General features: G+C 40.1%; 1 protein-coding gene and 5 gene segments (V, D, J or C); all 6 read left to right on the top strand.

The window, feature by feature from the left end:
- Positions 2,537 to 6,539, top strand: LOC102165774. Its single transcript, XM_021099274.1, has 3 exons — positions 2,537 to 2,738; positions 2,871 to 3,213; positions 6,227 to 6,539. Exons 1-3 carry the CDS (start codon positions 2,564 to 2,566, stop codon positions 6,441 to 6,443), a joined length of 735 nt encoding a protein of 244 aa, XP_020954933.1. The 5' UTR covers positions 2,537 to 2,563; the 3' UTR covers positions 6,444 to 6,539.
- LOC102162553 lies at positions 7,118 to 9,191 on the top strand. The segment is given in 2 exon segments: positions 7,118 to 7,808; positions 8,042 to 9,191. Coding segments are annotated over 2 exon segments (420 nt in total).
- On the top strand, positions 25,699 to 26,580 carry LOC106504480. The segment is given in 2 exon segments: positions 25,699 to 25,801; positions 26,005 to 26,580. Coding segments are annotated over 2 exon segments (348 nt in total).
- Positions 27,849 to 32,119, top strand: LOC102168033. The segment is given in 3 exon segments: positions 27,849 to 28,431; positions 28,550 to 29,008; positions 32,103 to 32,119. Coding segments are annotated over 3 exon segments (522 nt in total).
- Positions 39,294 to 39,945, top strand: LOC102162433. The segment is given in 2 exon segments: positions 39,294 to 39,413; positions 39,543 to 39,945. Coding segments are annotated over 2 exon segments (438 nt in total).
- LOC102162077 lies at positions 48,949 to 53,835 on the top strand. The segment is given in 2 exon segments: positions 52,557 to 53,036; positions 53,247 to 53,835. Coding segments are annotated over 2 exon segments (501 nt in total).

Raw genomic sequence — 72,089 nt, 5'->3', positions numbered from 1 at the left:
CCCACAGCGCCACAATGGGAACTCCTAAACTCTAATACATTTTATGTTAGACCTGTAGGCTTTTTGTTTGTTTTGTTTTGCTTTGCTTCATTTTCTTTGATACCAGCATTTCCTTATGGGTATAAAATGAGTAAATACATGAAAAAATATTATAAATGATGATTTATACCAACATACGATGGCCTGAGATGCACCTATGTTGATTCAAGAAAACCTTTGGAGCACTTACTTGTATTTTTTAGTCATTTGAAGAAATGCTGGGACTATAGTTTACGTGACAGTGTCCACTGCTTTAGGATCTCAGAACACAGTGCATCCAAGTAACACAAACATCTGAAAATAATGCTTCTTTCACGATCACCTTATTCACCCACCGAACGGTATTTGTTCCCAAATATTTGTGGCCCTGACCGTTTTATGGATAATGGGAAAAGCATTTCATTTCCCCCACACACACACCTCTCCTGGGAGACAGGATCACACTCCCACTCCGCAGATGGCAAACCTGAGGTCTAGAGATGCTAAGTAACCTCATCGAGGGCACATAGCCAGTGAGGAGGAGAGCTGGGGCTAGGACCTAAAGCGGATGCATGACCAGTACTCTGAACAACCAGGGGGTAGACCCGTCAAGAAATGTGTCTGCTCTTCCCCAGAACATGCTCACGTTCTAAGATGTCATGATTGGGAAGTTTTCACTTGATGAAAAAGAATGTAATGCAATAATCCAAGCTGTACTTTCCTCAGCTGCCCATCACAGGAGTATATATGTTGCAGCCAAAAAAGGCAGTCCCTCTCTTTTATGTTCCTGAGACATAAAGTTGCTCACACACTCTCTGCTTGAACCGCCTGGCTATTCTAGGGGCCATGGCTGAGCCTCCCTGGCTGTTTTCAGGAGACAGACAGGTATTTGCCATGGAAACAGGGACTGTGTTTTTCCAAGAGAAACAAAACTACTTCATGTGGCAAATGTGTCTCCTCACTGAGGGCGTAGGACACAGCATTTTCTGTTCTGCTACAGTGTATGTCTCAGGGAAACAGGCCCTTTTTCCCACAATTAGCAAATGCAGGTATGATGTTGTATGATGGGGACATTTCATTGGTTCTCTGTGCTTTTTCTGAGCACATTAATAATTTGTGCCAAAGAAAAAACTACCAGAGGCAATTTTCTCACAATAAAAAAGGCCTTAAATCTAATCTCAGCAGAATTGATTTTAGTGGCTTCAACATATCTCAGGTTTTCAAGTTAAAATTACCTGGTAAAGCAGAGAGAGAGGCTAAAAGGAATGTGAGTCTATCCTCAAATCTAGGGTTAAACATACTGATTTATGACAAACATTTACATTTAAAATTTGATGAGGAGTTCCCGTTGTGGCTCAGTGGTTTAAGAACTTGAGTAGTATCCCTAAGAAGGAGGGTTTGATCGTGGCTTCACTCAGCGGGTTAAGCATCTGGTGTTGCCATGAGCTGTGGTGTAGGTCGCAGAAGCCGCTTGGATCCTGCATTGTTGTGTTTGTGGTGTAGGCTGGCAGCTGTAGCTCTTGTTCCACCCCAGCCCAGAAACTTCCATATGCTTCAAGTGCAGCCCAACAAAAAATAAAACAAAATAAAATAAATAATAAAATAAAATAAAATTAGATGCAACTCCTCTTTTGGAAATTACTTGTTCTCACGGACCTCTCTCTAGAGCAGTGACCATAAGTCCCATTATTTAAGGCTGCAAAGAATTTGATGACTATGATGCAAAGGACAAATGCCACTGAAGATTGAACTCTGCAGGTACTTTCAATAGCACTTCTCTTGTTTTGATACCTGCTTTGGCTCCACAGTTTTATATTTTTAGGATTTTTCTCTAATCCAATTTCCACCATACTTAAAGCATGTGCTTTGGAAGTTGAGGGGGTATTTGAGAAATGCATATATTGAGTTTTCACAAAAATTCTTTTATTTAGGCACTGAGTAGAATTTTCTGAATTTATTTTTGTTTACACACAGGTATAATGTCTGCACATATATATATGTATTTTTTCCCCTGCTCCTACCTGAACATTTCACATTCTTGACAGGTTTTATAATTTAGGAGGCGTGATGTGAGCGCATTCATTAATGTAACATACTTGTCAGCACTCTCTGCTTAGAGTCCTGTCCTGTTCTTCACTTCTTTACCTTTTTGCTATTTCTTTGGGCGGTTCCCACGGCATATGGAGGTTTCCAGGCTAGGGGTCTAATCGGAGCTGTAGCCACTGGCCTACGCCAGAGCCATAGCAACGCGGGATCTGAGCCCCGTCTGCAACCTACACCACAGCTCTCTGCAACGCCAGATCCTTAACCCACTGAGCGAGGGCAGGGACCGAACCCATAACCTCATGGTTCCTAGTCGGATTCCTTAACCACTGCGCCACGAGGGGAACTCCCTGTTCTACACTTCTTAAGCTGTCACATGGGGAGGAATAGGTGAGGCCTGGGTGTGGTGCACCTTGCAGAATGGCCACCAGAGGGCAGGGCTTCCTTCAGATGTGGTTCAGGTTTGTACTCAGAGGTTGCTTGGCAGCCACAAGGCAGATAGATGCCTGCTGCTGTGCAGGAGGGGTCTCCGTTTCTGAGGGAGGAGTTTGTTTGTAGAAGTTCTCACTGGATTTTAGCCTTGTTAGATTCGGTGTATTCCAGAGAGCAAGGACCATTTTCTTTTGTTAACATGCTTCCTGCCACTCACTCAGTTCTTGTGATCTTCTTAATCATCGGTAAGTAACAGTTTATCCTAAATGCTCATGATTTTGTATTTTCCTGTAGCAATGATTCCTTTTTAGTTGTCCTCTCTTCCTGAACCCTCTCCTTCGGTACATGACTAATGTAACAAAGTCTTTCTTTTCTAGGAGGGACCAACGGAGACTCAGTGAACCAGACAGAAAACCTAGTGATTCTTCCAGAGGAGGCACCTATGACTCTGAACTGCACTTACCAGACCACTTATTCGGACTATTTTTTCTGGTACGTCCAGTATCTCAACAAAGCTCCTCAACTCCTCCTGAAGGGGTCAACTGCAAACCCGAGGGCAGAGGAGCAAGGTTTCCAGGCCACTCTGGTTAAGAGTGACAAGACCTTCCACCTGCAGAAACGCTCAGTGCAAACATCAGACTCGGCTGTGTACTACTGCGCCATGAGTGACACAGTGAGAGGGGCTGCAGGGGGAGCTGAGCACAAACCCAGAGGGCACAGGTGGGGACTGGCTGTGGGCTGCCCTGGGAGGGGGGGTTTCTTCTCTGTCTCTGCTCTTGCATGCTGGAGGCATCCTCAGGGTACTTCCAGCTCTGATGCTCAGAGCCAGGATCCTTGGAATTCTTGGATTGCTGGTCAGAGAGGAATCTAGGCCAGGGCAGTTTAAGAGGAACCTAAGAGCTTGTCTCAGAAATGCCTTTCTTCTCAGCCCAGCCTCTTTCCTCCAGATGGCACAGAATTCCAAGGAAGTGACACCAGCTCTGTTCCATGACATACATGCTGAAATATTCCACAAGCTGTTAAGGAAAATGCCCATGGCACATAGTTCATGGACAAATGTGTGTGACCTTGAAGCTAGTGCTTGTATTTTACAGTTCAGACCAGGATTGGGTGTTTGGCCGAGTTTCACCAGCCAGAGCATAGGATCTGTTTCATTTACCTGCTCCTCACTTCACTGAAAGAAATTCGAGATAGGAATCCTGTCTGCTTTTGATATATGTTTCTTCCAGAGGTTCCACATTGTGGCTAACTCTGTAAATCCCAAGTGAATGCTTGAGCTTAGGGATTCCTGATCTTGCACAATGGTTTAGGAGTATTGGGAGCTCACGTTGTGGCTTAGGGGTAGTGAATCTGATTAGTATCCACGAGGATGTTGGCTCGACCCGTGGACTCACTCAATGGGTTCAGGATCCTCATTGCCTTGAGCTGTGGTGTAGGTCTCAGACATGGCTCGGATCCTACATTGCTGTGGCTGTTGGTGTACACCTGCAGGAGCAGCTCTGATTCAAACCCTGCATATGGGAACTTCCATATGCTGCAGGTGTAGCCCTAAACAAAAGCTCGCTCCCTATCTATCTATCTATCTATCTATCTAGTTTAAGAGCAATGAGTAGATCTGCTTAGCCTGAGAATCTTGCCAGCATGACAACCCTACCTAAGACCCTCATGTTAGAACTAAAACAAAGTTCATTTTAACTGGTGAAAAATCTAGGTAGGTGAAGATTCATCATTTGACAAAGATGCTTCTTATGTTCAACTGTTCTTCAATTGCCATTGTTCTTCAATTGCCAGTACTGCCCTGAGAGCCTGTGTAAGGCAACATCACAGCTCTCTGCAGCAACCAAGCCTGAAGCCTTAAAATAACTGAAGCAAAGAACAACTTTTGTTTGTTTGTTTGTTCTTTGGCCATTCCCGCAGCTTGTCGAAGTTCCCAGACCAGGGGTGGATCCCGTGCCATAGCAATGACCCAAGCCACTACACTGATAATGCTGGATCCTTACCCTGCTACACCACAAGAGAACTCCGAGCAAGGAAGAATGTTTTGATTTCTTATTTTAATACAACAGGACTTTGCGTAAAGTAAACTTAATCTAGAGAAATAACAAGCTGTGAAAATGACCCTGTTGAATCTTCTCTTTGTTTCATTTGCATAAATAATTACACAGGAAACTAGACAAACAAGCTAACAGACATGGAGCAAACAGTGCTTGCCTTAGAAATTCCTGAATTCCCTCATAAGACAAATAAACAAGGGACAGATAAATACCATGCACATGCCCCTGGAATGAAGAGATCCTGGCTAATACTTTTAAGCATCTAAACCTGACTTTCTAAAAGAAAATACTTAGTTGAGTAGAAACAAGCTATGAGAAGTAAATAGTTGGTTTTCTAGACCTAGTTGCCTAATAAGGTTACCTATCCTTCATAAGACTAGATGTGTAAGGCTGCTGTCATCCAGGTGTGGTCCAGGGATCCCAAAAGAGACCCTTTCAAGGCATCTCATCAAAGTCAGTGAGTTTCCCCTTTTTTGTTGCAGATAAATCCTCAGGTAAACACTCAAAGTAACCCCAAGCTCTCCTCTCTCTTTCCTTCTCTCTGTATTTACCCCTCCTCTCTGGTCCCCTGGTCCACAAATTTTCTTCATGACCCCCAAACACCTACCTTGTCTCAATCTCACAGTGAGACAACTGGGCTCTTTTTGGGAAATCCTTCCTGCACTGGTGCCTAGAATCTGCCTCCACGATGTAAATTGGACAGTGTTCTGGCTCATCTCATCTGTTTCCTTCTCTCGTGCTTTGTTAGTCCAATGTCCAAAAATTGTTCCATTTATCTTGTCCAGTTTTCTAGTTGGAAGATCAAGTCTACCTTTATCAGTGAAGCAGAAGTCACAATAACTTATTTTTATTGTGCTTTACAGATAGATCATTCCATGTAATGGGGGGAGGGAAATCTTATCATTCATCCCCAAATTATTTGAGAATCCAATTACATAATGTTAATTGAGGGATGAATAGAGATAATTCAGGTAAAGGACTGGAGGAAAGTAGGGAGCATTTTCTATGCAGAGGGATCCTTCACTGACCCATGGGAATCATGGCGACATTGGCAGGGAAGACCTCTGACTCTTCCACTGAAAGTTGTGTCTGGGATTATTTGGAAACCCATAGATACCTGAACGATGCATAAAATGATAGAAGTAGTAACTGAATGTTTCACTAAGCATACTTGTTTTTAGGACTCTCTTCTTAAGAGTCTGTCTCATTCTCTTTTATTTCTCAGGCTATTATTGCAGGGAGGAGTAGGGCAGATATGGGTGTGGTGCAATTTGTAAAATGGCCAACAGGGGGCAGGGCTTCCTTCAGATGTGGTTCCCGTTTTTCTTTAGGTGCTGCTGCTTTGACTTACCTACTTTGCAGGCACAAGAAGAGTTTGCTGTGGCTGTGCAAAAAGGAGCTCTTAGTTTCTGAGTGAGGATTTTCTACAATATCCACAAGGAGACTATACTTATTAGACATGGTGTATTCTGGGGAGAAAGTATCATTTACTTTTGCCAACATGCTTTCTGTCACTCACTCGTTTCTTATGATCTTCTTAGTATTCAGTAAGTAATATTTTATCCTAAATATTAATGATTTTTTACTTTTCTATAATCATAGTTAAATTTTAGTTGTCCTCTATGGTTGAAACCTCTCCTTCTGTACATTTCTAACATAACAAAGTGATTCCTTTCTAGGAGAGACCAGCGGAGACTCAGTGAACCAGACAGAAGTCCCAGTGATTCTTTCGGAGGAGGCTACTATGATCCTGAACTGCACTTACCAGACCACCTATTCAGATTTCTATGTTTTCTGGTACATTCAGTATCTCAACCAAGCTCCTCAGTTCCTCCTGAAGGGGTCAAGCGCAAACCTGAGGGGAGAGCATCAAGGTTTTCAGGCCACTGTTGTTAAGAGTGACAGGACCTTCCACCTGCAGAAACTCTCAGTGCAAACATCAGACTCGGCTGTGTACTACTGTGCCCTGAGGGACACAGTGAGAAGGGCTGCAGGGGGAGCCGAGCACAAACCCAAGGGGAGAAGAAGGGCTGAAGTTAGCAGCCCCAGGAGTGAGAATTACATTTGCTTCTTGGGCAGGGTTGACTTTAGAGTTTTTCTGGAAAATGAACCAAAACTCAGGGCTAATTCCTGGGAACCTAGGTGGTTGGCAGTTGCTCTGCAGGTCGCATCTTCAAGAAAACCCAAGCTCTGATTCCCAGCAGTGCCCATGTTCCACCAGAAGGACTCCTCTCTTTTCCAGACTGACTTTTATCAAATTCTGTTGTCTCCAAATGTAACCTGGACGTTAGATGTCATGAAATTAATATACTCATTTAGGGGAGAGAAAAGAAATAGGTGATAAACAACTGCATGAGATAAATCACAATCATAAACCAGCACATGGAGGCCAAGCAAATCAGATACCGACTTCCATGTGGCCGAGACATAAAGCCACTGAGGTACTGGTCTCAGTTAAAGCCTTTGAGCCAGAGCTTCTACCACAGTGGGACGAAAAGGCATTTGAAAAATTTGAATTGCTGTATTTTTGACCTAAGGGAATAAGAACGCACAGTCTGGTGAGTTTGTACTCTTTTGGGCTCTAGATTCAATATTTGAAAGCAAGATTTTTCTAGCTAGATTATTGATTGCTGTCAGACATGTACAGCTGGACCCATTTTGTCCATCAGGAAACTTGCTGTGATAGCATTAAGCAGACAAAGAACTTTATCTGCTATAAATTTCCCCAGGAACCAATGCCTTGGAGTGCAGGAAGAAAATTATGATGATTGAGAGTGAATTGTTTTATCTTCCTGTCTGGAAGAAACATCTGTGAGCTTATTTTACTATAGATTTTGGCTGCAGACCGAAAAAAAAAAAAAAACAGACAAAAACGTGGATGACAATATGTTCTAAGAGGTCGCTATAATCATAATAAATAGTATTCATCATGAAACTTTTTAAGTCCAATATGGCAAATGGTTGCAGCCCTGATACAACTGTTCATTTAATTACAAGTCTCAAAAGGCAGGTTAGAATCACCAACCAAGTCACCGAGCCATGACATGACACAGGCAACCTGTTGTCACCAAGTTCCATTTCCTGTTCTGGTGCAGAAGCATTTCACTGTGCAGTAATTGGATATGTGTTCCGTCAGACACAGGGCAGACACTTAGACCTGAATTTGAGACAGAGCACAGCACATTTCACTCAGAGGAAGAGCTGTCAACATGCAGCTCCCTGACCTGCTGCTGAGAGTTTTCATAGCCTCTGCCTGCCTCGGTAAGGCTGGTAAAGATGGTCACAAACAGCTTCAGCTCCGCTCAGCCCCATGTTTGGGGGTAGAGCAGGTTATTATAGTCTGGTGGGTTTAGGAGGGTTAATGGGCAGGGGAATCGGAACTCTTTAGTCGGGCATTTACTCCTTGCAGCTCTTGCAGCCTTTGGGTACCACCAGGAGAATCAGCCTAATTCATTATTTCTCTCTCTCTCTCTCTCTCACTCTCTGTCTTCTAGGATCCATCAAGGCCCAGAACGTGACTCAAGATCAGCCAGAAATGTCTGTGCTGGAGAAGGAGGCTGTAACTTTGGACTGTGCATACGAGAGTAGTAGTTATAGTTATTATTTATTCTGGTACAAACCACCACCAAGTGGGGAAATGATTTTCCTACTTCATCAGGAGTCTTACAATGAGCTAAATAAAACAGAAGGTCGATATTTTTTGAACTTCCGGAAGAAAGCCAGTTCCATCAGCCTCACCATCACAGCCTCACAACTCGAGGACTCAGCAGTATATTTCTGCGCTCTGAGAGACCACAGTGATGCGGGTGCCTGTGGGAGCTCAATAGAAACCTCAGATCTCAACCTGACTCCCCAGCTATGAACACCTGGTGGAGAATCTCCGTGAGGACAGAAGGCAGGGGCTCTGTCAGCTGGGGAAGGAGGATGAGAAGTGGAAATTTCACTCTAAGGGAAATGCCCTCTTTCTGGCTCAGAGAACTTAGCTAACAGTGTTATTCATCTGAAGCATCTTTAGCTGCAGTTCTTTTCCTTGAAGTAGATCATGCAGCAAGATAATCTTTAAAATGTTGTGGTGATTACATCTTAATGTAAGAGACTTGGCTTTAAAAAAAATTCAGTAATACTTAGCCAAATCTGCACCTGAAGTGTTAGACTTTTAAGTTCACCGCACAGATATTTTATTCATTTCTAAGTCTGACCACTGAAATATCTCTGAAATGGCTCTTCTTGGATCCTCATGAATGACTAGGAATGATGTACAGAGAATCAGTGTCACCACAAGTCTTGACACTAAGGTAAAATGAAGCTCTTTAGTTTGCTCAGAACTAACCGCACCACCTGATCACATTCTCTATATGTAATGACAAAATTATGCATGTTTAAGGTAGAAAAAAGTGACTAGCCAAAGAAGGAATGCTAAAACAAAACAACTCAAAAATTCTACCAGTCAGGAAAAACTCTCTTATAGAATCATATCTTATAGGATGTCTTATATTCTGTATTTTTACCCAATGGGACACGAAGTAACTATTGTCACAACATTATTTACAGATCAACATCACACATTCTAATGGTAATATTCCAATGTATGATTTTATAATACTTTTTGGGTGAATTCCATCTTACTAAATTTTTATTTATTTTCTTTTTAGGGCTGCACCTATGGCATATAGAAGTTCCTGGGCCGGGGGTCGAATCGGAGCTGCAGCTGCTAGCCTACACCACAGCCACAGTAAAGAGGGATCCAAGCCGCATCTGTGACCTACACCACAGCCCGTGGCAACTCCAGATCCTTAACCCACTGAGCGAGGCCAAGGATCAAACCCACATCCTCATGGACAGTAGTCGGGTTCCTTATCACTGAGCTACAATGGGAACTCCCATCTCACTAGCTTTTTAGATTGTTTTACTCACAGGTAACAATGCTGACATGAACACACATGTGTTTGATGATTGCCTTGATAACCCCCAGGAGTTGAATAGGAGTTTCCCTTTAAGCCTTTCAGGTATGGGCCCCCTGATCATCTCTGGGACCCTGGAGCAGAGCACATTTTCACTTTGCAACTACTAAACACTCATATTTGCCCTGATCCACAAAGTTCTCTTATATGAAGGCTTTTCTCTATACTTTAGCTCCTAATGACTCCAGATGGCTTCAGTTTCAGGCAATTCTACACCACAGATGTGCAGACTAGCTGTCATTATAACATCCAAAAAAGGGAATGTCTCTGTGCTATTGTTGGATCATATCAGGTGAAAATTAACCTCGTGAACTTGTTTTTATCTGGAATTCCCAAAAGAAAGACATCTACGAATTCCCAAAAGAAAGACATCTACCTTGTATAAGGATTTTCTTTCCCCATTGTACAAGTAGCAATATCCCAATACAGAACAACTTTCCAGAAAAGAAAGTATAAGTGTGTGTGTGTGTGGATGTGTGTGCATATGAGAGAGAGAGAGAAACAATAAAATTATGTAGCCAGTTATCAAGTAATTAACTAGTAAAACAGATAATTTTGTAAAGTATTGTGGAAGATAGTAAGTAAAGTCCTCCAGAAACAACTTTTAATGAACATAGGTATAAGTAGTATATAAGGGAATAAATCAAGGATTTGACACAAGAAAAATGCAGCCTAGAATCTGGTGCAGGAGAAAGTATTGGTGAGAAATAGTCAAAAGAATCTTCCTAACTTTATTTGGAAAAAAATATAAAATACCAGACCCAAAATATTCAATGGCCTACCTTGTTCAAAAAGTATTTCAATTTATTTGTGCTTTTAAAGTGTGAGGACTCTTCTAGGACATTTTGGAGAAGATCGCATAAGAGCTCCAACTGAAGCCACTGTAAAATCTCGGTCTCTAATCTCTACTTAATCCCTGATATCACCAAATCATACCCTGTTTCCTTAACCAATGAGTTCTCTTATCGTAACACTTATTCAAAAAGTTCTCGATTGTCTCACAACTCTAATTCTTCTAATATCTCCATCAGATTATTTTGCCAACAAGTGAATGAATGCCATCTGGGAAAGAATGCCTTCACAGTGTGCCTGTAACTGATTTTCTGCCTCCTTTGAGGTCACCTGACCTGACCTCTTTGTGGTTTCAGTACTTACATTTATGCTTCAAAGATAAGGAGGTTTTTTACTTTTATTTTTTTGCCCTTTAGGGTCGCACATATGGAAGTTCCCAGGCTAGGGGTCAAATTGGAGCTGTAGCTGCCGGCCTACCCACAACTGCAGCAAAGCAGAATTGAGTGTGTCTGCAACCTACGCCACAGATCACAGCAAAGCCAGATCCTTAACCCATCGAGTGAGGCCAGGGATGGAACCTGAATCCTCATGCATATTAGTCGGGTTCATTACCACTGAGCCACAAGACAGGAACTCCTAGAGAGGAGTTTTTAGGTGTTATTCTGTACTAAGTTCTTATCCAAATTGACCTTAGCAGGACATCCAGGGTATTTCTAGATTATTCATTGCAAATAAACCAGAATTTATGGACACAGGATACATCCGATTGGAAATGGAAGTCAATAAATGTAGTATCTCTAGGTACGTGATTAGCAAAGTTATAAAACCTAAAAGACCTCAAACTTAAACGACTTCCTGTTGCAACCTGTATTGCTACAGTTGATGCTTGTCACTGCACCTCACATCTTTCCTGGTATTGAATAAGGGACTTTGAGAAGCTTCATTTGAAAGATGTAGGAACTCCCAGATGTGGGAGCTGGGTCTGCTGTTTTTTCTTGCCTGTGGTTTTGCTCTCTAGATGCCCCTTCTATCCCCTTCTGGCCACTACCATCCTTCCAAAGAAACCACAATCCCACAGACAGATTGGTTTTGTCTTGTGTTTGAACATTACACAGCTAGAATAATATGGTTTGGATTTTTTTCTGTCTGGATTCTTCTCTTAACATCATATTTCAACTCATGTATGTTGTGTACCGTTTAGTTTCCCTAGTGTTATTGCTGTGTGAATATATCCCAGTTTATTTAGCCATAAGCTTAAATGGTTCCTTGGATTTTTTCCAGTCAATAGCATTATTATGAATATTCTTTGGTGAACAGATTTACACACTGCTATTGGGAATATATGTTAGAATTTCTGAATTAAAGGGTATGCTTATATCTGGCTTTAGTTCCTCCACTAGTTAAACCCTCCAAGAATGCTAATGACCTCTGTGTTGTAAGTCAACAGAAATTTGCTGTTCTGATCAGAGCTGACCTTCAGAAAGTTTTGACACATGAATTGAGACTATTTTGCTTTAAACCCTCACTTCCTTAGGATTCTCTGACAAAACTCTCTGAGATTTGTACCTACTTCTTGGGCTGTTTCCTCTTTGAGTCTTGCAAACACTTTCATCTCCCTTCCAATCATTAACTGTTAGAAATCTGCAAGGTTTAGCCTTAGGCTATTTCTTCTCCTTGTGTTTCTCTCCCCCCACCTTTCTCTCTCTGTCTCTCTCTCTCACACACACACATTTTACTCATGCTGTATGCCTCTGTACCAGGCCTCACCATCACTTTTTCTAGCCTTTTGCTCAATTTAAAGAGTATGAGTCACTTTTCTGTTGTGTATATACAGAGATAAAAATAACAGAATAATCAGAATTCTGAGCATAAACATAGTAAAGGGAGAGAAATTGCCATTGCAACCTAGTGTGACCCTCTAAATCCTCCAAGCTTCAAAGGACTCATTTCAAACTCTTGAGCCAATCTTTTGAATCTCTTGTAAGTTGTCTTGAGGATTGAAAAAGCCACCCCACTACAGCTTCACTTCAATTCTCACTCTTTAATGAATCATCATTTTTCTCACATATCATTACTGTGGCTAATAGGCTAAGGAAAGTAAAAAAAAAAAAAAAAAAAAATGGGCTTCATACATACTTTGCGTGTGTCCCCAAGCATGTATGGTGGGCTCTCTCCATGTGTTCTCATACACTGAAGGCTCTCTTCAAAGTCCAAGACAAAAGGAAATTTTGTGATCAATATGCTTTTAATATCCTACATTGATGTCTATACTTATATATAGACTTTAAAAATCCCTGTTATGTTTGTAACTATGAACTCCACAGGGCCAGGAAGTGTTTGTGTTATTGTATACCATGGACTTCATAGCCCATCGTGGTGGAACATTATTTGCTGATGGATGAAGAATAAATGAATCAATACCATCAAAAGATACAGAGCTTTTACCCTATGGTTGCTGTTGGATGATTATTTATCAGTCACTTCTTGTATTTGTCCATTTCTCACCACTGTGAGAATTCTTCTGTTTGCGTGTGCCATAAATCCCCTTTCTGTTTGTACAGATTTCCCATATGGCACTATTTCCATGTTTGCAATTGGATGGAGATGTCTCCTCCTGTTGGCATAGACAGAGCCAGCTTCTTCACCTGGGTGAGTCTACAGGAAGGTATATATCTCATTCATTTTCTTGTGGATTTGGAAGTCCCTCTTACTGGTGATTCTTCATTCCACCCTGTATTATCTCTTTTCTGATTTCATCTCTAGAGTTTTTATTTTAGAATTTCAAGCTCAAGTATTTACTTGCTGTGGCTAGAGAGATGAGTCCTTTCAAGCTAAGGGTGGTCATGGGCAGGGAGTGGGGAAGAGGTCCAGGCAGAAAGAAAGTCACAATTAATTTAGCTCTCTTTGAGTCCTGGTACTTTTCCTTTCCATCCTAGTTTCTGGGGTGCAAGGGAAATGACCTCTGTACTGTAGGTGTTCCCCATACTGTAAATGTCACCCATGATCCAATCAGAAGTTATCGAATATCTGCTACCATTTATCTTTTCTGTTGCCATGACTTGCTCTGTTTCTTGGCATCTTTGTTTCTTTCAAGTCTAGTGACCTAGATTTGGGGTAGGACTCCTACCATGGGGAGTCCTAGCCTAAGGCAAGAAAAATGAACCTGTTTTGCCTATTTCCTGATTTTGGTCGCAAGGGCTGAAGTATACCAATCATGAACCCTTTTAAGCTCCTGGATTCTCAGTCCTTAAGAAAACTTTCAGCAAGTATTCTCCTCAATTGTAATGTTGATTTTTCCAGAATCCTCCCATGAGAGCAGAATCAAGACTCTGCCCTGGGGAGAGTAGGAAGGAAATGAACTACATCCTTGGGGAAGTGAACTAGTTGACCTTGGAACGGTGACTGAAAAAAAGGTAGATGGAAGCATGCAATTTTAGCAATAAGTAAGAACAAAAAGAGGTAATTTTCATTCTTGGGACAATTTGTAGAGAATAGCCTCTTCTGTAAGAAACACATGCTCAATTATAGGAAAGAAGTTATGGACAAGGAAGGAGAATCTTTTATTTCAGTTTGTTGACTTAAAGATGGATAGGCATTTTTCTCAGAGAATTTTAAAGTTTAAAAGAATATGAATGTTAGGAAAGGTTACAGTTACCCTTGATCATATGATAGATGTAACCATTTTCCAGATTGATTCTAGAAAACGTTGCCTTGTAATACATGACAGTGGATTTCAGAGGCTGAGAAGTTGGGAAGGGGTTTGGTTTGGGTATTATATTTTGAACTTTACTTTTATGTAGAGAAATCACAGTAAGTAGAAAAAGGGAAACTCACGGGCTCAAAGTATAAAAGGTTTTCTCACTCGGCTATGAGAAGTCCTCTGCCTACATGATAGTTATGCTGCTTTGAGCTATTTATTTGATAATTGCAAATAGGTAAAGTTTATGACAAAAATAATGACACATTCCTCTTTTTAAAGAAATCTTTATACATTATAATTCTTTAAAATTACAAGTCTTTAAAAATATACATTATATTTTTAATTATACATTTTAATTATAAACCTTTTAAAATATGAATTTCTGAAGTTCCTTTTGTGGGTCAGCTGTTAAGGACACAACGTAGTATCTGTGAGGATGCAAGTTCAAGCCCTGGCTTTGCTCAGTGGGTTAAGGATCTGGCATTGCCGTGAGCTGTGGTAGGCCGGCAGCTGTAGCTCTAGTTTGACCCCTAACCTGGGAACCTCCATATCCATGGGTCCGGCCCTAAAAGGCAAAGAAAATCCTAAAAAGCAAAGAAAATCAATGCAAATCAGCACATGAAAAGATGTTCAGCATCATTAGCTGTCAGAGAAATGCAAATAAAAACCACACTGAAATATCAGTACCCAACTCTTAGCTGTCAGAGAAATGCAAATAAAAACCACACTGAAATATCAGTACCCAACTCTTAGCTGTCAGAGAAATGCAAATAAAAACCACACTGAAATATCAGTACCCAACTCTTAGCGGGGATAAAATAAAAAATAACGATAACACCAAATTCTGGCAAACATGGGGAAACTGGATCACTCACAAAATGATACAGGCACTCTGAAAAATAGTTTGGCAGTTTGATTATATTCACATAAAAACCTGTATCTGAATATTCATGACACCTTTTTTTTTTTTCATAGCAGCCAAAATATGAAAACAACCCAAAGGTCCCTTGGTGAGGCATGGGTTAAGCAATCTGTGGCATATCATACCACAGAAAACTATTCAGAAATAAAACAAACAAAAAAGCAAGTTGGCTACACTCCAAAACTTGGATAGATCTCATGCTTTCATTACTTATACTGAGTGAAAAAAACTCAATGTTACTTCTATATAATGCCATTTATAGAACATTATTAAAATAATGAAATTGTAGTGTTGAAGAATAGATTGTCAGGGGTTAACCGATTGGGGGGAATGGGTGTGGTTACAGAGGGCTGGCGTGAGGAGACCTTGTGGTGGTGAAACATTTGTGGCTCTTGATTGTGGTGGTGAACCTATGTGTGTGGTGTACATGCAGGCATGAATCTAAACATGTGTAAAATTGCATAGAACTACACACACACACACACACACACACACACACACACAATGACTACATGCAAAACTGGGAACTTCTAGATAAGCCCTGTGGGTTGTACCAATGTTCATTTCCTGGTTTAGATGCCCCTGGAGGAGACCAGGTAAAAAGTACACAGCACTTCCCTGTTATGTTTTCTGAAACTTCCATGAATCTACAATTACTTCAAATTAAAAATATTTTTTTAAATTCCACCCGATTTTCATAATTCTCACAGCTGTCAATCATCCCCTTGGGCTCGGTTACACATCACACATTCAGCTCCTGGGTTTTTTTAGCACCTACCCTGCGAAGGGCTCCTGAATACATCTTGCACTTACCTTTTTCTACTTCTTTCTGAGACACACATTCAAAAACAGAGAAAAACTGTCTCAAATCTGATGTGTAAGAGAGTTTGCTAAGTGTGGCTGGAATAAATCAAATCAGCAGATGCTGAAACGGACACAGCTTCGTGTAAGCATTTTTAGATCACTGAGAACTTATCACATTTTCAAAGTCAAAGAACAACAAACCACTTACTTACACTTACTATGGTAAGTTCTGTGCAACTTATTTTTTTCTTGTTACTGAGTGGGTGAGGAATGGAGTGACATTAAAGCAGTGCATCTAAAAGCCGGTGCTTGGGAGTTCCCTTCATGGCTCAGTGGTTAACGAACACAACTAGGATCCATGAGGATGTGGGTTCAATCCCAGGCCTCACTCAGTGGCTTAAGGATCCAGTGTTGCTCTGAGCTGTGGTGTAGGTTGCAGATGCAGCTCGGATCCTGTGTTGCTGTGGCTGTGGCTGTGGCCAGAAGCTGTAGCTCTGATTCAACCCCTAGCCTGGGAACCTCCATATGCCGCAGGTGCAGCCCTAAAAAAATTCAAACAAACAAGCAAAAAAACTGATGTTCTTTCTGGGTTGTGGCTAATAGGGGACAGGGCGTGCTGTTCAATGAGTCCCAAGATAGGACATAAATAGTGGTCAACGCTACAGCGTAAACAAATGTTCAATGACAAAAGCCAGTGGAGTGTCATAGTATCAAACAAATTCAGCAGTACTAGCTTTGCCCTGGTTATTCCTGCCCCACCCCTTCTACCTTGTGACTTTCCGAATCCTCTGAGGTCTAGAACGGAGACCGTTCTTTTTACCCTCTTCCATGTGCTTCCCTCCTAAGACTTGTCAAGTCTGTGATCCTGAGTTTTAGTCACACTTGGTCCCTGTAGCCAGGTATAAAATTATTTAAAGAGATATAGGTCTTAACTTATGCTCCCAATTCTCCGTCAAAGAGAGTTCCAGGCAGATCCACAACCATTCTACCTGACTTTTTTCAGCACTCTAGTCCTTTTAAGGTCTCACTTGCTGAGATTCTTCTGTATTATAAAGAGAAATATAATCTATTACACCTATGCTTGGGTTCAGTTCTTATAACCTCTGGTAGCAGTTTAGCTTTAAAGGACATCCAAGAAACAATGAAATAATTAAAAGTGCAAACAGAGAAGGCTTTCCTCATTACTACTTTACACCTCACATGCACAATGCCGGCCAATATAAAAGACATCCTTCCCTCAGTCTTTGTCTTTGCAGGTGGTGTGGAGCAGGCCCGGTGAGATAGTGTTTATGACCACCAGGTGGCAGCGGTTCCATTTCTCTCCCTCTTGGAGTGCCTTAAATGTCAAAAGCATGACACTAGGGGATTTGCTCTTGCTTGGCTGAGGCATCAACAAAAAGGCTCTCTTGTGCATTAGAAAATAAGAGCAAAGACACGGGAATATCTCCTCAGAGGAGAAGGTCTGGAATCATTACAAGTTGTATCAAGACTGAGATACCAGGATGGAGAACAGGCTGGGATGTGCATTCACAGTCTTGTCACGTTAACTTGGCTGTAAGTTGGAGGTCAAGAGATGAGATCCTAAGTGCAGAAGGGAGAGGGGTTTAGTCTCAGCTCAGCCGTGGTCTCTTGTTGGAATTTTCACAAACTGCTGAACTAAAAGCTGAATATCATTTCTGATTCCGTTTTCCCGAGCAGGGTTGAGTGGAGAAGACCAGGTGAAGCAGAGTCCTCAGGCCCTGAAAATCCAGGAGGGAGACCGCCTCAGCCTCAACTGCAGCTACACCATTAGCAGTTTTAGAGGGCAGCAGTGGTATAGACAGGATCCTGGGAAGGGCCCTGAACTCCTCTTCATCCTGTACTCAGTTGGGCATAAAAAACAGAAAGACTCGGAGCCACATTGTCAAAGGAGGGAAGTCTCTGCTCATCGCAGCCCCTAATCTTGAAGACTCAGCCATTTACCTCTGTCCTGTGGAGACACAGTGGCCCCCAGGCACCTGCAGCCTGTACCCAAAGCCTGCAGCTGGGCTTCTGCCATAAGGGCATCGCTGTTGTTTGTCCTCCTCAAAGAAGTATTTAATTAGCATCCAGAACCTCTTTCCAAGGGGTCCTACGGAGAATGAAGTCTTGTGACTTAGCCAGGAGGCAGAGATTACTGTTCATTTTGTCCCGGATCCTAGACACAGTCTGCTTTGCGTGTCTATGGATCAGTCTGCTCATTATCACAGTCCAGAGATTTCCTCACGGAGATTCAGAAGGGATAGCTGTGGTATGGAGAGCCTTGGTTTCCAGTCTTGTGCCAGTTGAAAAGAGATTGCACAGGAATGCACATGCTTCTCTGAAATAAGTTTTTTTGTTTGTTTGTTTTTGGCCTTGCCCATGGCATGTGGAAGTTCTGGAGCCAGGGATTGAACCCGCACCACAGCTGCGACCAAAGCCACAGCAGTAACAAGGCCAGATCCTTAACCTACTGTACCACCAGGGAACTCCTGAAATAAGTTTTGTTTTGTTTTGTTTTGTTTTGTTTTTGCGTTCTCTTATAATAGTCTGGTTCCATGTCTGTAAGTGAATCTTTCCCATTTTAATACCGTGTTCTTGAAGCTCACATCTCCACCAGTGCCCATTTATACATTTCTCTTGTTCCTAATAATCACATTAGCTGACTGTCTATACTTACCACCTCCTTCTTCTCCCCTCCTTGAACCTGGCCTCTGTGAGCATCATTCCAAGAAAAGCGCTCACTTAGCTCCAGTGGCTTTATTAGTGATAAAGCCAAAGTTTATCTTTCAGCACCACCTTGTCTGAGATTCTCAGCACTTTCTCTTCTCTTCTTTTTAAAAATAAATTTTCTTTTTATCAAAATAATACTTTCATATATTTACAAAATCAAATAGCACTTGCTTTTTGTTTCCTTCCTCCACGCATTCCAGTCCTGCCTCCCCAATAGAACCGCTTCTCATTCTCAGGTGATGGCTTGGACTAATTTTTTTTTTTTTCCTTGGCTTCAACCATGGCATGCAGCAGTTCCTGGACCAGGGATCAAACTGCATCACAGTAGTGACCAAAACTACAGCAGTGACAACACAAGAGCACTCCCTGCTGTGCCACAAGAGCACTCCCTGCTGGTACTCTTACCTTAATATTTAAAATATTAAATATTCCAAATTTCTGAGTCTTCACTGTTTCTTCTCTCTTTTTTTGTCTTTTTGCCTTTTCTAGGGCCACTTGCCGTGACACATGGAAGTTCCCAGGCTAGGGGTCTAATCGGAGCTGTAGCTGCTGGCCTATACCAGAGCCACAGCAACTCGGGTTCTGAGCCTCATCTGCGACCTACTCGCCTGCAACCTCACGGCAACACCTGATCCTTAACCCAGTGAGCAAGGCCAGGGATCGAACCCGAAACCTCATGGTTCCTAGTCGGATTCATCAACCACTGCGCCACGACGGGAACTCCTCTCTCTCTCTCTCTCTCTCTCTCTCTCTCTCTCTGTAACTGAAGTGAAGTGCATATAATAAAAACTTAAAGCTCAATGAAATTTCACACTTGTTAATGTCTATATGCAGAGTATATATTCTCATATCTGGTTTTCTTCATTTGAAACAGTATCTTTGCAGTTCATTAGTGTTGCTTTGTGTTCCCCTTGTTTGTTCTTTTTATTGATGTGTAGGCTTCCTTGGTATGAATATCTAGCAATTTATTTATCCATTCTCTTTGAAATAGACATCTGGGTTTGTTTGGATTGTTTACAGTTTGGTGCCATTATGAAAAAAGCTGTGTATCATAAAAATATTTTTTTCTTTTTATGTATGGAAAATCCGAGTTCTTCCCCACTCTCTTTCTTTTCTGTGAGTCTCCTTTCCTACTCACCCAAAATACTCACACTTCTGAGACTTCTGGTCACCCAATCTGTGGAGGTTTTTCCCAGCACCAAACAGTTCCCTGCAACCCCAGCAGGGTGTCCTACCATTTAAGTCAATTCTGACCCTTTCTACCCAGAAAAGCATCAGATACCACAGGCCTCAGTCCCATGAGACTTCACCCCCCCCACCCCATTTCTATTTTCAGTCGCAAGCCAGGTGGTGACCTTGCTTCTGACCAACAGACTGAAAAAACAGAACCAAACTAAACCCTGGGTTTAAAGTAACTTGCTGGAGTGGCTCGCAGACCTCAGAGAAACATTTTACTTACTTTTACCTGTTTATTACCAAAGGATATAATAGAGGATACAGACAAATCCTGAGTGGAAGATGTGTGTAGGGAGTGGTGTGTAGCAAGAAATGCTGAGCTCCCATGTCCTCTCCAAGGACCATTTTCCCAGCACCTGTATGTGTTCATCAGCCCAGAAGCTCTCAGATCCCTCTCACTGGTCCTCTGTAAGTCTGGGCAGTGCACCTGGGGGAAGGGGAGACTGACCTCCCCATCCCAATTGAGGTTCTGCGCTTTCACTTTGCATTGAGCCCCACAAATGATGTCGTAAATCCTACTTCACTGGCCAAGATCACCTACAAAATGTTGAAGAGAATTCTTCTTATTCCCAAACCCAAGGGAAAAGCATTCCCTATTTCACCACAACTATTCATTTCAGCAGGGTTTTTGATAAATATTTTTGTCTAATCTAATTATTGAGGAAGTTCCTTCAGATTTCTAATTTGTTGAGAGTTGTTTTCATGAATGTATAATGAATTACATGAACCCATCAAAATCTCTTTCCCTATAAGTTGGGATGATAATCATTAGTGCTGCAAATTAAATTGGTTTCCAAATGTTCAATCAACTTTCTAGAATAAAATGCACCAGGAATGTTGTATTATCCTTTTCGTATATTACAGCATCGCTATGCTATTATTTTGGTGAGGAATTTTGTTTCCATTTTTCTGAGTGATACAGGTATTCAACTCTTTCTTTTCAAAGTTTATGTCAGATTTTGGCATCAAGTTTGCAATGGTTCATTAGATAAGTTGCAGTTCATGACTCCTTTTATCTATGCAGGAATTTGTGTAGAGTTTTTAGTGTTTTTATTTTATTTTATTTTATTTTATTTATTTTAGTTTTCAGAAAGTTCACAGGTAAAGCCATCCAAGCAGAGAGTTTCACTTATGGGAGAAACTTAATAATTATTAAATTACAGTTTCAGTTAAGGGGTTCATGTATTTATCTCTTGTGAAAGCTGGTAAAATATGTTTTTTATCTGCTCGTGTCTTATTATTTGCTACCTTTACTTTCTCTTAGCTCATTACTTTTTCTAGTTCTTGTCTTGAAAATTTGACCATCGATTCTCAACATTTCTTCTTTCCTAACAAGTGTATTTAAGTCCATAAATTTGCCTCTAATTAAAAATCTACCTCAACTTATGACAGGCTTACATCCTAATAAACCCATGGTAAGTTGAAAATATCTTAAATCAGAAGTGCAGTTAATATACCTAGCCTACTGAACATTATAGCTTAGCCTAGCCTACCTTAAAAGTGCTCAGAACATTACATTAGCCTAAAGTTGGACAAAGTCATCTAATACAAAGTCTATTTTATAACAAAGTGCTGACTATCTCATGTAATTTATTGAACACTGTACTTAAAGTGAAAAACAGAGTGGTTGTCTGGATACATAATTGTTGCAGGTGTGTCGGTTGTTTACCCTGTGATTGTGTGGCTGACTGCAGCTGTGGCTGCTGCTGCTGTCCAGTATCATGAGTGCATCATACTGCATTTCACTGGCCCAGGAAAAGATCAAGTTTCAAAATATGAGTGTGTTTCATTGTTGTTGTTGTCTTTTTAGGGCTGCACCTATGGCATATGGAAGTTCCCAGGTTAGGGGTTGACACAGCCATAGCAACACCAGACCTGAGTCACATCTGCAAACTACACCACAGCTCACAGCAATGGTGGATCCTTTACCCACTAAGCATGGCCAGGGATTGAACCTACATCCTCATGGATACTAGTTGGGTTCATTATCACTGAGCCATGACAGGAACTCCTGAATTTTTTACTGAATGCATGTCAGTTTCATACCATTATACAGTCAGAAAACTCTAAGTCAGGGATCTGTACTGCTTTTGCTGTATTCCACATCTGGTATATCACATAGTTGTTATTATTCAGCTAAAGTATTTGCTAATTTCCACTTGAATTGGGAATTTTATGTCATATGATAATATTGCCAGACACCCAAGAATGTCCAAATCCTGTCCTGCCCCCCACTAGGAAGATGCCTGAGGATGCTACAGGTTTTAGCTCAATACAAATGGAAAGTGAGGAAAGACTTTTAGCTGACTCAGCATCTTATTACTTCCACAGTGGAAAGTTGGGTTGAAGATCAGACCCAAGTACAGTTTCCTACATCCTTCTGAATCCAGAAAAGCAAGCTCAGAATTCCTATAAGGATAAGTAGGAGAGGTAGACCATATCTCAAGTTGGCCAAATGTAGACCATGCCTCAAGTTGGCCAAAGGATGACTTTTCAGGCATCCTGGGTGAAATGGAGAGAAAGGTAACCAATCACAGGGGAAAAAATTAGCTCTCTTTAGAAATGCTTATTATCACAGGTAGACAAAGACTTAAAAATGCAAGGGATATGAGTAGAATGAGTGGAGTCTGGAGCCCCACATTTTAAGTTAGACTAAGGACTAATCTCCTACAGATAAATTGACTCTGGATGACAGAATCAGCCCTCCTCACCCCTCCCTTGCAGGAAGGGGAAGAGGGAAAAGGTCTGCAAAGGGGGAAGCAGAAGTAGAAGCTTCCTGATTTAGGGAGAGAGAGACAGAGGTAGTAGTCCTATAACCACAGTATCTGGTTTTGTCAGTTTTAACCTTATGGGCTTATAGCTTTGCAGTCTTCCCAATGTATTCAGGAGAAGAGATCAAAAAAGTATCATGGGATTCTTGTTTCCACTTGACTCATTTCATCATTTTCATCGTCACCATCATTATCTTCACTATCATTTATTGAACCCTTACCAAATGCCAGGGCCATTACTCAGCACTTTACCTATTCATTTAATAATCCAAAAACCATGAAGTAATATTCATGCATCCTTAGGTGAGGAAACTGAGGCTTAAGTATCTTTAAAGATGAAGGGCTTTCTGAGATAAAGAAAATGCTGCAGGCAATATAAAATGAGATTAAGAAAATAAAAACTCAGAGTTCCCATTGTGGCTCAATGGGTTAAGGACCTGATGTAGTCTCTGCAAAGATGTGGGTTCCATCCCTGGCCCTGCTCAGTGGGTTAAGGATCCTGCTTACAGCAAGCTGTGGCATAGGTCACAGATGCAAGTCCGATTCGAACCCTTGCCTGGGAATTTACATATGCCTCAGGGGTGGCCCTAAAAAGAAAACAAACAAACTCAGGGGTTAAGCAATTGGACAGTGTTTCTTAAATTCCTAAATTTTGCTGTATATTTAAGAATCATATGAAGAAAAAATACGTCTGATTCTGAGCTACAGATTCTAATTCCATAGGTCTGACATGAAGTTGGGATTCTGCTTTTTTTAGTGAGTTACCTGATGATTTTGGTTCAAGTGACTGGGAGCTCTTGCATAGAAAAAATGCTCTAACTGGGAGATCACTGCTTTTCAGAAAGTTGGACAACACACATGTATTGTGTATTAACTCAAGTAAGAGGTGGTTAGAGGACCTCAGAACATCTTATTCTGATTAAACAATGTCCTCTTTGGATTAAGTACAACGTCTCTTTTTTAATGATGAAGGTAATGACTTTTCACCAACAATGACAATAAATTTATCCATGATTTAATGAATGGTGAAATTTGGTATAAAACAGGTGCCAGTTTTTGCCATGTTAACAGAGTTAGACCTGCTGTTAGTGGAATGCTTTATGTAACTTTGGGTATTCAAAAGTGAAAGGGGGAGTTCCCGTCGTGGCGCAGTGGTTAACAAATCTGACTAGGAACCATGAGGTTGCAGGTTCGATCCCTGGCCTTGCTCAGTGGGTTAGGGATCCGGCGTTGCCGTGAGCTGTGGTGTAGGTTGTAGACGCGGCTCGGATCCCGAATTGCTGTGGCTCTGGCGTAGGCCAGTGGCTACAGCTCCGATTCGACCCCTAGCCTGGGAACCTCCATATGCTGCAGGAGCGGCCCTAGAAAAGGCAAAAAGACAAAAAAAAAAAAAAAAAGTGAAAAGGGGAAAGTCCCAATTTAATGACAAAGCTATTGTCATGATGGTGAATACTGTTGAATCAAAATTTTTTGTAGCTATTTGTTCCTTTATTTTTAATGAAGAAATTAATTTCTATATGTTAATCTCTTTCAGTTCTCTTAAATTTGGAAGATAACAAGAAAACACTTTCAAGGCTACTCCCTCCTTCTTTTTTATAGTTTCAGATTTCCCTCCTTTCTCTCATCTGTGGTCCACTTTGTGTGGGACCACTGGGCACACAGAGAGAATGAGGAAAGGCCAGTTATGAACAGGGTTTGTGGAGTCTAAGGATGGGTGCATTTCTAGGTCTCCTGTTCCCTTTATAGCAGGGTGTGCTGTCTATAAATGCCCTCCTAGAAACATATGATCCCTTGAGGCATTTTTAAAAAAATTAAATATAGTTGATTTACAATGTTCCAATTTCTGCTGCACAGCAAGTGACTCAGCCATGTGTGTGTGTATGTATATATACACACACATATATGATATATATAAGAATATATATTCTATAATATATATGAGAATATATATTTTATATATTATATATTAATATATATTCTATAATATATGTAAGAATATATATATATTCTTTTAAAAATATTATTTTCCATCATGGTCTATCCCAGGAGATTGGATGTAGTTCCCGTGCTATAAGTAGGACCTTATTTTTATCCATTGTAAATGTAATAGTTTGCATCTATTAACCACAAACTCCCACCCCAGAGGAATTTTAAGAGACCAGAGAATAGGGCAACTTGGCTTCTAGATTAGGTTCTGACCTTAACCTCCTCAATCACTTTGAGCATATCATCCTCTACATCTGAGTCTCATTTACTCTTTCTTGTCATTTAGGTAGACTTTCTCCATCCTCTCAAAGCTGTAGAAGTCTTGGTGATTTTCCTGAATTTAAAGAAAAATGCTTTGAGCTCCTCAGAGCGTCAGTTCACCAATAAGATCGATTCTTTCTCTTGGGTTGTGAAAAATCAACATGAAAAGTGTTCTGGGTGGATCCTATCCTTACAATTTTTATTTTCCTCTTTGAGAATCAGCCTCTTTGAGTTTAAAACTTAAAAGTGCTCTCAAGGGAACCCCTGGGTTGAGAGTGGATGCCTATTTCATAGTTTTATCCTAGTTTTAGTGACATGACTAAACTTGGGGTGGGGATGTGTTAACGAAGGAATTACTATCTCAATAGCTGACTCCAGACCTGGGAGTGACAGCCACAAAGTGAAGGGCTGGGCTCCAACGACTCAGCTGATGTGCCTCCTCTGTGAGTTCCCACAGCCCAGGTTCAGACACAGAGGCTCAGCTAGGGGTCCTGGAGTCTAGTGTCTGCTTCAAGCATGAGGCTGGTGATGGGGTGACTGTGCTCCTGGCCCTGAGTGAGTGTTTTTGAGCCTAAGAAAGGAAAGTATTTGAGACCAAAGCAATGGAAGAGGGATCTATTGCTTCCATTTGTTTCACTGTCCTCCGTCAGCTGCTTAGAGCAAGAGTTCAGATAACACCTGCATACTTTACAAGGAAGTCACATCCTCAGTGTGAGTTGCAGTTGCATCATATCGAGGATACTGGTTTGCTAGGGCTGACATAACAAGTACATGGACCAGATGACTTAACAAAAGTGTATTGCCACAAGTTCTGGAGGCCAGAAGTCTGAAATCAAGGTCTCAGCAGGACTGATTCCCTTTGGGGGCTGTGAGGGAAGGAGTTGGTCCAGGCTCCTCCCTTATCTCTGATTGGTTGAGCTGTTCTCTGGTTTCCTGTAGAAATGTTTGAACAGAAGAGGCAGCAAAAGAGATCTTTTACTGTGTGAGACTGTCAGTATTACAGATGCAAGAATTCAGTTCTCAGTGAATCCAAGTGACGGAGAGGATGGACAAATCCCTGCATTTGTTCATCCTTTGCTTACAACTAGACTGTGAGTTAGAGGGATCCGGAAATGGGCAGAGAATGGGTAGATTCCCTGATATTTCTCCCCAGAAAAGAGAAAGAAGAATAGGGAGTTGTACCTGCATGGTCTTCTGGGAGTTCCTGTGGAGAGTGGAAAAGGAATCTTAAAATTCATTTCTAAAGAACAATCGGCCGCTCACGAGTCCCTCTCTGTGCTCTCTTTCTGAACAGGGGTGAGCAGTAAACAGCATGTGAATCAGAGCCACGAAGCCCTGAGCGTCCGAGAGGGAGACGGCTTGGTTCTCAACTGCAGTTACACCGATAGTGCTATTTACTTCCTTCAGTGGTTTAGGCAGTATCCTGGGAAAGGGCTTACTTCTCTGCTGTTAATTCAAGCGAACCAGGGAGAACAAATAAGTGGAAGAATTAAAGCCTCATTGGATAAATCGTCAAGAAACAGTGTTTTCTACATTGCAGCATCTCAGCCCAGCGACTCTGCCACCTACTTCTGTGCTGTGAGGCACAGTGCATGACAGACACCTGTCACCAGTACCCAAACACTGCATCTGGGACTCTAACCACCCTATTTTGATGCTGAGGAAACTTTTTCCATTAAGGGGTTTTCTGCATTGACTCTCCCTCCAGATAGAGGCAATTAACTATACAACATCTGGGAAAATGATCTGAAATTAAATGAATTCTGTGATCTTTAGATTTTTATCAACTTCAATTTAAACCATAGTTGTATCGATGTTAATATTCCACACAGTTCGCTCTCTTTCTTTCTTCCTTTCTTCCTTCCTTCCTTTAACTATTTAGGGCCACACCCATGGCATGTGGAGGGTCCCAGGCTAGGGGGTCCAATTGGACCTACACCTGCTGGTCTAGCCACAGCCACAGCAACCCGAGTTCCCTGACCCACTGAGCCAGGCCAGGGATTGAACCTGCGTCCTCATGGATATTAGTCGAATTCTATTCTGATGGGCCACAATGGGAACTCCCACACAGTTCACTCTTTTAAAGAGCATTATTAAGTGGCATCTAGTGTATTTACAATGTTGGCAACCACTTGTGTGCTCATGTATGCTAGTCGGGTTCATTAACCACTGAACCATGACGGGAACTCCTGTTTTGTTTCTTTTTTAAGGCCACATCGATAGCATATGGAAGTTCCTGGGCTACAGCTCGAATCAGAGTTGCAGTTTCTGGCCTATGTCACAACCACAGCAACACCAGATCCAAGCTGCATCTGTGACCTACACCACAATTTGCAGCAACACTGGATCCTTAAACCACTGAGCAGGACCAGGGATAAGACTCACATTCTTACAACCACTATGTTGGGTTCTTAACCTGCTGAGCCACAACGGGAACCCCTGTTCCCTGTATTTTTCCCTCTGACTTCCTGTGAGTTATTCGACATATTCTAGAAATATATTTTAAATTACCTATAGTGTTTTAGATGTGTCTCATTACATAGCTTTAAAAAAATGGTTTCTTTATGTATTACATTACATATACACAAAACAGTCCATTAGTAATATTATTCAACCTATTTGAATGATTTATTATCCCCATTTGTAAAATAATGTTCTTTACTATTTCTTCCATGTATGTTTAGAACCTCATTATGTAGTACTATGTAGTACTATATATTTTTTTCCTGATAAACCAAACATAATTTAGGAAATTCAAGGGGAAAAGAAAAGCCTATTTTTTAATCCATATTTTGGCTTATTGTGTTCTTTCTCTCTTTCCACTATTTCAAGATTCCTTCCTTTATGATTTTATTTCTGTTTAGAGAGTTTTCCTTAGACATTCTTTTAGGATAGGTCTGCTGGTGACAAATTTTCTTAGTTTCCCTTCATCTGAGAATGTCTCAATTTTCCCTTTATTCCTGAAGGATAATTTCATGTGTGTATGAATCTGGATTGAAGGCTGTCTTGAAGTGGAAAGATATTGGGTTATTTCCTCTGGCTTCATAGTTAAATCTGGAAGCCAAAAAAAAAAAAAAAAACAACACTATAATTTGTTGTGATTTTTATCTCTTCATTCTAAAAATTATTTTGTATACAAATTTTTTATTCACAATGTTGTGTTCTTTTAAAAAGCCCAATTTAATACATTTCAGGACCTACAAAACACAGATCCTTTTCTGTACATAGTCATAATGCTTTGAAATTCAACCGTAAAAGGGCAGAAAAGAGGAAGCGAAGCCTCACAAAAATTGCGAACCTTTTCTCTGCTCTCAATTTTGGCCCCTGGAGAGCGCTGCTGTCTAAATTTGGAAATGGCTTTTCTGTAAAAGATCAGAATAAGCTCACAAACACCTTCCTTCCATAGAGTTTAAAGAGATCTGAGATAGTCTCACACTTTTTTTTTTTTTTTGGCACAGTGACAAGTAAAACACTCAGTTGCCAGAGGCAGGCAGTTTTGTTAAGGCAGCCTCTCTTCCTAACAGTCATTACAACACCCATCAGCAGAAGAAATCTAAATCCCCTGTCATTTCTCCTCAACCTCAGAGCAACCTGGGTTCAAGTCCCTGGGTCATCAGATTTTTGTTTGTGAGGAATCTCCCAGAAAGAAGCTTGCTGCCTCTTCACTGCCACACCATGATCTTGGTGTTCACCTTGATGCTTGAGGTGTTCCTGTTCCTGAGTGAGTACCATTCCATTGTACTCCCTTGTCCACATAGGGAACATTGCTCCTCCAGTTTGACTTTGAATAGAGACTTTTCGTTTTAGCCGAGTTCACTGATTCAGCATTGATGTTTCAGGAGGAACCGGAGCCCAGTCAGTGACCCAGCCTGACAGCCTCATCACTGTCCCTGAAGGAGACGCTGTGGAGCTGAGGTGCAAGTACTCCTCTTCTGTCGCACCCTATCTCTTCTGGTACGTGCAGTACCCCAACCAAGGACTCCAGCTTCTCCTGAAGTACACGTCTGGAAATAGCTTTGTTTCAGGCATCAGAGGCTTTGGGGCTGAATTCAGGAAGAATGAAACCTCCTTCCACCTGAGGAAAACATCAGTCCATTTGAGTGACTCAGCCAAGTACTTCTGTGCTCTGAGTGACACAGTGACTGAGACTGCAGGGGGAGCTGAACACAAACACACTGAGACACAGCAGCTTAAAAGACCCAGCATCTCAGCCTGCGTTATTTTCAGGAAGTTAGTGTGTTGTTTGATGGCAAACAGTACAAACAATACAGAGTTCTGGAGGTGTTTTGCTCCTATGGGTATCATATTCTTTTCCTTTCTTTTTTTCATCTTGCAAATGAAGACTGTTTTTGGTTTTTTTTTGTTTTTTTTTTTTTAAGTTTGGCATTTTTATCCTCGAGAGTCAGCATTCTAAAGGGAATGAGACTAAGGGATTTTCAACAAGCTGGAGGAAGTTACATGCTCCCATGTCATTTGAAATAGAGATGGGCTGGGGTAACTTGAGATTGGCCATGTGGGTTGCTGTAAGGCAGTCGGTGAATTTCCTTTCCAGTATTCATCTCATCTCTCAAGCATCAGAAAACCCAGGATAATTGCTTATTTCTAACTGCTTTATCTCCAGACTATTTTATTAGTATCCCGAGAGGCTCCTTTCCTTAAAGGACTTCAGTTCTTTGACTAAAGCATTTGGGACTGGTGCACTTAATTAGAGCTGGCACTTAAGGATGTACATAGGGTAACTTTTCCAAAGACAATATAGTCAGATTGACAAGGGAAAAGGTCTTCTTTACCTACTGGTCCCCAGTAACAGTAAGTTAGCTCATTAACCCAGTAAGTTAAACACAGTGTCATGTGAGAGTTCCACTTGGAATCTTAGGGTTGGTGGTTCTCAGTGTCCCACCCTTTCTTTATCAGACTCAGCCAGGCTCCTCTGTCCCCCTTTCCTCCCTTCTAATTCAATTTCTTTAATACCCACTGTGGGACCAATAATAGTTAGTGATTCCTTAATCATCTTTTTTTTTTTTTTTGGCTTTTGTCTTTTGAGGGCCGCACCTGCGGCATATGGAGGTTCCCAGGCTAGGGGTCTAATCAGAGCTGTAGCTGCCAGCCTATGCCAGAGCCATAGCAACACAGGATCCGAGCCAAGTCTGCGACCTACACCACAGCTCATGGCAACGCCGGATCCTTAACCCACTGAGCAAGGCCAGGGATTGATCCCACAACCTCATGGTTCCTAGTGGGATTTGTTTCTGCTTCGCCACAACGGGAACTCCTTTAATCATCTTTACTTATTTTTCTACATTATTTCTCACAGTACCTTTTTATAAGTGAATTTTATTACATTCATAGGTGTACAACAGTCTTCATAACCCAATTTTATAGCATTTCCATCCCAAATCCCCAGTGCATCCCCCCACCCTCCATCACAATGCCTTTAGTAAACATAGAAATTGGTGCAGCCAGTTATGGAAAATAGTATAGAGGCTCCTCAAAAATTAAAAATAGAGTTGCCATGTGATCCTGCAATCCCATTCCTGGCCATATATCCAGACAAACCCATAATTTGAAAACACATATACACCCAAATGTTCATCGGAACACCATTTACAACAGCCTAGACACGGAAACAACCTAAATGTTCATCTACAGATGAATGGATAAAGAAGATGCAGTACATAAATGCAATGGGAAGCTACTCAGTCATAATAAAGAATGAAATAATGCTATTTGCAGTGACATGGATGGACCTAGTAGAGGTCTTCATACTAAGTGAAGTGAGTTAGAAAGACAGATATCATGTATACCACTTATATGTGGAATCTAAAATATGACACAAATGAACTTATCTATGTAACAGAAACAAACTCACACACATGGAAAACAGACTTGTAATTGCCAAGGGGGAGGGGGTGGGGAAAGGCATGGATTGGGAGTTTGGGATTAACAGTTATAAACTATTATATACAGTTTTGGCAAACAACAAGGTCCTACTGAATAGCACAGGGAACTAGATTCAATATCCTGTTATAATGGAAAAGAATGAAAAGTAATGTGTGAACAATAACTGAATCACTATCCTGTACAGTAGTAATTAACACGATATTGCAAATCAACTATACTTCAATAAAAATAAATTTGAAAAAACAGGCATATGGAAGTTCCCAGGCTAGGGATGGTACTGGAGCTGCAGCTGAGGCCTACACCAGAGCCATGGCAACACCAAATCTGAGCCACATCTGCGGCCTACACCGCAGCTTGTAGCAATGCCAGATTCTTAACCCACTGAGCGAAGCCAAAGATGGAACCCACATCCTTACAGAGACAAAGTTGGGTCCTTAACTCGCTGAGCCACAATGGGAACTCCAGAAGTATTCTTTTCTTAAGGTTTTAGCCCACTGAAGGCAGTATAGGACTTAAACCCAGGGCTTATCCTGAGAGACCTTGTTGAGAAAGCTGTTGAAAATGTTAACATGAAAAACAAGGGCCCCAAGTGGCATCACTTGTGCTAAAAGCCTGTGATGCCTTTCCTACATTTAACACTTAGACCAGTTGCAGTTTTGACCTTCCTTTCTCCATCCTCCAGAGGAAGAGAAGGCAATAAATGTGCATGACAAAGCCTTGCCCTTCCCTTCCCCATCAAAAGAAGACGTCCTGGCTTAAAAATAATCTTTTTGGGAGTTCCCGTCGTGGCGCAGTGGTTAACGAATCCGACTAGGAACCATGAGGTTGCGGGTTCGGTCCCTGCCCTTGCTCAGTGGGTTAACGATCCGGCGTTGCCGTGAGCTGTGGTGTAGGTTGCAGATGCCGCTCGGATCCCGCGTTGCTGTGGCTCTGGTGTAGGCCGGTGGCTACAGCTCCGATTGGACCCCTAGCCTGGGAACCTCCATATGCCGCGGGTGCGGCCCAAGAAATAGCAACAATAACAACAACAACAAGACAAAAGACAAAAAAAAAAAAAAAATCTTTTTGTTTCCTAATAGATCCCTTGTACCATCCTTTTTCCTAGAAAGACCTTCCATTTCGTACAATCCCTCAGAGCACCCTTCTATGCTAGGTGGGATGAGATGGATGCTGCTTGATTCATGAATTGCCTAGTAAAGCCAATTCGATCTTCAGATTACTCATTTGAAATTTCTTTTTCAACAAAGTATTTGAGAAATCCTGGGTGAACAAATGGGGCTAAGAATAGCAAAAGAGGGGAGAATAATTGTGTGCGGAGAAAAACTTAATCATATCAGCACGTGGAAAACATGTTCCTAGCTGAATATTCCTTTCAGTTAATAACTTTGCCTTATTCCTTGATTCAAGTTTATGGCTGGGATGCATTATCTACATTTATGTTGTTATTATTATCTTTATTCATGTTATTATATCTTTATCCATATCTCTCAGAAAAGACTCCTGGATAAGCGGGGAGTCATAAACAAAAGGGAAGATGAAGAAGTTCGAAGTATAAACATGAGATTTTTCTGATTTTTATTTATTTTTATTGCCTAGGATTTATATAGCAGGGGAAAAATATGAACTTCCATGTCACATGTTCAAAATTATGTCTAAACCATTGAGAATTACCTCTTTTTTTAACCCCTACTCCCATTCCACCTTCCTCCAGCCCATTCTCAGTTCAATTGAGCCAGAGGGTGGGGCTTCATGTCAGAGTGTCACCTGAGCAGGGTTTGTTAGATGAGCTGATTGGCTGCAGGAACTGGAATATCTCCAGAACACGTCATGCCACTCCCAACCCAGGGGTTCAGCTGTTAATCTGAAGGTGAATATTTCCTGGCAATAGGAGGAGTCATGAAGAGGCTAGTGGGCCCTGTGCTGGGGCTTCTGTTGGCGCAGGTTTGCTGTGAGTTGGGGCTGCCCCACAGGGGGATCTCAAGGACTGAGCAGCTGCTGTACTGTTGAGGAGGTTGGGGGAAGGATGACAAGTCCTGCACATCCTTCTCATCTTCCAGGGGGGCACTTTCAGGGTTTTGTAAGAGTTACAATGACCTTCATCTGTGACTGTCGCTCTGTTTCTCATCAGGTGTGAGAGGAGTGGATGTGATGCAGAGCCCCTCAGCCCTGAGTGTCCAGGAGGGAGCCAGCCCCACGCTCTGGTGCAATTTTTCCAAGAATGTGAACAGCGTGCAGTGGTATCTTCAGTACCGAGGTGGCAGCCTGGTCCACTTATTCTTCATTCCTTCGGGGACCAAGCGGAATGGAAGATTAAATGCCACGACAGTTGCTAAAGAACGCCGCAGCTTGCTGTACATTTCCTCTGCCCAGATCACAGACTCAGCCACGTACTTCTGTGCTGGGGAGCACAGCGCTCCCCAGGCACCTGCAGCCTGTACAGGAACCCTCCGCGGGGCTCAGCCCCTCCTCCAGCCAAAGTCACACCCCGGGGCCACCACAGGGCATTCACATTGCTCATTATTCCTCACCTACACTGGTACAGTTTTAGCCACTGACACTTAGCCCTACGGATTTGGGACTTTGGTCTTTTACTTCCTTCTCAATCTGAATCTCCTTCTGCTCTAGAAACTTCTAACTTGGAACTAGCAGAGTAGCTGGAAAGAGAACAGAACGAAAGTGAATATTTAACCACAATATGCTGGACTCCAAAATGGTAAAAAGTGAAAGAGAAAAGAAAAGAAAAGAAAATTCACTTCAGTAAAGATGCTATCCAGCTTAGCTGGGTGTCAGGAACGTTCAGTTCTGCCTCACCACATGTGTCCCAAGGGGCAATTGCAAATACATCCCATCCTGCTAGTGCTGCAAAGCAAACAAGAAGTATGTGCTCAGTGTTTAATATGAACTTGGTCACTTAAAACAAATTCTTCCTCTTACTGTTCTGGATACAAGAAATCTGAAATCAGGCTCATTGGCTCCAGGCAATGTCTTGGTAGGCTTGATTGCTTCCAGAGGCTCCAAGGGAGAATCCATCTCCTGGCCTTTTCTAGCTCCTGGAGACCGCCTGGATTCCTTGGCTCATGACCCCTTCTTGAGTCACTCCTACCTCTTGTTTCCACCACCACAGCTCCTTCCTCTTCTGGAGTCAAATATCCTCAAACACATCATATACTTCCATTATTAAAAAACAAAAAATGGGATGGACCTAGAAACTATCATGCTAAGTGAAGTCAGTCAGACAATGAGACACCAACATCAAATGCTTTCACTGACATGTGGAATCTGAAAAAAGGACAGACTGAACTTCTTTGAGGAACAGATGCTGACTCACAGACATTGAAAAACTTATGGTCTCCGGAGGAGACAGTTTTGGGGGTGGGGGGGATGTGCCTGGGCTGTGGGATGGAAATCCTGTGAAATCAGATTGTTATGATCATTATACAACTACAGATGTGATAAATTCATTTGAGTAATATAAAAAAAGTTTAAAAATAAATAAAAAATAAAACGGAAAAAAAAAAACCCAAAAACCAAAAAACAAAACCCTTGCGGAGTTCCCATTGTGGCTCGGCAGAAACGAACCCAACTAGTATCCATGAGGATGCGGATTCGAGCCCCAACTCTGCCTAGTGGGTTAAGGATCCGGTGTTGCCATGAGCTGTGGTATATGGTACAGATGCAGCTCTCCCCTGTGTTGCTGTGGCTGTGAAATGCAGACCTGCAGCTGCAGCTCAGATTTGACCCCTAGCCTGGGAACTTCATGTGTCATGGATGCAGCCCTAAAAAGCAAAAAATAAAGTAAATAGTTAAATAAATTAAAAAAATTTTTAGGGGAGTTCCTGTCATGGTTCAGTGGTTAACGAGTCCGACTAGGAACCACGAGGTTGCGGGTTTGATCCCTGGCCTCGTTCAGTGGGTTAAGGATCTGGCATTGCTGTGAGCTTTGGTGTAGGTTGCAGCTGCGATGTAGGTCACAGATGTTGCTTGGGTCCTGCGTTGCTGTGGCTGTGGTGTAGGCCAGTGGCTACAGCTCCGAATAGATCCCCAGCCTGGGAACCTCCCATATGCTGCAGGTGCTGCCTTAGAAAAGACAAAAAAAGATCCAAAAAAAATTTTTTTAATTTACAAACCCTTGTATTCTGAGAGTGTTAATAATGAAAAACAGAAACATCATATCTTTTCTTAAGTCAAACACTAGCTGTGCTTAGAGCTATTATCCATAGTAAAGGAAGACTAAAACTCATATATACTAATTCCTTAACTGAAAACATTATTAGTGTTAATTTTTACAATGTTTAATACTGCCATGTCTATTGAAGATATTATAATTATGAGAAGTACTACAATTTTCTCACAAATGAAAATAATGGACAAGTTATTTAAATACTACCTCAGATCCTGTTCCCCAGGCTCAGACCTTGAGATAGGGATTCCTGCACTTAAAAAGGAAAAGGGGAAAAGGCCAAACAAGGGGCCGATTTCCATTGATGTTGCTGACATTCTGAGAGCTCTAGAGGAATTCTTAAAGGTCACGTAAATATACAAACTGCATTAGATGCAATTTTTAAATACTGAACATATAGTTTATTTTCTAGGAAAACATTATCTTAAATTATTAAAGTTTGAGAGTTAAAAAACAGCCAATTGGAAAAATCATTATTTTTATTTACTTTTAAAACATGTAGAACAAGATAATATTATAAGCTACCCCTGAAGGAAAAGAAAGTCCTGTAGAAGAGCTGTTCATTCATACTAAAAGACAAACATAATTCTGATAATAAAACTGGATGTAGAGTAGCCCTTGAACAACAAATAACAACAAAAAATTATGAAATAATTTTACTCATAAACATACATGAAGAAAAATTCATACAATGGTCAAATGATATTTACCCAGAATGTTTAAGCTCTGCTCTGGATGGGTGGTATTTCCATGGCTTAGATAACAGCAAGATATCAATGACAAAAATGTACCTTCTAAGTTTAGTACTTAATAAATTTTTCTATGTGCATTTTCTTGGTATTACACAGATTAAGGAATGGTGAGTGAATGTACAAATATTTAGTGCATGTATAATTCAGTTATTTAACAGTAGTTAGGTGGTATAGGGGAGTAGTAGTTCCTTCTCAAATTATTTTTTATGGAATTTTACAACTCATGGGAAAAATGAACATTTGTTGTATTGCTTTATTATCATAAACAAGCTGTTTCATTAAAAAAATAGTAAACTGCCCAGGGATAGTCTTTACTTGAGATAATAATTGCCTTATTTCATTCAGTCCTCTAAAGATAATGTTATTATAGTCAATTTGGAAAATGATACAAAAGTTTGTTATATTAACACTGCCTATATCATATTCTTTGTAGGCAATACATAAATGAAAAAAAATCCTTACATTAAAAATATAACATACTACAGTGATTATTTTTCAAAATGATACCCAGACACAGTGTACCTATAGCTACTGGCTTCTATTTCCTAAGGAGAAATTTGTCTCTTCATGGCCAACCTAGAACCAACATTGACTATTTTATTAGGTAACAAGACTATTAACCATTTCAAGGACATGAGTCCCAAACATTCCACATGAATTTTTCATTACAAGGATTTTATTTTTTGTTTATTTTTTTGTCTTTTTAGGGCTGCACTTGTGGCATATGGAGTTTGTAAGCCCTTCTTCTACATCCTTAGTGATCATGAAAATGCAAGTTTAATAATGTAATGAGATCGCTATACACCCATTATGTTGACTAAAAATAAAAAGACAACTATATCAAGTGTTAGCAAAAATGTAGAACAACTTTCTAATGTAGAATCTCTTTAAAGACATGTTCTCTTCAGTGAGAAGGGCTCTTCTTCATTTGATGTTATGTTATGGTACGAAAGACAACTCCTTACAGGGACTCAGTCTGAGGGCCAGTATCTCAACAAGGGAAAACTTTCCTTCTGTCTGAAGAAATCATTGGATCAAGATAATAATAAGACCCACTTACTTATTTCAGTGCTTTGATTGATGCATGGTTGTTGAACATGAATTTTTAAGATGTTGTGCATAATTTTACAGAGTGACTTCTCTATATGGCCACAGGGGGGCGATGCTGCTTCAAAGAAAATTAACATTCGTCCCACATACACATCTTCAAGAAATTATCCTTTACAATCTAATAGATTATTATCTCCTACTTTCCTTTAATTTAAATCTCTGTCAAATATGTATGTGGGTGGCTAGATATGTATGCATCTATCCAAACATCTACCTAAGTAGTATCTGTATACTTTCTAATCTAATGGTTTGAAAAATATGGCTTTGAAAATCAATGCTTCTTTGAATAATACATATTGTCCTCACAGTCATGGCCACATTTTGCTTCTATAATATAAATTTATGATATTGTCACCCAGACATAGCCTAATCTTCAAGCATCTTCTCCATCAGAACCATTCTGGGCCCAGAAGTACAGTTGTTTACTGTTTTCTTTGTCACATCACAGAAATGCACATTTCTCTTTGGTAGCTTTTATCTGACTGTACTTGAGTACTGGGACCCAGTTGGCTGAAGATTGGGACTCTGTCTCTTTCATTAATGAGACCCAAGTATTGACCTATTAGTAGGCAGGCAGCAACATTCATTAAAAATATATTGAAAAAATGCATTAATGAATGAATAAGTGAAGAGTTCCCATTATGGCTCAGTGGGTTAAGAACCTGACTAGTATCCGTGAGGATGGGGATTCGATCCTTAGCCTCTCTCAGTGGATTAAAGATCTGGCATTGCTGCAAGCTGTGGTGTAAGTCCCAGAGGCAGCTCGGATCTGGTGTTGCCGTGGCTGTGGCATAGGCCTGTACCTGCAGCTCCAATGCAGCTCCTATCCTGGGAGCTTCCATATGCTGCAGCTGTGGCCATAAAAAGAAAAATAGTAAAATTTAAATTAAAAACTTAATAAGTGAAAAAGAAAACATATCAAAAGTTTAACAATTAAAAAAATCCCCTTAGAGTACTGGAGTAGATAGGATTATATCTTATCATTGTCTTGTCATTGTGTCAGGGTGGATGATGAAGGGCTTTTCTTTTCTTTCCTTCTTTTCTTTCTTTCTTTCTTTCTTTCTTTCTTTCTTTCTTTCTTTCTTTTTGTCTTTTTTGGGCTGCACCAGTGGCATATGGAGTCTTTCTTTTTTTCTTTTTTCTTTCTTTCTTTCTTTCTTTCTTTCTTTCTTTCTTTCTTTCTTTTTTTTTTTTTTTTTTTTTTTTTTTCTTTCTTTCTTTCTTTCTTTCTTTCTTTTTTCTTCCTTTCTTTCTTCCTTTCTTTTCTTTCTTTCTCTTTCTTTCTTTCTTTCCCTCTCTTTCTTTCTTTCTTTCTTTCTTTCTTTCTTTCTTTCTTTCTTTCTTTCTTTCTTTTTTGGCTTTTTCGGGCTGCACCAGTGGCATATGGAGGTTCCCAGGATAGGAGTTGAATCAGAACTGTAGTGGCTGACTTACATCACAGCCACAGCAATGCAGGATCCAAGCTGTGTCTGCAACCCACACCATAACTCACAGCAATGCCGGGTCCTTAACCCACTGAGCAAGGCTGGGGATCAAACCTGCATCCTCATGGATACTAGTCAGGTTGGTTAACAACTGAGCCATGACAAGAGCTCAGAGTTTTTCTTTGATTGGATTTAAGATGACACCAAATACAGAAACAAAAAATTTCTTTCCGTGTTTCAAAAAAATGAGCTCCTTATTTCTTTTAGCTTCTATTATTTATAATGTAGATCACTACTATTTTTCGGGCTGCCTTGGAATTTATCCTGCATTTCTGACTCTATATCCTGCTGTGTTAGCATCGAAAGCCAAATTTATTCTTTATGTTTTTTATTTTACCTATGAAGATAAACTGTGAAGAAAATGTTAAATGTTCAAACTCAGGAAGAGAACTACCAAAAACATTGCATTCCTGAACAGTCATGGTTCCATATACTGAACTCTGAAAACTTTTTCTAGGCTCTCTTATCCATTTAGAAATTAAAGCTCCTACAGAACAGATAATTTCAGTACTTCTTAATTAATTTTCCTCATGTATGTTCTTAGAAATATTTCATTTGACGGATTTACATTTTAGCAGAAACACAAAGACATTAACATTGTTTTAATAACCTTCTATCATTTCTTAGGGCCATGTAAACTATGGACATATCTGAAAGATCATGTTAAAATTCAAGTTCTATGAGGGCAAAAGGCATATACAGTCTCTCTGTTCTGATCCACAATAGCTTGTAACAGTGTATTACGCCCATTGCATGTCTTCAATAGACTTTAATTAGTATTTGTAATATAAAAGCAGTGATGCTTTATAAGTTAATTTTGGGATTAACTTTTATAAAACTTCATGGGAATTGTCTTCCTCATAATGAAATAATGTTATCCCTATTAACACTTCAAGAGGAGGTCCTGATACATGATTTTTAACCTTCTAGGGGGTGTCAGGAAAAGGAAGAGGTGGGAATGGGAGAGAAATTCTAAACTGCTCTTTATTCATGTGTAAGCAGAAGATTTCTGATTTTCGGCGAAAATGATTTTCACCAAATTCTATGTTAGGGCAAAAGGGGGAAATGCTTGCTTTTGAGAAATAGCTTTAGGTGAAATGACTTGTGAGAGGGTGGGGCCTGTTGAAGGAATTATAGCAGATGTGAACTTAAAGTCAGAGTTCAAGCTGGCTGAGAAGACTAGACGATCACCTGAGCTGTCACTGAGCTTTGGTGCCAGGAACAATGGACAAGATTCTGGGAGCATCATTTTTGGTTCTGTGGCTTCAACTAGGCTGTGAGTTGCAAAGAAGAAACCCTAGGATATGTTGTCAATTGGGGAGAATAAGAAAAATCCATGCAAGTAGAAACTTTAAAAAGGAAATATCAATGTGGGGACCTGATGATATTTTATCTCTTTAAACAGGGGTGAGTGGCCAACAGAAGGAAAAAAGGGACCAGCAGCAGGTGAAACAGAGCTCTCAACCTTTGACAGTCCAGGAAGGAGACATTTCAATTTTGAACTGTACTTATGAGAACAGTGCCTTTGACTACTTCCCATGGTACCGGCAACATCCTGGCAAAGGACCTGAATTATTGATCGCAGCACGTTCTAGTTCAATTACAGAGGAAGATGGAAGATTGAGAGTTTCCCTCAGTCAAAGTGCCAAACATGTGTCCTTGCACATCAATGCTTCCCAGCCTGGAGACTCAGCCACCTACTTCTGTGCAGCAAGTGCACAGTGCTCTCCAGGCACCTGCAGCCTGTACCCAAACCTGCAGCTGAGGCTCCAGCCAAACCCTGCTGTGTAGATGAAACAGTTTCTCTCTCTCTCTCTCTCTCTCTCACACACACACTCCATTTGGCTGTAAAAAGTCTTAGTAAATTTAAGAAAACTAAAATTATGCAGAATTTATTACTTGACCAAAAGGGGAATTGATTTGGAAAAAACACAACATGATATCTCTAGAAAATCTTAAGATTTGGAATTTAGGCCCTAAGTTTTAAAATAAGTCATAGGGTAAAAAAAGCAATGACAATGGCCATTAGAAAATATTTTGAAAGAAATTATAGTGAGAACACATACATATAAATATGTATGAGGCACAGCTAAAAGAATACAGGAAAAGGAATTTATCTTTTTAAATATTTCTATTACCAAAGGAAAAAAGTTGAAAGACAATTATCCAAATTTTCAACAAGAGAAGATAGAAAAAGAAGAAAATAAAACTCAACATAATCTAAAGGAAGGAAAAATTAAAAATTAAAATTGCCAAAGCTTAAGGAAAACATTAATAGAGATAACCATGAAATATGTGGTTAATTTTCTTAAAATGATTAATACAATTGATCTGTTCCTAGCTAGAATTATCAAGAGAATTACCAACATTCTAAAAGAAGGTAAACACAAATTATAAAGATGAAGAATGTAAAAGAAAACCATACATAGATTCTGCAATGCTTAAAGAGTAACAAAAGAACATCATTAACAAGTTTATGCCACTGAGTAAGAGTATAGAAGTAGACCCACACAAATGGAGAAACTTATTTTTGACAAAGTGCAAGGAGAATTCAACGGAGGAAATGTCTTATCAGCAAATGATTTTGACACAATTGGATATTCATAGGCAAATGATTGAAAGATGGCCCAAATCTCATACCTTATACAAAAATCTGAGGATAGTCTCAAAATGGATTATACATTCAAGTGTAAGATGTAAACCTACAAATCTTTTTAGAAGAAAACATAAGAAAATCCGTATATAACTTAAGGTTTTACAAAAAAGATTTTGACATGATATCCATAAAAAATAAACAACTTGGATTTTTTTTCCCCCAATTTTTTTTGTTTGTTTGTTTTGTTTTGTTTGCTTTTTAGGGCCACACCTGTGGCACATGGAGATGCCCAGGCTAGGGGATTAGTTGGAGCTACAGCTGCTGGCCTGCATCACAGCCATGTCTGTGACCTACACCACAGCTCACAGAAACACTGGATCCCCAACCCACTGAGTGAGGTCAAGGATCAAACCCTGATCCTCATGGATATTAGTCAGATTCATTTCCTCTGTGCCACAATAGGAACTACATAACTTGGAGTTCATCAAATTTTTTCCTGTGGAAAACACTATTAAGAGAATGAAAAAGATAACAGAATGGCAGGAAATATTTGCAAAATATCTTTTCATCAAAGACTCGTATTCAGAATGCAATGAACTCCTAAACCCAGCAGGAAGAAAACGAACAAGCCAGTTGAAAAATGAGCAAAAGATTCACACAGACACTTTACCAAAGAGCATGTATAGCAGAGAAATAAACATATAAATAAGCATATAAAAAGATGTTCATCTTCATTAGCCATTAGCAAAATGCAAATTAAATGAGATAGCATTCCACATCTATCAGAATGGCTGACATTAAAAATACTGACACTTCCACATTCTGGCAACGATGCAGAGGAAGTGGATCACCCATACATTGCTCATCCATGAAGAGTACAGTCACTCTGGAAATCAGTTCAGTAGTTTTATATAAACTTAAATATCCACCTACCTTACAAGCAGCAGTCACACTCTTGTGTGACTCTTGGGTATTTATGCTTGAGAAATGAAAAATTTATGTTCACTCAAAAATCTCTACATAAATATTCATAGTGGCTATATCTCTGCCAGCCAAATCTGGAAACTACCCAAATGTATTCATTGGGTGAATCAATAAATAAATAAATCCCATTGTGGTGCAGCGGTTAACGAATCCGACTAGCAACCATGAGGTTGTGGGTTCGGTCCCTGGCCTTGCTCAGTGGGTTGAGGATCTGGTGTTGCCGTGAGCTGTGGTGTAGGTTGCAGACACAGCTCGGATCCTGCATTGCTGTAGCTCTGGTGTAGGCCGGCGGCTACAGCTCCAATTAGACCCCTAGCATGGGAACCTCCATGTGCTGCGGGAGTGGCCCTAGAAAAAGCAAAAAGACAAAAAAGACAAAATAAATAAATAAATAAATGTACTGTAGTAATCCATACAATGACGTATTATCATTTTTTATATATACATTCCTTTTCTTTTTAAAAAATTTTAATTAAATTATAGTTGATTTACAATGTTCTGTCAATTTCTCCTGTACAGCAAGGTGACCCAGTCATATATATAAATACATTATTTTTCTCATATTATCTTCCATCATGATCTATCACAAGTAATTGGATATAGTTCCCTGTGCTGTGCAGCAGGACCTCATTGCTTATCCATTCTAAATGTAATAGTTTGCATCTACTAACCTCAAACTCCCAATCCATCCTATTTCCTCCCCTTCCCCCAGCCCCATGGCAGCAACCACAAGTCTTTTTTCCGTGTCTGTGATCTGTTTCTGTCTTGTAGATAGGATCATGGATCATTTGTGCCATATTTTAGATTCCACATATAAGTGATATCATATGTACCTGGCCTCTTTCTGATTTACCTCACTTAGTATAAGAATCTCCATTTGCATCCATGTTGAAGCAAATAGCATTATCACATTCTTTTTTATGGCTGAATAGTATTCTATTGTATATATACCACATCTTCTTAATCTACTCATCTGTTGTTGGTTTCCATGTCTTGGCTATTGTGAATAGCGCTGCAATAAAATAGGGGTGCATTCTTCTTTTTGAATGAAAGTTTTGTCCAGATATGTTCCCAGGAGTGGGATTACTGGATCATATGGTATTTCTATATTTATTTTCTGAGGTACCTCCATAATGTTTTCCATAGTGGTTGTACCAACTTATAGTCCCACCAACAGTGTGAGAGTGTTCCCTTTTCTCCACACCCTCTCCAGTATTTGTTATTTATAGACTTAATGATGGCCATTCTGACCACTGTGAAGTGATACCTCATTGTAGTTTTGATTTGCATTTCTCTAATAATTAGTGATGTTGAGAATTTTTTCATGTGCCTACTGGCCATCCATATGTCTTCTTTGGAGTATGTCTATTCAGACCTTCTGTCCATTTTTTGATTGGGTTGTTTGGTTTTTTGCTGTTGAGTTCTATGAGTTGTTTATACATTAGGGAGATTAGTCCCTTGTAGGTTCCATTGTTTGCAAGTATTTTCTCCCATTCTATATGTTGCCTTTTCATTTTTCTATGGCTTCCTTTGCTGTGCAAAATTTTATAAGTTTGATTAAGTCTCATTTGTTTATTTTTGTTTTTATTTCTATTGCTTTGGGAGACAGACCTAAGAAAATATTTTTAAATTTTTTTTATTACTCAATGAATTTATCACATCAATAGTTGCATAATGATCATAACAATCTGATTTCACAGGATTTCCATCCCACAGCCCAGGCACATCCTCCCACCCCCCGCCCCCAAACTGTCTCCTCTGGAGACCATAAGTTTTTCAATGTCTGTGAGTCAGCATCTGTTCTGCAAAGAAATTCAGTCTGTCCTTTTTTCAGATTCCACATGTCAATGAAAACATTTGATGTTGGTGTCACATTGTATGGCTGACTTCGCTTAGCATGATAGTTTCTAGGTCCATCCTGTTGCTAAAAATGCTGGTATTTCATTCTTTTTAACGGCTGAGTAATATTCCATTGTGTATATGTACCTCATCTTCTTGATCCACTCCTCTGTCGATGGACATTTAGGTTGTTTCCATGTCTTGGCTATTGTAAATAGTGCTGCAATGAACATTGAAGTACATGTGTCTTTGCGAGTCGGGGTTTTCGCTGGATAGATGCCCAGGAGTGGGATTGCTGGATCAAATGGTAGTTCTATGTTTAGTTTTCTGAGGAATCTCCATACTGCTTTCCACAGTGGTTGCACCAATTTACAATGCCACCAACAGTGTACTAGGGTTCCTTTTGCTCCACACCCTCTCTAGCACTTCTTGTTTGTAGACTTTTGGATGATGGCCATTCTGGCTGGTGTAAGGTGGTACCTCATCGTGGTTTTGATTTGCATTTCTCTAATGATGAGTGACGTTGAACATCTTTTCATGTGTTTCTCGGCCATCTGTATGTCTTCTTTGGAGAACTGTCTGTTTAGATCTTCTGCCCATTTTTGGATGGGGTTGTTTGTTTTTTTGGTATGGAGCTGCAGAAGGTGTTTCTAAATTTTGGAGATTAATCCCTTGTCAGTCGATTCACTTGCAAAGCTTTTCTCCCATTCTGTGGGTTGTCTTTTTGTGTTGTTTAGGGTTTCCTTTGCTGTGCAGAAACTTTGAAGTTTGAGTGGGTCCCATGTGTTTATTTTTCTTTTTATTGTCAATACTCTGATAGCTGGATCTGAGAAGATGTTGCTGTCATTTATGTCAGAGAGTGTTTGGCCTATGTTTTCCTCTAGGAGTTTGATAGTGTCTGGTCTTCTATCTAGGTCTTTAATCCATTTGGAGTTTATTTTTGAGTAGGGTGTTAGGGAGTGTTCTCATTTCATTCTTTTCCATGTGGCTGTCCAGTTTTCCCAGCACCACTTATTGAACTAGCTGTCCTTTCTCCATTGTATAGTCTTGCTTCCTTTGTCATAGATGAGTTGGCTGTAGGTGCATGGGTTGAATTCTGGGCTTTCTATCCTCTTCCACTGATGTATATGTCTGTCTTTGTGCCAGTACCATGCAGTTTTGATGACTGTTGCTTTGTAGTATAGTCTGAAGCCCGGGAGCCTGATTCCTCCAGCTCCATTTTTTGTTTTCAGGATGTCTTTGGCTATTCTGGGTCTTTTGTGCTTCCAAACAAACTTTAAAATATTTTGTTCGAGTTCTGTGAAAAATGTCCTTGGTCATTTGATAGGGATTGCATTGAATCTGTAGATTGCCTTAGGTAGTATAGTCATTTTGATAATATTAACTCTTCCAATCCACGAGCATGGTGTATCTTTCCATCTATTTCTGTCATCTTTGATTTCTTTCATCAGTGTCTTATAGTTTTCAGAGTACAGGTCTTTTGTCTCATTAGGTAGGTTTACTCCTAAGTATTTTATTCTTTTGGATATGATGGTAAATGGGATTGCTTCCCTAATTTCCTTTTCTGCTCTTTCATTGTTAGTATATAGAAATGCCGTTGATTTCTGTGTATTGATTTTGTATCCTGCGACTTTGCCAAATTCGTGGATCAGCCCTAACAGTTTTCTGGTAGAGTCTTTAGGATTCTCTAGGTATAGTATCATGTCATCTGCAAATAGGGATAGTTTTACTTCTTCCTTTCCAATTTGGATTCCTTTTATTTCTTTTACTTCTCTGATTGCTCTGGCTAGGACTTCCAGAACTATGTTGAAGAATAGTGGCGAGAGCGGACATCCTTGTCTTGTTCCTGATCTCAGCGGGAATTCTTTCAGCTTTTTACCATTGAGAGTGATGTTCACTATGGGTTTGTCATATCTGGCCTTTATCATGTTGAGGTAGGTTCCCGTTATGCCCACTTTCTGAAGGGTTTTTATCAGAAATGGGTGTTGGATTTTGTCAAAGGCTTTTTCCGCGTCTATTGAGAGGATCATATGGTTTTTATTCTTCAGTTTGTTAATGGGGTGTATCACACTGATGGATTTGCAGATATTGAAGAGCCCTTGCATCCCTGGGATAAATCCCACTTGATCATGATTTACAATCCTTTTAATGGATTGTTGGATGCGGTTTGCTAGTATTTTGTTGAGGATTTTTGCATCGATGTTCATCAGTGAAATTGGCCTGTAGTTTTCTTTTTTTGAAGAATCTTTGTCTGGTTTTGGTACCAGGGTGATGGTGGCCTCATAGAATGAGTTTGGGAGTATCCCTTCCTCTGCAATTTTTTGAAATAGTTTCAGAAGGAGAGGTGTTAGCTCTTCTCTAAATGTTTGATAGAATTCACCTGTGAAGCCATCCGGTCCTGGACTTTTGTTTCTTGGAAGTTTTTTAATCACAGTTTCAATTTCAGTTCTTGTGATTGGCCCATTCATCTTTTCTATTTCACCTTGGTTTAGTCTTGGAAGATTGTACTTTTCTAAGAATTTGTCCATTTCTTCTAGGTTTTCCATTTTATTGGCATATAGTTGCATATAGTAGTCTCTTATGATCCTTTGTATTTCTGTGATGTCCGTTGTTACTTCTCCTTTTTCATTTCTAATTTTATTGATTTGAGTCTTCTCTCTTATTTGCTTGATAAGTCTGGCTAGGGGTTTATCAATTTTTTTGATCTTCTCGAAGAACCAGCTTTTCGTTTCATTGATCTTTTCTATGGTTTTCTTTGTTTCTTTTTCATTGATTTCTGCTCTGATCTGTGAGATCTTTAATGACAGGGTCTGTATCTATGTTTCTCATCCATGAGCCCTCACCACCAAAGTATCTTAGACATTAGGATCATTCAATTGCCTCCTTCTTTCTTTCTATCCATTAACATATTCTATTTCTTAATGTTAAGCTTCTTCAAAAAGCTTCGATAATATTCAGTGAAAAAAAGAAACCTTTGGAGATTTATGGATAAATTCTTGGGGTAGAGCAGTGGTTGGTAAAGTATGGCCCATTGGACAAAGCCACCTGCCACCTGTTTGTAAATAAAGTTTTACTGGAAAACAGCCATGCCCATCTATTTATTTATTGGCTATGAAGGCTTTGTGCTTTACCAGCATAGTTGAATAGTTGTGACAGAGACCATACAACTTCAAATCCTAAACTCTTTAGTATTTGACCATTTATAGAAAAATATGTTCCAACCTCTGGGGTGTAGGAATTACATGAGAATTTTTAGATTTGGAGTTTTTTGTTTGATGACAACAAAATAAAATAATAAAGGCATATGTCCCATCATCTGTACCCAACTTAGAATACTCCCTTTGGTTTTAAGGCTTTTGTGTTCTTTTTGTTATGTATATCAACTTAAAGACAAGTGGAATAATGGCACTTTACAAATAGAAGCATCACACTTGTTTAAATGGATTCTTAACACACTGTGCCAAGCAGGAACTCCAGTGACTTCTAGGATTTTGACTTCTCTTATTCAAAAATATCCATTTAAGTCAGCATTATATAACTGCATTATTTAATAATAAAGCACCAAAAAACTCAGCACTAAAAAAAAATATTGTGCAATTACTGCTGCTCTCTTACATGTATTGAATTGCATGTTGATATATTCAAACAATGAATGTTAGTAATACAACCTCCTCCAACGGAAGCCTGCAGTATCTCTGGTGGCATAGGTTCTTTGGAGTTTAGCCTGTCTGTGTGCCGTATAGAACCAAAATCTTCTGGACACTTTTATCCATTTCAACAACTGCGATGCTTCTATTTGCATCTGCAAATAACTGCAGTGGCTCTGGTCACTGCCAAATGCAGGTTCAATCCCTAACTCAGTGCAATGGGTTCAAGATCTGGCATTGACACAGCTATGGCCTGGGAACTTCCATATGCCACAGGTGCGGCCACAAAAAAATTCCTAGAAATCACTAATCACAGTAATTCAGACACTGTACATTAAGCTCCAAATCAATTCTTTCTTTCTTTTCTTTTAAACGAGAGTTGCAACATTTACTTCAGGTTCTCTCTCTTTCTCTTTCGTTTTTGCTACACCAACAGCATGTGGAGTTCCTGGGCAAGGGATTGGATCCTGTGCCACTGCAGTAACCAGAGCCACAGTGGCGAAAACGCAGGAGCCTTAACCTGATAGGCCATCAGAGAACTCCCTAAGCTCCCGATTATTTCAATCGAGTGAGTTATTGAATGACATATATCTACAGATTTCCTCTAATGAGCCTACACCAACTCTTCAGCATAAGATCACTCCTCACATTAAAGTTTTAATTGTTCAGATCTTGGATCTGCTTCTGGAGAAGCTGTCACACCAGGGGCCTAAGACCTATGTTCTCTAGAGGCTATACTTCATAAAAAGGTCATTGTAACACCCCAGACACACCCCCTCATCCACTTAATTCACTCATTTTTCAGAGTTTTTGAGCACCTGCCTGATGGGTATTTTGAGAAACTGGCTACAGAGACTAATAGGATTAAGTTTCTGATCTCAGGACTATTGAGCCTAGTTTGCAAGACAATACGCAAATGATTCCAGTATGATGTGGAAATGGCAGGGATAGATCTGTATACAAGGTATGGTGGGAAAAGAGGTGAGAACTAATTCAGCCCAAAATACTGGATGCGTTCTTTCACAAGGAGATGGCATGTAAATTGGTTCTTGAAGAATGAATAGAAGTTACCTAGGCAAAGGTAGGGGCAGAGGGAGAACATTTTAAGCAGAGGAGGCTCACCCCCTGGTTCCAGGGGATGAGCAAGGGAATAGGACAAGAAGAGATCTCAGATCATGCTTTTCTTACACTCTCCTATACCCACAGTTCCCTAAAATGACCTTAATTCTCAGTGTGAACAGACATTAGACGCTGAGTCTCAAAAGCTTTAAGGGAAATATACTTTGCTTCATTTTAAAGGCAGAGGAATTGCCCACTGTATCAGCCTCAGGCACCATTGTGCAGTCTGCAGAAATTATTAGGTGCTTCCATCCTGGAGCCCCTCCCTCACCCCAGATACCTATTTCCCTTCTACATCTACAACATCCAACTTAAGCTTCACTCCAGGGGTCAAAATCAAAATCAGACATAAAGCAGACTGCAGGGACAGAGGGTGAACCACAGAGGGCGCTGCTCCCTTCCATCCGGGGTATGATGCAAAGTCCTCTTTCATTTCTGAGCACATCTGTCATTTTTACAGCCTGTGGCAGGATTTGGCAGACACAAGAGCCAAGATTTTCTTGAAGATTCCACCAAAGGATCAAGTACCTAGACGAATAGTTCTCTCAGCTTTGGTGTCTCCCCCTAAAAGAAACCTGAAGCTTCTCTGCCAGCCATGCTGTCTACATCTTGCTCAGGACTTGTGATCTTATTGATATTGAGTGAGTAACATTAATTCAGAATTGTCAAAGATGTTCTATTCCGTGGTTTGGGGGTGACTTTTAACATCTATCAAGCTGAAGACTGGCCCTCTTACATTGCAAATATAGAGAGTCTTTAGCTGTGTTTTTTGTTGTTGTGTTTGTTTGTTTCTTTGTTTTTGAGCAGATGCCTGCTCCTGGGCAGGATGGGCTCACATCCTCAGAGTGAGGAGTTTGTACAAGTTCTAGCTGGATTTTAGCCCTGTTAGTTTCGGTGTATTCCAGAGAGCAAGGCCTAGTTTCTTTTGCTAACATGCTTTCTGCCACTCACCCCGTTCTTGTGATCTTCTTAGTCATCAGTAAGTAACAAGTTGATCCTAAATGCTCATGGTTTTGCATTTTCCTGTAATCCTGGTTACTTTCACGTTGTCCTGTCTTCCTGAACCCTCTCCTTCTGTACACGTCTAATGTAACGAACTGATTCTTTTCTAGGAGGGACCAACGGAGACTCAGTGAACCAGACAGAAGTCCCAGTGGTTCTTCCAGAGGAGGCACCTATGACTCTGGGCTGCGCTTATGAGACCCTTGATTCAGCTCCCTATCTTTTCTGGTACGTCCAGTATCCCAACAGAGCTCCTCAACTCCTCCTGAAGGGGTCAACTGCAAACCCGAGGGCAGAGGAGCAAGGTTTCCAGGCCACTCTGGTTAAGAGTGACAAGACCTTCCACCTGCAGAAACGCTCAGTGCAAACATCAGACTCGGCTGTGTACTACTGCACCCTGAGTGACACAGTGAGAGGGGCTGCAGGGGGAGCTGAGCACAAACCCAGAGGGCACAGGTGGGGACTGGCTGTGGGCTGCCCTGGGAAGGGTGGGTTCTTCTCTGTCTCTGCTCTTGCATGCTGGAGGCATCCTCAGGGTACTTCCAGCTCTGATGCTCAGAGCCAGGATCCTTGGAATTCTTGGATTGCTGGTCAGAGAGGAATCTAGGCCAGGGCAGTTTAAGAGGAACCTAAGAGCTCGTCTCAGAAATGCCTTTCTTCTCAGCCCAGCCTCTTTCCTCCAGATGGCACAGAATTTCTTGGAAGTGCCCCTAGCTCCAGCGTCTTCCTGTCATCACAGCAGCTCTTACAGAACACTCAATAATCATCCCACTTCTGGACTTGAGATCCGTGCTTTGAGAAACTCTGGATTCTGGACATGGCCAGGACTGCGTAACCTAATGTCTTGTTTCTATCATGGCATTTATGCCTGTGGTCCTTCTGAAGTGAGTTCTGTGAAAAATGTCCTTGGTAATTTGATAGGGATTGCATTGAATCTGTAGCTTGCCTTAGGTAGTATAGTCATTTTGATAATATTAACTCTTCCAATCCATGAGCATGGTATATCTTTCCATCTATTAAGAAAACATTTGTACATTTTATGTCAGAAAATTTTTTGCCTATGTTTTCTTCTAGGAGTTTTGTGGTGCCATGACCTGTTATTTACAGAACTTCTTAAACTTATGATGCAACTGGATCCCAATAAACCATACTAAATTGAAAATACCATAATAAATCAAAAATGCATTTAATACATCTAGCCTACATTATAGCCTAGCCTAGCTTAGCATAAACACGCTCCACGCATACATGAACTTACAGTTGAGAAAAATTATTTAACACAAGGTCCATTTTACAATAACGTAAAGTGTTGAAAATCTGATGTAATTTACTGAGTGCTGTGCTGAAAGTGAAAATCAGAACAGTTGTGTGGGCACAGAATGGTTGTTTACTCTCATGATCCTGGGGATGTCCAGGAGTTCAGTTCTCTGCTGCTGCTCAGCAGCACCAGAAGATATACTGCCTGCTGCTGGCCCTGGAAGAGATCAAAATTCAAAATTAAAAGTATGGTTTCAACTGAATGCATATAGCTTTCTCACCACTATAGAGTCAGTGATCTTAAATTGGACTACCATTAGTTGGGGACATTCTATAATGATTAAAAGGAAAAGACTACTGATACATACAATAAACTAGATGGATCACAAGGATGTTGTGCTGAGTGAAAAAAACACCAGTCTCAGAAGGCTACATAGTATGTATGTATATATGGAATATGATTCCATATATAATAGACAATTCTGCTTATTCAACATTCTCAAAAGGACAAAATATAGACATGTAAAGGAGATCAGTCATTGCCAGGGGCTCCCAGGGACTGCAGGGGTAGGAAGGATGTGCAAAGGGAGTTTTTCAGAGTGATGGAGGAGTTCTGTATCTTGATGTCAGTGGAAGTTGCAAGAACTTAAACATGTGATAAATTTCATAGAGCTATGAATAAAAAAACACATATAAAAACTGTTGAATCAGAGTAAGTTCAGTATCTTAACAAAATTTTATCAATATCAATTTCCTGCTATATATATGTGTATTATTATGCTACTCTCCAGGCTGTGGGCATTCAAAGTCTCCTCTGCTTAGTGACAAAAAATTGCATACTAGGACATCTGCTGCCTGTCAGCTCTCAGAGGTGAAACAGGACAGAGGAGGGGATGTCTCAACCAAATATCAACTCTCCTCCTGCATCACTCATTAGTGAGTTCTTTTGACCTTAAAATCAAAGGACTGGCTGTTTTAGGGACCTGGTCTGTACTTTCCTTTCCTGTTGTCTATTTGTTTTTGGTCTTTTTAAATAATTCATTCATTAAAACAATGAAACCAAATGGAAGATTGACAGCTACATTCCACAGGATCATGTAACAGTTTACAAAATTTTAGTCACCAACTTGTGTGGTGTTGACATGTGCTGAGTGTTTGAAGCCTGTAGATACCACATTTTGTAGGAGTGCATTGTAGCACTGCGTCACGGAAAGATCCGACATGCTTATTTTGATTTTATTTCAAAAGAGAGAAATAATGAGCCACCAACAAGTGAGACTAACAAGTTGGGCCAATGGGATAGAAAATGTGAGATGAGGACAGTTCCAGGACATATGATCTAGTAAGTACAATTGTACTTGTGGAGGCAACTTCTCAGAATATCCTGATGCTCTTCAAAGTCTAATAAGTATGACTCAATGTCAGATTTCAAAAGAATAATATTTTAATCCTATTATAATTTCACAAAAACATAACTGATTAGATTCTGAAAGTCAGAAGGACTGATTTTTTTTATCACTGATGAAGTAACCTAGTTATAGAAAAACCTCTTTTTTACTGAGCCCTAGAACCCAGTAAAAAAGAGAAATATTAATTACTTAGGTGAAATTGCTTTTCACCAAGAAAACTGAAGGGCTGTGAGTTTCTAAAGAGTCATTAGACTCTGGGTGGAGAAAAGTTAAGTATAGGTTAATTGAATGACCAATAAGTAGATTCTAAGAAGAGCTCACAGCCTATACTTAATTCTTTTTTAAATGAGCTTTCAGGAGTTCCCATTGTGGCTCAGTGTTTAGCAAACCCGACTAGCATCCATGAGGACGCGGGTTCGATCCCTGGCCTCGCTCAGGGGTTAAGGATCCAGCGTTTCCATGAGGTGTGGTGTAGGTCACAGATGTGGCTCGGATCCCATGTTGCTGTGGCTCTAACATAGGCCGGTGGCTACAGTTCCGACTGGACCCCTAGCCTGGGAACCTCCATATGCTGCAAGTGTGTCCCTAAAAGACAAAAAGACCGAAAACAAATAAATAAATGGACTTGCAAAATTCTTCTGCTGAATGATTGCCAATGTATGTAAACTTTAATCTTCAATTCTCTTCAGCTTAAACTTTAATAAGAACTAACCGCCTTTTCCACGCTTCTTTTTATATATTGGGTAGGTCACTAGTGACCAGGTAATTCATGACCAGGGAAAGACAAGTAGACCACCTAAAGGTTTGTGGGGAGCCAGACTTTTTCTCATCTTTGCATATGACACGTGGGCTATGAACATAACAAGCCCTGCTTCCTGTCTGGGGGAGTCACACAGGAACCCAGGGACTATGTATATGAGCCGCCAGACACTCCAAGACACTGAACGCTCAGCCTGAGGCACAACGAAACACACTTGTGCAGGGGAATCTGTGCCACATGCCGCTCTCCAGCCTGCTCTGGCTCTTCCTGGCCTCCGTCTTCTCTGGTAGGGATGGTCCCACACATGGTGGGAAGGTTCAGGGGGAAAGGACTGCACACAGGCCCGGGTGCTTCACGTGGACTTGGGAAGGACGGGGGATGGCAGGAAAGCAGGCATATTATGATTTCAACTGGGCTTGTCTTTGGGTCCTAAGGTAGTCTAATTCCTCCATTATTTTCTTCACTGCTTATCTCTGTTTTCTGATTTATCCCACAGGATCCGGCATGGCCCAGAAAGTTACTCAGGACCAGTCAGCTGTGTCTAGGAGAATGGGGGAGGCAGTCACCCTAAACTGTTGGTATGAAACATCTCAGAGTGCTTACTACCTTTTTTGGTATAAACAGCCTCCCAGTGGAGAGATGAATTTCCTTATTCATCAGTATTCCAGTAAACAGAATAAAAGGGATGGCCGCTACTCCGTAAACTTCCAGAAAGCACAAAATTTCATCAGTCTCACCGTTTCAGTCTTACAACTAGAAGATTCTGCAATGTACTTCTGTGCTCTCCGAGATCTCACGGTGCTTGAAGTAATAGGAAAAGCTGAACAAAAACCCCAGAGCTCAATAAGAGAGAGCCCCCCTGCTGCAGGACCCAAGCTGATATGCACACCTGCAGACCCCAGACAAGAAGTGGTTGTCCTGTGGTTGCTTCATCTGTGGTCTGGATGAGAAGATTTCTTTCTAAATAAAAGCTCCTTTTAGGTCATTTGGAAGCAGGTTTCCCAAGTATCTTTCTACTAATACATTCTCCATCTTGAATTTTTTGCTTTAAATCCATCATATAAAACTTGCATAAACTTGTCAAAGTATAGAGTTGAATACTTGCCCCATTATAAATTGCGGTGGCAGTGTCACCTAAGGTCGCTCACATCACAACCTGGATCTAGTTTTCCGGAAGCAACATGAAAATCATTTCCTTATAACTTTCCTCTTAGGCTTCTTGTCAGCTGGGGTATAATCAGAGAAGCAGTGGTGTAGAATAATAGGTTAATTATAAGAATTAGAACTCATGCAACTGCTTGAGCTGGAGGGTGAGTCTATACGAAGTTGTTATCTGTGTATCTGGTATTGAGCCACAGTTCACCATAAGTCAACTAGAGTATCATTTGAGAAGAAAAGTTGGATGTGGAAAAAGCATGGACAAACTGACTCATAAAGACATACTAGAACCATAAGGACAATTGGAACCCACAAGGACACAATAAAAGTTGTCTGTTTTTCACCTTCTTCAGTCTCATAGTAGTGGGTTGACCTTCAGGAGAAGTCAGTGTCATCTGTCATCATGCTACGTGCATGCTTGACCAGACAGAGAGAAAATGAGAAGGAGATCTGGTCGGAAGTAGAGGAGTTGTGAGTCAACAACAGGGTGAGCTAGCAGATCAACAGTAAAGTGTGTGAGTTGCAATGGTGCCTGGAGCCCTGCACCAACAAGCAGAACATAAAAAGTATGGCTACTTCATCACAAGTACGTTCCAAATCTTGCACACATCTTTTTTTTTTTTTTTTGTCTTTTTCCCATTTCTTGGGTCAGTCCCGTGGCATATGGAGGTTTCCAGGCTAGGGGTCTAATCGGAGCTGTAGCGGTAGGCCTACGCCAGAGCCACAGCAACGCAGCATCCGAGCTGCGTCTGCGACCTACACCACAGCTCACAGCAACGCCAGATCCTTAACCCACTGAGCAAGGCCAGGGACTGAACCTGCAACCTCATGGTTCCTAGTTGGATTCGTTAACCACTGTGCCACGACGGGAACTCCATACACATTTTTTTTTTTTTTTTGTGGTCAACCCTTACCCAGAACAATACAGGCAAGGACATTTGGGGCAATAGATTTCTATATACTTAATTTAGGACACTGTCTGAATTCCCTGGTGATGCAACAGGTTAAGGATCTGGTGTGGTCACTGCCGTGGCTTGGTTACTGCTTTGGTGTGGTTCAGTCCCTCGTCCGGGAAATACTACATGCAGCAGGAGCAGTCAAAAAAAAAAAAAAAAAAAAAAGCTACCACAGTATCCTCCTTGTCAACTTACTATCCATCCATCCATTTGTACCTCTTTTAACAATTCAGCTTTCAGGTAAAGACAGCAAAAAAACAATACTTCCTTCTAGTATGATGCAATTATTTCCCATTCAATCAAAAACAAATTAACCCTCTCCTGCCAAGAGTATACCAAGTTCATTTTTTCCATTTTGGAATCATGTTTTTTCCTCTTCAGCAGAGTCACACTCTCCTATTGAATCCTGTGTCTTAACTACTGAGATAAAAGAGATGTAAGATTAGCTTATACTAGTACAGTTTATGTTACTACATGTTGACAAACAGGAGAGGTGTGTTGAAAATGGTTAATGTATACATAAGTATAATCATATCGAAATGAAAAATAAATTTGCATTACTATTATAGTTATTTTTTTCTTCAAGTGACCACCTATTTATAGCTGGCATTTATAACTACCTGTTCCATTAACCATTCCCTAACCTTTTTGTTCAGAGCAAGCACCTCCACTCACTGCTATACTTGACTTCCTATAAAACAAGCTCCTTTTTGAAGAGCAATGCTGTGTGGAATGCCGTAAAGACAAATAAGGAATTCTGCAAGTTCACCACTGTATTTGCAAGGCATTGAGGGCAAATCCAAGGCACTACTTAATTGGAAATAACCGTGCTAATACCCAGGGAAAATTGATGTATTTTTTTTCTCGAAACATCACTAAGAGTGATACTGACTTCACATCAGAAGCAATGGAAGTCACCAAGAGAAAGCATTGTTCATCTCTTAAACAAAACTCAAGCTAGCTTCTTATGAACATGAAAGTATATTTTAAAATTGTCTTTGTTAAAAAATGACTGCTGGAGTTCCTGTAGTGTCTCAGGAGTTGACGAATCTGACTAGCATCCATGAGGATGCAGGTTCGAACCCTGGCCTCGCTCAGTGGGTTAAGGGTCTGGTGTTGCCATGAGCTGTGGTGTAGGTTGCAGATGCGGCTCAGATCTGGTATGGGTGTGGCTGTGGCGTAGGCCAGCAGCTGCAGCTCCAATTGGACCCCTAGCCTGGGAACCTCCATATGCCATGAGTGTAGCCCCAAAAAGCAAAAAAAAAAAAAAAAAAAAAAAAGACTTCTAAGAGTATAGAAAGTCAATGCAGACTAGTAAACTATATTTGCAACTCACATTTCTGAAAAAGGACTCAATTGCAGACTATATTAGAGCTCATATAAATAAAATAGAAACAGTTCATAAGAATGACAAAATCTTGGAGCTCCAATTCAGAAATATGATGTCCAACAGCTAATAAATACACAAAACTCTTATTATTATTATTCATCAGGGAATTGAAAATAAAACCTCATCCGAGCGTTCCATCTGTGTCCTTTTAGCACCCTGAGTGTATCAATGTGCTAGGAGAATAGGGACCTCAGGAGGATAGTGGAAATAGTGACTGTCTCTAGGAAAATACATGATTAAGTGAATCTCTGAGAAGCTTCCAGCATCGAACTGATGTGAAGAAAAGAACAAGCAGTAACAGTTCACAGACCCGGGCAGTGATGGAAGGGCAGGTTTTACTAGAAAATAGAAAGCTGATATTTATTGAGCTTAGTATATGTCAGGCACTCTTGTATGCATTTCGGATGCACGGTCTAATTTAAATACCACAAATCCTATGAGATAGGTTGCATTGGTCCCTTTTCTTTTTCTATTTTTGGCAAATGAGACATAACTTTCCTAACTCTGAAAAGCACCTCTAACTTTTATTGTCAGCCAGCGTGTAACACATTAGAAGGCTCCTAAAGTGAAAGATTTAGATATGGAGAAGCCCTTGGCCCCAGAACAGAATGCTGGATGTCTCAGTGATAGTGACATTACTGGTTTAAGCTGGATCCTAAAGGGAACTAGAAAGAAGATGCCATTCGTAGGTAGAAATTGCCCCAGGGTCAGGAGATGAGGTAACCATGCACTAATCAGTTGAAAGCGCTGAATGCTTTAGTTTATTGATGTAAAAATGTGCTGGATTGCAGAAGAAAAGGAGATATTATTCCTTACACATGTTTCTATATCAAGACCTGTACCCTCTCTACTATAATGCTATCCCCCCAAATATCTACATGGTGAACCTCTGAATTCCTTCATGACTTTTCTCAAATGTCATCCCTTTGTGAATCCTTTGTCTAAATCTTAATATTTTCCTTCATTGAGAATCAGGTTCTAGCACACTGCCTGTAGCATGAATGGAAGCTGAGGTCCTGCCACCTGGGGTCCTGCTCAAGTATTTTGTGATGCTTACAGTGACCTCCCTCCCTGCTGCCCTCTGGTGTTCATGGATTAAATTGTGGGGAAGCCTAGTCCCAGTGGGACGCTCAACCAGTCAGTAAATTTCCCAGGGCAGACACCATGAGAGAGAGGATTCAGGAGAACTCGTTAGGTTTTTTCTTTTGCCTGGCAGGTGTGAAAATGAAAGATTTAAAAAAAATACAGTATGTGGGATAATTTGGACTGGAGAGTAACAGGATACTTTGAGAGTAAAAGGAAAGCTTGCAGAAGTCGGGAGATTTCTCTCTGGTCGATGAAATTGTGTCTACTGCTCTGTCCTTCTTATATCCTGGGCAAGAGTCAATAATGGGAAAAAATGAACAATCGTAGCAAATACTGCTTGGTATACCCCTTCCATATTATTATATGCCTCTTGATTTCTCAGTGTAATACCCGAATGAATGGATTTCCTATTAACTGGAAGTAAATGCTAGACCATGGGATATTTTATAGTCAATTTAAACTACCAATTTTTCAGTAGATTTAGATTCTGAACAATCTTAGTCAATGCTATCTTGCATTATTAAAATTGCCCTTGATGTCTCTTTTTCTCAATGACATTTTGAGCTCACAGGAAATAGAGAATGCTGCTTTAATTATTTTAATTTTCAGATCTCCTAGGGAAATTCTAGGCACAAAATCACTGTTTAAACAAATATGCATGTTGAACCAAACTAGCATTTATTTCTGGATGATGACAGGCAAGATAGAACACAATTTTATTCATTTTCTTTTTTTTTTTTTGTCTTTTTGCTATTTCTTGGGCCGCTCCCGCGGCATATGGAGATTCCCCGGCTAGGGGTCCAATCGGAGCTGTAACCACCGGCCTACGCCAGAGCCACAGCAACGTGGGATCCGAGCCGTGTCTGCAGCGTACACCACAGCTCACGGCAACGCCAGATTGTTAACCCACTGAGCAAGCGCAGGGACCGAACCCGCAACCTCATGGTTCCTAGTCGGATTCGTTAACCACGGCGCCACGACGGGAACTCCGATTTTATTCACTTTTAAACAAGTCTATTCGAGGTATAATTTACATTCCACAAAATTCATTCATTTTTAATTGACAGCTTGATGATTTTTGGTACATTAGCTGATTTATGAAACCATTATCATAATTCAGTTTTAGACATTTTCATCATCACAAAAAGGTCCTTCCTGCCCAATTACAATTAATCCCCAGGCAACCACTGATCTGTTTCCATCTCTATGGATTCCTCTTCCAAACAATAATATATACAAATTCATTCAATATGTCATGTCTTGTGTTTGGTTTCTTTTCCTTAATATCATGTTTTTGAAAGTAATGGATGTTCAGAGTTCCCGTTGTGGTGCAGTGGTTAACGAATCTGACTAGGAACCATGAGGTTGCAGGTTTGATCCCTGGCCTTGCTCAGTGGGTTAAGAACCTGGCATTGCCATGAGCTGTGGTATAGGTCGAAGATGCAGCTCGGATCCCGTGTTGCTGTGGCTCTGGTGTAGGCCGGTGGCTACAGCTCCGATTGGACCCCTAGCCTGGGAACCTCCACGTGCCGTGGGAAAGAAATGGCAAAAAGACAAAAAAAAAAAAAAAAAAAAAAGAGAAAGTAATGGATGTTGTAGACTATATTAGTGTTTAACATCTTTTTATTGCTGAATAGTAGTCCATTGATAGACAAACCAATTTTGTTTATCCATTTACCAGCTGCTGAAGATTTAGGTTGTTCCCCTTTCTTGGCTATTAGAAAGAAACCCCCAAAGTAGGCTCCTATTATTTTGATTTTTAAATTATTTTTTAACTTCATTTTTTTTAGTTTTTAAATTTTTTAAAATTGTAGTTGATTTACAGTGTTCTGTCAATTTCTACTGTACAGCATATTGACCCAGTCATACATATACATACATACTTTTTCCTATTACTTTTAGGACATATTTTTTTAACATTTGAAGCATTTACTATGTAGCACAAATGTAGATGGCACGGCAGATTCCAAACATCATAGACTCCATGCCAGACAGATAAGTGTTAAATATGCCACTTACTGATGTGTGTCCTTGAATTAATTGCTCAATCTCTTTCAGCTTTGGTTATCTTGTTTGTGAAGTGGAAACAATAGTAACTCTATTGCGTGACTGTGGTATTAGAATAAGGTACAGAAAGCAACAGACAATTCAGCGTGTAATATCTGTGCAAAATTATAATTTTGAGAATTTGAAATCTTTAAAAATGGTGTTGAAAATTCATAGGAAAGCTTCATAACCAAAATGCATTTCCTGCCACCTATTGCCATCCCAATCATTCTCAAGCTGCTTAGTAGCAGTCCACAATTAGCCCAATTCTGATAGGTAGAGTGTTTTCTTTGTGTTGTATACTCATGGGAAATTTCCTCAACAATTGTGAGGTTGGTCTCAAAACAGCAGTGTTTGATCCTTCCTTTTGAACCAGAGCATACTGACTCTAGGGCAGAAATGGTTGGTGTGTTTCTAATACATTTATGTAGTCTTGTCTCTGACTGGCTGGGCAACCAGATGCAGAAGCCTGTTTTCTGGAGCAGAATATTCCATAGATCTAGGCTATAGAATGTTCCTCTACTGAAGACACTCGGGCAGGATAAATGGTGATGAATCTTTTGTGAATATCATTGCTGATCCTGTGGTTTCAGCTTGCCCATAGGTCCAAGGGCTGCTGAAGCAATTCTGACTGAACAGTCTGGGTGGTGATGAGGAAGGAGGAGGATGCAGCCAGGCACCTCGAGGTTCTGTCTGGGGATGTGTGGAGAGAATGAACACTCTGTACAGAGATCAGTTTCTATGTGTGACCCTGTCTTCCTGAACAGGACTGAGCAGCCTCTGGAGCGTGGAACCTGGTCCTCCATCTCTGCAGGCTCAGGAAGGAGAGAGCACCAATTTCACATGCAATTTCCCTTCCAGCTCTTTCTATGCTTTACACTGGAACAGAGGGGGACCTGCTCAAAGCCCCAAGAACCTCTTTGTAATGACTTTAAATGGGGGTGGGAAGGAGGAAAGATGAGCCTGAGTCTGTCAGAATACAAAGGAGGGTTACAGCTGCATGTGCATCACAGGATCCCAGCCTGAAGACTCAGCCACTGACCTCTGTGCCTCCACTCAGGGCTCCCCAGGCACCTGCAGCCCCACCCAGACTCCTGCCTGGAGCTGCTCTGGTGCCAGCTGATGCAGAGCCATGTGTGTGGTGGGAGGGAAAAAATTCAATGCATCTCAGTGTTTTCCATAATCAGAGGAAATGCAGACATAGACAAACAGGCATTCCAGTCACTGTAGCTCCCTCAACTAACTGGATGTTACTAAAGGTCACTAACCTTGACTCCCATCAGTATTCTGGCTACATCACTGAGTCAGATTCCTGGCTTTCTCTTTTGCCATCATTCCAAGTGAACTTAATGGTTACTCAAACCGACCTAAAATAATCTGGTTAAACTAGGGTAGTATTACTCCTCATCGTTGCTACCTCCTGAGAGCAGTCTTTCCATGGTATTTCTTCACTTGTGTGAATATAACATGGGCCTGTACCTTCTTCTCATTCTCCAGGCATGGAAATCTGCATGTTTCATACCAAACAGTCAATTCTGCCTCATTTAACTCATTGTGGATTTGAGTTTTGCTTTAGTTCAATCTTCCCAGTCCATGGACATCTGTATTTCATTTCTTCTCATATGTGGCTTTTTGCATTTTGGAACATCAGTTTTGATATCTGATTGATTGGGGGAAAATTTGCTACTAAACTTGGTCTCTCCTCCAGCTTGTACTGTGATATTGAATAAGTAACTGAATCTCGAATCCGAGTTTCTTCATTAGTAATTTCCAGGTACATGAGGCTGGTCCGAGTATTGGTGCTGTGCTGATTTTTCAGTTTTCTAAATACTCCACCAGTTTAAGATCCTATCCGTACTCTAGAAGCCTCTGATTCTGGAGTCTTTTGGCATTTTTTTTCCCAAAAAAGAATTAACTTGCTTCTGGGCCTCCTTAAGTTTCAGTGTTCTCCCCCATCTACATTAGCAGCTGCTTATCCAGCTTCTGTCCAGCTTTTTAAATTTTGTTGCCATTGTGTTCTCCCTCCCATCCATCTCTTTTTTTGTAGGTCAATCTTTCTTAAAGTATTACTGTCGTTATCTCGCTTTTAGGAAAAAATGATAAATATTATAAAAACAATATTGGATTGTACACAAATCCCTCAGACTGAAACCGTTCAAGAGACATACCCGTGAAAAGAGTATTTTCAATGATCATTCAGAAGGCAGTAATGAATCTATTTGACCATCAGACTGGGAGTGGTTGAATCTGTTGTGCCATGTGAACATGTATAGAAGTGGAAGTTCTAGCACAGGACTGAATGAGGAGAACCTGTAGTTCATTGAACACTAGTGTCGATGGAGAAGAGCTGCTGGTCATCTTCCTAAATTGAGTGGCCAACATTACTGGCATAAAGATGAAGGGAAGACATGACTAATATTATCAGTAATGATCCCATGCCTTTAGCTAACACTGAATGGTAGAAATAAAAGGAACAGAAAAAAATCAAGGGTGAAGTAGGGCTCATCTGAGCATTGCTGCGACACAGTGCTTCACAGCCTTTTCACACCATGGAACACAGAGAAATAGACTATGTTTATGTAGCAGTTCAATGTAGAATGCTGCTTGAAACTGACCTGTGACCCCAAGTTCCTTGGGCCCCTTGCTAGCAATAGGAGAAAAGGGGATAAGGATCTTTCCACAAATGGAGTCAACTCCTGTGGCACATAATTTGGAAAATCTACTGTTATAAATGTGAGGACAATAAATTTGGAATAGGGAGTCCTTACAATAAAACTAAAGTCATGTGTAACTAAGGAAATATGAACAAACAGTCTCAATTTTGGGGTTTTCAAATGGATCTGAAATTGAAAAACAGTCTGTTAAATCATGTGGTAGTTCTACATTTAGTTTTCTGAGGAATCTCCATACTGGTTTCCATAGTGGTTGTACCAATGTACAGTGCTACCAACAGTGTAGGAGGGTTCCCTTTTCTCCATACCTTCTCTAGTTCTTGTTATTTATAGGTTTGTTAAAGATGGCCATCCTGACTGGTACCTCACTACAGTTTCGATTTGTATTTCTCTAATAATTAGTGATACTGAGCGTTTTTTTCATGTGCTTACTGGGCATCCATATGTATTCTTTGGAGAGATGCTTCTTTAGGTCTTCTGCCTATGAAGAAGACCTAAAGAAGCATGGATGCATGGATGCAGCCATCACACTAAGTCAAGTCAAAAAGAGAAAGACAAATACCACATAACACCTCTTACATGTGGAATCTAAAATACAGCACAAATGAACCTATCTACATAGAGAACAGACCTGGGTTGCCAAGGAGTGGGATGGACTGAGAGGTTGGGGTTATTAGATGCAAACTATTCCGTTTATAATGGATTAGCAATGAGGTCCTAGTGTATAGCACAAGGAACTCTATTTGATCTCCTGGGATAGACCATGATGGAAGAAAATATAGGAAAAGGAATGTATATAGATGTATGACTGGGTCACTTTGCTGTACAGCAGAAATTGACACAGCATTGTAAATCAACTATACTTTAATAAAAATATAAATATTTAGAAAAGAAAATAGTTAAATTTTGACTATTCATAGAGATAGAGGCATGACCTTTTAAATAGTCCCCCATTTTTTTAAGAGTTAATCACATGAAGTGAGAAGAATGAGGAACTATGAAAATCACATCAGACACGAAAATCTTATATCTCCCATTTACTGTAGGGCCCCAATATAGCAACCAGCCACCTACTCTGTGCCATGAAAGGAGGCGGGGGCAGGCTCCCATTGCATCTTAGCATTACCAGCTCCCCTTCTGTCAGGAAAGGAGTGCTATGGCCATATGTGAAATGAAGTTTGGTGAATTAGACAGATGTTCCAGGTCCAGATATTAGACATAATTTGATATCCGAGAGAGGAGAAAAACACCTTTATTCTTGCCAGTTCCTCTCAAGTTTTCAACAAGCCTCCTTCACAGGACTTCGGAGCCATTGTGTCTTGCAGCATCAACAACCACCCCAAAACTCAGCGGCTTCAAACAGCTACTGCTTTACCATCTCATTATACCTCTGCTCCATGAGATGCCTGGGAGCTCGACTGCACTGGAACCTGTCAAATTGCTCACTTGCATGCCTGAACCTTCCAGTGAGACGGCCTGGAAGCCGGGGCTCAGCTCTCACTGCATCTCTTCGGGGCTTCCAAAATCATAGAAATGTAAGCTTCAAATACATTTTGAAATCTGGAACTGTAGGTCATGGTTCCTTCTTATTATTCGAGGCTTATTCTAGGTCTTAGCACTTTCTCATAAGTTAGAGAATTAGCTTCCACCACAAAAGATTGCTAGTGATTTGATAGGGATTGTGTGGAATTTATGGATTCATTTGGTACAGCCTACATCTTAACATATACAGTCTTTAGATCCATGTGCTATCCTCTTTCTTTATGTAGGTTCACTCTAATTTCTTTTGTTAATGCTAAATTTTTTTGTAGAGGACTGACATACCTTGCATTAAATTAGGCCCCAAGCATCTGATAAATGGAATTTTAATTGAATTTCTAATGCTTTTGTCTAGAACATAAAAATAAAATTAAGGTTTTGTGTCTAGCGGCTTTGTTAATTCTTGTTAGTTTTAGTTCTTACGGTTTGTTTAAAGATCCTTTAAATTTTCTACATATGTCTGACCTCTGAATAAACATGGTTTACCTCTCAGTCTTCAAACTTAATTTATCTTACATTTTTTCCTGATTTGCTGCCAGGCCTCCAGTGGGACAGTGACTTGGAGTAGTGATAGTCTACCTGTCTTGTTTGTGACCCTATAGGGAATGACTTTTGATAACTTCTTCATTGAAACTCTTTATCAGATCCAGGAACTTCTCTTCTATTTCTGGATTGTTGAAAGTAGCCATCATGCAGAGGTGTTAGCATTTTATCAAATTCTCTTGGTTTTCTGAATGTCAGTTTAGGCACATTATTTTGGTTTTCATCAAGCAAAGGAAGATTGTCTTAGAGACTTGATTCTCTAAAATTAAAAGCTATGAAAAGAGCCAATTGACTAGGCAAACTTGGTTTTAGATTCTCTATAGTTATATAAGGTGTTTTTGTTTTTCAGTTATTTAAAATGACACTTTGTAGTGATTTCTAGGGTCTTCTAAAAAATAAAGGAAAAGAAACCAGTAATCAAAAAAGTTATTGTTAATTAATTTTCTTCTGCTTTTTGCTAATATAAAAATATATTCCTACCTACTTTAAATCCTTTCAGTTTGTGTTTGTTCTTCTATTTTCAGTAGTAGTATTTGTTGACATATGCGTCTGTGTGTGTGTGTTTGCCACAGAACAGCCTCCCAGTGAATATTTACGAATGTTTGTTAAATGAATGAAGCATGATTACCATGACATTTACTCCCATAAATGTCTAATGCAGTCTAATTTTCCTCCATCCTAGGCAGAAGAATTGTTGCTTGTTCTTGAATTTTGTTCACTAATATAACCCTCCGTTTATCCTCCTGGAGTCTTTTATTTCACGTCTTCCATAAAACTGGGAGATGGTTTCAGAATAATTGAAAGAGTTGCTCAGCATAAATTCTTTCACTAAATTTATGAATAACAACTCTTCTACAAATTAAGGAAACAGGTAAAATTCTTGAGTGCCTCATCTGTAGCAACCTCTTATAAACACTGAATAATATGGGCTTTTAAAATAAGCTTTAAATATGGGAAGTTTAGACAGAAAGGGAAATTAAAGAGAAGCAACAACAGAGAATCATTTGACTGAAATAAAGCAATAAAGATAATTAAAACCTTCTGTGCAGTGTTATAGGACCAAGAAAACACAGATGAGTAAAGAGACATTACAAAAAGGATATTTATCTTCAAACCTGAGGAGTCTTTCAAAAGATTGCTGACGGACTTTTGGAGGGGGTGTGCCACACCTGTGGCATATGTAAGTTCCCAGGCCAGGGGTCCAATCAGAGCTATAGCTGCCCAGCCTACACCACAGCTCATGGTAATGCCAGATCTCCAACCCACTGAGAGAGGCCAGGGATCAAACCAGCATCCTCGTGGGTACCAGTCAGATTCGTTTCCCCAGCACCACAAAGGCAAAGGCTCCTGGCTGACTTTTTGACCTGGGTTCAGTGCTGCAGTTCATTCATTCAGTCACCAGAGGGGGCTACTTCTTCCTGAAACAACATTTTTTGGGGGGGGAGAAGGGCAGGAAAGATTATGTTTTCCATTAATGTTCCACTGAAAGGAAAAATGACATACTTTCTTCCTCTTTACAGAACTTATACTTTATAACTCCCTGATGAGTGTGTGTGGTCAAGGATTCATGGGCATTTAGCTCAATAGCTTAAGCCCTTTCCAGTTACCCACTTAAACGCTGCTTTCTCTTTCCCTCCCCTGATTATCCCTTATTGTCCATATTCTTATGTTCTTTTTTCTTCCCTCCCATAACTTTTTCTACCATCCCTTCCCAAACCTTCCCTGCCTTTTTTTCTTTTCCTTCTGTCTTTTCCCTCTGCCTCAGCATCCTTGATGCACAGCACCTACAAACACGGGCATGAAACATGAGGATTAAGGGCAGCTGCTGAAGGAGGATGAGGTGAACACTGTCCATGTCATCAGTTACTATATCAAGAACAGGTACATGGAGAAATGACTACCTAGATGATGGTAGATGCATGATTCCAAGGACCTTTATGGGAACCCTAACTTCTAGACATGTAGCTTTTTGTCTCAATGTTATTAAATTTCCTGCAAGCACATTACCACCTACTTGGAATCTCACATACATTTTCAAAATGTGGATGGGAATTTTCATCTCCTTATAACACAGAGCTCAGTACAATTTCCTGGGATTAATCAATGTTTCCACAAGCTTCATGGAGATTTGGCCAGTTTCTTCAAAGAATGAATGATGGAACAACAGTTCTGGATAGACACATCATTGTGGTTGTTGTCCTTATACAGACAGAGAATTTAAATTTCACGAATGATGGCAAGGGCATCCTGTAAATGCTGGTATCTTGTCTTCTTCTGGGGACATGACTAAAAGAGGGGAGGAAGACCCAGACAAGGAACTGCTCTATCATTGGCTGAGAAGGTCCTGGCAACACAGTGGTAGCTGCACTCATTGTAAGTCTTTAGTAGCAGCTGTTGCTTGTCTTCTCTCTAAACATTATAAGTCTAAGAACAGACACAAAGACTGAGCTCTGGGCCCATGATCCTGGTTTGTCCATGAAGTATGAGGCTGGTGACTGGAGTAATGGTGTTTCTGACTTTGGGTAAGTGTTCTGTGTCTGCAAGGGATGACTTTGAGGCCAAGGACCATGAAGGGTCATTTGTTCTCTCCTCCTCTCCATGTGCTTTATTCAGTGTGCTTGGGATGGAACTAAAAACTGATTTATGGATTTCTAGGGAGCACGGACATCTACATGACAGGTGAAATCATCCATGATTCCCAAGAGCCCTTAGCAGTATCAGTGTTGTAAGAAATACCTGGATTAATTGAGCCAAGGATCCATGGAATAGAGTTTACAGAGTCTGGTTCTTGGCATATGTCTTTGGTCTCAATAACGAACACCACTTACATTTTTACAGGATATAAATAAAAACACCAGAGTAGTGGGTAGTGCCAGGGAGTTATGGGAGCATCATGTTCTGGATCTGCAGAATTACACTTATTTGTGGTCAAAAATTTAATTGATTTTCTTGACTCATTAGGGTCTATGATTGACGCTCAGACCACCCAGCCATATTCCACGGACTGTGCTGAAGGAGAAGATGTAAAGCTGCCTTGTAACCACTCTACCATCAGTGGAACTGACTATATACATTGGTATCGGCAAAATCCCAATCAGAGTCCACAGTACATCATTCATGGCTTGCAAAGCACTGTGAACAACAGTATGGCCTCTTTGACCATAGCTACAGACAGAAGGTCCAGCACCTTGATCCTGCCCCGGGTTACAATGAGAGACACTGCTGTGTACTACTGCATCCTGAGAAAGGCACAGTGGGACAGATGGGGCTGCACCTGTGCAATATCTCTCTGGTGACAAGGATGGGGGTGGAGGAGGGCAGCATCAATGAGAGCATATCTAGAGCCATCTAGAGTGAGAGTCCAAGAAGAAAAGAGGAAAAGGAGGAGGAGGAAAGGGTGAGACTATGGATAAAGAAAAGAATAAAGAGAGGACGATGAATTGGCGCTTCATTGGTTGATGTGGCTGAGAAAAATTATGGGGGAACTAAGATTCATAATTTTAACATTGAAAGAAAGTGAAGATGTATAAATAGGTTTTTATGGCTCCTCCTCAGTCAATAAAATGCTGGTTTCAGTGTGTTTGTCATAGGAGGTGAGGAAAATCCAAGTAATTCTACTTGTCCCACAGGCTTTTTTCATTTGGACCCAGGGCAAGAATAGACCCAGAACTGCATATACTCCAGTTGTTTCACTTACTAGGAACAAATCACTCATTTTCTGAGAACAATCTGAAATGTTTTCATTGCCAGTCTAGAACATGCATATTTGTAATGAGTTTTTTTTTGGGGGGGGATGTAAATATCAATTTGTTTTTAATTGCTAGAAGTCTTGCCTCTATAATGAATTTCTACTTTTTGATATTCCCTAAGCAACATGTATAGATCCTCTCATCATAAAAGACTCAGGAAGAGCAGAAGTGAAAGCCCATGTCTGTATCTCATTCTACCCTACTTCCTATCAAACTTCTCTGAGAAAAGCAATTCTGATAGTTGGTTATATAATGCCAGCCTATTTTGTTTCAATATATACATCTTTGCACATCATTTTATATAACTACATGCACATTTACACAGACACACATACACACACATAAAACCATTTACCATTTAAATTGGATTTATTTAAATTTTTTACAACTTCCTTTTTATTTTCTTTCTTTAAATTAATAAATTAATTTTTAAAATTTTTGTATTGAAGTAGAGTTGATTGAATGTTCCTTTGATTTCTGCTGTACAGCCAAGTGACCCAGTCATACACCCCTCTATATGTATACATGCTTTTTCTCATACTATCTTCCGTCATGTTCTATCCCAAAAGACTGGATATAGTTCACTGTGTTATACAGTAGGACCTCATTGCTTATCCACTCTAAATAAAATACTTTTCAGTTACCAACCCCAATCTCTCCATCTATCCCACACTGTCCCCTTCCCCCTTGGCAACCACAAGTCTGTTTTTTATGTCTGAGTCTATTTCCATCTTGTAGATAGGTTCATTTGTGCTGTATTTTAGATTCCACATACAAGTGATATAATATGGTATGTGTCTTTCTCTTTCTGACTCATTTCACTTAGTATGAGAATCTCGATTTTCATCCATGTTGCGGCAAACCCCATTATTTTGTTTTTTTTTATGGCTGAATAGTATTCCATTATATGTAGGTGCCACATCTTCTAATCCATTCATCTGTGGATGGACATTTAAGTTGTTTCCATGTCTTGCCTATTGTGAATAGTGCTGCAATGAGCATAGGGGTGCATGAATCTTTTTTGAATTATAGATTTTCATTTCGTATTTTCCTGGAGATCTTTCAAAAAGATATATGAACAATTTATAAAAGTAGAGAGGCTACTTCATTCTTTTTGAAGCCTATTGAGTACTTTGAAGCATTTCATCATTAATTAATTTCTTTCATATTAATGAATATTTGTTTCCATTTCATTGCCATCATAGATTGCTGTCTTACACGTCTTTGTAGAGTCACTTTCGTACCTACATGAAATTAGTATCTAGCTGAAATTAGAATAACTATATCCCAAAAAAGTCATATGTAAACATTTTAGAGAAAGGGACAGCTCGCCCTCTATAAGGTATAACCAATCACACATCAACCAGCAGGGAGTGAGAAGGTGCATTTTGCATCCTCTACAAACTGGGAATTACCCATATTTCACCACTTGGTGAAGAGTTATTCTAAGACATATGCTACATATTAAAGAACTACACCTCAAAGAGATTTAAAAACTTGCTAATATTCACAAGTGAATATTCATAAGTGTTAGCAACAACTTTTTTAAAAAATCTGTGGGGTTGCTTATTTATTCACTTTTTTGCTTATAACTTTCACAAAGGAAATGTCTTTTGCAATGTTCATAATTCTAAAAGTCTGTGCAGCCTGTTATGTTAATAACTAAAACTTGATTGGTGAGGCCATGGAAAGTAGGTTAATAATCAAATTAGCAAAAAGGTCAATAATGGATGGCAAAGAGTTTACCACTTTAGGGGAACAAGTATAGTTTTTCTATAAAAAGAAGAAATTATGTAAATGTTATGAATCTAAAATCCTTGCAAACATTAAAACAAAGCTCTCAACAATGCGGGAATGATCTATGTTATTTTCAGCAAACAGATTTATGAACAATTTATAATGAGAAGAGAAATAAGCTTAAGGTAAAAATTATAGTTAACTAGTGTATAGCTATTTTCTAAACTTCCCCCTTACCTGTTTAAGTCATGGCTGATTGTGAATGCTGATTTTCACATTTGCAGTAAAAGAATCTTTTGTCTTCTCAAGGTTCTTTCTGTTGAAATGTAGCACCAACTTTTTCATTTATTTTTAAACCAAAATCATCAAGCTTCGACAACTGAACATACATTGTTCAATCTTGCTTTACTGGGAGCAGTAGTAAGAAGAAACTCCCCAAACAATCAAATGGAAGGTCAGTGGAATGGATCCTAGAACCCACTGCAGGAAGTGATACACATTTCAGAACAAAATATGAAGATGTTAGAGTAGAAATCATGGGTTGTGCCTTGAAAAAAGCAATAGTCCCTAATTCTATACAGAGACACGCTAGTCCCCAAATATTCAAATAGCAGTAAATATAAGTCGTTGATTGTAGAGAGATTCTGAAGCATCTAAGTAGCCATACATCTTCCCAAGAAATGATATACACGAAATAAGGGCACAAGTCAGAGAAAAATAGGAGAGAGGCGTTTCAGTCCGTGATGTGAGTGGTATCACTCACATCATATTCTTGGATCTTCATAAAGACTGAGAAATTTGTCCTAGTGCGCAAGATGTGTACATAAATGTAAATCGTTAATTTCCCATCCTTTGGAACTTGCTTTGATTCTGGGAGTGAAACATACTTGTACTCAGTCTTGGAAAATACAGTGGGAGCTGCTGTAGCAGTTTCCAAAGATCAGCGTGTCTCCTTCAGGATCCCTCCAGTCAGCTTTCCACTCATTTCCTCTTCTTCACAGACTTTAAGCTCACTTTCCTTTTTCCACACTTCACTTTTTCTGAAACATATCTTTCTGTGTGTTTTGTTTATTGAAGTATCTTCAGTAATTAGCACAGTATCTGACAAATAATAGGTGCTCAATAAACGTTTGTTGAACAAATAAACACTCATGACTAAAAACTTTGCTGACAATTGCTAGGGATATAATAAAATACTGAGGGTATGAGTTACAGCTTCTATAAAAATAGAAGAAAGAGCCAAAGAACATCACATGGGTCTCATAATGAAGACACACAAACAATCCAAAATCCTTATTTATTCATGGACTAATTCCTTCCTTACTATTTTCCTTTCTACTTCCCTACTTCCTACCCTCTCTCTTTTCTTTCCTTCCTTTCTCTACTCCTTCTTCTCACCATTATTAGTGAAATAGTTCCCCAAGTAATTTGTTAAGTTCATTTGTTCAGTTCATTCCCCTATACAATTCTCCTTCTCTCTGACATTCTTCATAGATCATGCTAAATGCTACACATTTCTCCTCACACCATTAAAATCAACACATTGTGTTTGTCATAAGGGGGTTGATACCAGATATTTTGAAAGATTACAATTGCATTTAGCTAAAATCTCCTGCAAAGAAACAGGGAATTCTCTTCTAAGTTTACAAAAAAAAAAAACACCCAAAATTAGTCATTTAGATATCAGTTAGTACACACAGTCAACCCATTTCCATAACTAAAAACCAATGAAAGTGTAAAAGGTACACATGATGATTCAGCAATGCTGTACCCCTGGAAAACAGTGCTTGCCAACCCTAAAGTAGCACACAGATTTTTAAGATCCTTTTCTTATATTTCTATATCTTCATCCCTGTTCAAAAATAATCCTCCACCAATCAAAAGACATCATGTGTTATCCTCACACTCAATGTTTTCTGCTTTAAAATATTCTCCTAAATTTATCTTCATAAAATACAGAATTGATGGGTATTTTTTAATGGAACTGTCATTAGTTTTACCTCTAGTTCTTCCACAAGAGATCTGCCAATAGTAGATGATATCACGAGAAAATCACACGAGTTAATAACTCTGAGCTCCACTGGCACATTTTGTCTTTTGACTTCTACTTTCTACAGACATATAGATTGAATCGGGAAGAGACTGTTAGCAGTGCATATTGAGAATTCTAAGTGCATTTTACCTGTCTCTTTCCTCCCCTTCACAATTCAGCTTCTAGAAAGAGATTTTATATTCAAATTTTCTTCTCCCTTGTCTCATCTTTACTACAGCTGAGCTTCTCCTCAAAGACTCAGATCATGATCTTTGTGCTGCTAAAAACTGGTAGACAGCTTTAGCCATCATCTCACTGGATAGACATTTCTTCAGCAATTGCTCTGTTGAGCATTCCTTCTTTCTTGAAACTCCTCTTTCCTTCTCTTTCAGAACACCAGTCATTTCTGATTTGCCATATATACTCTGGAC

This window comes from Sus scrofa, chromosome 7 (genome assembly GCF_000003025.6).
Source record: "Sus scrofa isolate TJ Tabasco breed Duroc chromosome 7, Sscrofa11.1, whole genome shotgun sequence".
Lineage (NCBI taxonomy): Eukaryota > Metazoa > Chordata > Mammalia > Artiodactyla > Suidae > Sus > Sus scrofa.
This window is presented reverse-complemented; position numbering and strand designations above follow the sequence as displayed.

Excerpts from the sequence above, each read along its gene's own strand:
- LOC102165774 (XM_021099274.1), top strand. The coding sequence starts at position 2,564 with ATGCCTGCTGCTGTGCAGGAGGGGTCTCCGTTTCTGAGGGAGGAGTTT. Across the intron at positions 2,739-2,870 it reads TGTGATCTTCTTAATCATCG|GAGGGACCAACGGAGACTCA; the intron begins GTAAGTAACAGT and ends TTTCTTTTCTAG. Across the intron at positions 3,214-6,226 it reads CACAAACCCAGAGGGCACAG|GAGAGACCAGCGGAGACTCA; the intron begins GTGGGGACTGGC and ends ATTCCTTTCTAG.